The sequence below is a fragment of the Capra hircus genome, chromosome 11 (genome assembly GCF_001704415.2).
Source record: "Capra hircus breed San Clemente chromosome 11, ASM170441v1, whole genome shotgun sequence".
Lineage (NCBI taxonomy): Eukaryota > Metazoa > Chordata > Mammalia > Artiodactyla > Bovidae > Capra > Capra hircus.
This window is the reverse complement of record NC_030818.1, coordinates 29,479,779-29,551,443: the sequence shown is the minus strand read 5'-3', so window position 1 is coordinate 29,551,443 and position 71,665 is coordinate 29,479,779. Positions and strand designations below refer to the sequence as shown.

The following is a 71,665-nucleotide window of genomic DNA, read 5'->3' as shown; positions in this document are numbered from 1 at the left end:
AAGAGCCCTTATCCCATCTGTAACCTCAGTAACCTCCGCTCCTTGAGAGAGAGTAATCTGGGAGCTTCCTGGGTGAAACTGAAACTGGCCCTCATACACAGAAGGCAAGGAGAAATCCAAGAAAAAGGCAGACTACTTCAGACTGATGAGTGGCAGGCTAATAAGTAAGGGAACTTACACACGAGGCTTGTCTTGCAATAGACACAAACAGGTAGACCCCTGCACTTGACCGCCAGCATCTTTAGAGTTTATATAAAGGATTTAACTGGGTCCAGTTAGTCTCAATGACACATTACTCTCTCAAGGCTGCACTTTGGAAAAGTTCCCACTGTGGGGACAGTGGGCAGTACGTACATTCCAAGGACAGAGGAGGGAGTGAGGAGCCTCTGACCACCCGGGTCCAGCTAGCTGTTGTGTCCTATGACCTCCTCTGACACCCGGGTTCAGCTCTCCCCAAGGCAGCCAGGCCAGCATTCCCATCATGATGATGGGTGGGCAGCTGTTCCCTCACCCATCTCAGCCCCAAAGCCTGGGTCTATGGAGAGAAAGACCATCCTACAGCCTTGGCCCAACCTGAAAGTTGGCCCAAAGCAGCCTGGCTCCTCTCAGCACTGCAGCCAGGCAGAAAGCACGGACAGACAGACCAACAGACATTGCCCAGGTGTGTTTCTCCCAGCTGCAGAAATGGAGGCTGTTCTGAGACACGGTTCCTTAGGGGCCTTAGGAGGCAATAGGATGGGACTCATTACTCTTTGTGATCATTCCTGGGTGTTGGATCACACCATTGCAGTCACCAGCCCAGGAACTATTCCAAACCAGTGAGGATATCCTGCTGGAGGCACTGGAGATGGTCAAGGGCACAGCCTTGGCTCCTTGAGTCATAGTGAAGTCTCCTAGTCATGTCTAACTCTTTGTGACCCCATGGACTATAGCCTGCCAGGCTCTGCTGTCCATGGGATTTTCCAGGCCAGGATACTGGAGTGGGTTACCATTTTCTTTTCCAGGGGATCTTCCCAACCCAGGGATCAAATCCGGGTTTCCCACACTGCAGGCAGACTCTTTACCAACTGAGCCATCAGGAAATAACCTTGAGTCATACATGACAATAAAAAAAAGGAATTTGCATTCAGCTGTTATGGAGAAAGAGTCTGGCTGCTCCTCAAAAAGTTAGACATAGAATGCCATATGACCCAGCAATTCTACTCCTAGACATATACCCCAAAGAATTAAAAACAGGTGTCAAAAAAATACTTGCCTGTGAATATTTGTAGTAGTGGTGTTGTTCTTTACAATATCCAAAAGGTGGAAACAACCCAACTGTCCATCAACAGGTGAACAGACAGACAAAATGTGGTCTGCCCAACAATGGAACACTATTCAGTCTTACAAGGGAATGAAATGCTAAAATAGGCTATAATGTGGATGAACCTCAGACACACCACGCCGAATGAAAGAAGCCAGTTACAGAAGGCCACACATAGTATGATTGCCTTTGTGGAGGTCATGCTGCACAGCTTACGGGTTTCAGGATTTATTTCCCTGAACAGGGACTGAACCCAAGGCCTTGGCAGTGAAAGCTCTAAGTCCTAACCGCTGGACCGCCAGGGAATTCCCAGTATGATTCCATTTAGAGGAGATCTCCAGAACAGGTAAATCCACAGAAACAGAAAGTAGACTGGTGGTTGCTAGGGTTGTGGGGAGGAGACATGAGGAGTACAGGGTATGGGGTTTTATTTGGGGCTGCTGGAAGTGAAACTAGACCAAGGTGGCGGTTGCGCAACATTGTGAATGTCCACAGTGTCACTGATTTGTTCACTTTAAAGTGAAAGTGAAAGTGAAAGTGAAGTCGTGTCCGACTCTTTGCGACCCCATGGACTGTAGCCCACAAGGCTTCTCCATCCATGGGATTCTCCAGGCAAGAATACTGGAGTGGGTTGCCATTTCCTTCTCCAGGGGATCTTCCCAACCCAGAGATCGAACCCATGTCTCCCACATTGTAGGCAGACACTTTAACCTCTGAGCCACTGGGGAAGCAGTAGCTAAATTAAAACGTTTAAAAAAAACATTTTGTGGGCTTGAGTAACCAGAAAATCCAGGAAGGCACTCACAGGACCTCATCCTCTCTCTTTGTCTTCAAAGACAGGATGTCTTCTCTCTTGCTCTCCATCTCTCGCTCTGCTCCCCTTGGCAGGCTTGGCCTTCCGTTGGCCTCTGGTCCCTCCGCTCAGATGTGATCCACATAGCTAATGATGCCCACTGAATGAGAGCTTCACTCTCCTGATGGATCCACCAGATGTCCCAGGTCTGTCTTGTTTGCCTGAGTGGACACTGTAGCAGATGGATGGAGTGCACTGCTGGGCCTGTCTGGATCTCAGCCCAACTCTGTGTTTGGGGTGGCAGTGGGGGTGAGCTCCACAGGACCAGCCCTCCAACCCCAAGACCAGAGAACTGAGGAGGTGTTTCCCAAAGGGAATGGAGTCTGGGTGGACAGAAACCACCCATGTCTACTCCAGGACCATGAAGAGCATACTTTCTCCTGTCTCTTTCCTGATCCCTCTCTCCTCTTGCTGAGAACTTTTTGGAGGACACAGCACAAGAGGAATAAGTCCTGTGTAAGTGGACCTGACTATGGGTCACAGGTCCCCTGGCACAGCCCTGATTTTCAGTTATCTGTCCCTATGCCACATTTGGATCAGACCATGTGTCCTGGTTAGAAAACATGGCCAGTATCCCTCACAGCTCCACTGACACCTTAGACTCTCCCTTAATCATCTCTGCAACCACCTGACAGTCTTAGCCACACCGGAACAAGCTGACAGGAGTGTTCTTCTTCCTGCCCCTTCCCTCCCTGGCAGCTGCCATTTCTCTCACACCGGATCCTAGTCCTCCTTCCATGACCTTCTTCCACAACCGCTTCCCTGCTGGCTCAGCAGTAAAGAATCTGCCTGCCAATGCAGGAGCCAAGAGTTTGATCCCCTGGGTTGGGAAGATCCCCTGGAGGAGGAAATGGCAATCCACTCCAGTACTCTTGCCTGGGAAATCCCAAGGACAGAGGAGCACAGTGGGCTACAGCTCATGGGGTCGCAAAAGAGTCAGACGTGACTTAGCAACTAAACAACAAAGTAATGCCAAGTTTCTGTAGGGATCCCAGATATGTAGATAATTACAGAGAGTGAGAGAGGTCATACCGCCACTTCCACAACCACTGTGGCCCATGCCAGGCTCTTTCCTGCCAGAATTTGCTCAACACACACAGTTGGAACCAGCATGGCTCTCGTGATGATCAACCTGGTGATGATCGACCGAGGAATGGACCTCGGTCAAGAAACGCAGAAGGCATTCATTCCAGAACGCTTCTGTCCTCTGGAGCAGGGAACGATCCACCTCAGGGTCCTCACTTCCTGTCGGCCCTCAGGTCCTGAACTTGCATGAAGAACTAGTGTAGTTGCTGAGCTCTTCCGGAAGTAAGGAGGTGGGAGTAGGGTGGGGGCAGGGAGAAGGTGGGTACCAGGCCCTTTAGGCACAAGTCAGGCAAACATCCAACTTATATTCAGAATTTGCTGAGTCGCTACAGTTTTCTTTTTAAATAGCTAGTGCTGACCTGTCTACTTACTTGAAAATGTAATTCACCATCTCTGCCCAAGAAACAGGGCACTTCTCTCTAGAGGACAAGGGAGGTGGCTTTCGGTCTTTCTGAAACGGCGAGGGAATCCGGGGTCTTGGAGGCAAGGACAGGAGGCACATGAAGACTGTGGTCTGGAGAGCGCCACGGAGGATGGAGACTGGGAGCTGGGTAAGGAGGCTGACCTCACCTCCTTCACTGCCCAGAGCACTTAGCTTCGCTCTGTTCCCCAAGAGCAAAGCTCCTAGGTCTTTCACCTGGCTCACCTACCAGTTCACAAACATGAAAACAGGCCTGGCAGATTGTCCTCTCTCTGGGGAAAAAAGCAAACTGCACAACACAAAGCTTTTACAATCACAAATTAAACCTCCAGTGAGATCCTATTAAACGCAGATTTACTCCTGTGTATTGCGTCCTCCACTGCAAATGTTTCAGCCAAAATATTTGCCCTGATGGCCTGACCCACTAACCACACTACCCTGTGGACTCCACTTGTTGGGTAGACTTTGGAGCTAGGTTGCCTGGGTTCAAGTTCCAGCTCGGCCATCTGCTAGTTGTGTAACTTTGGGCAAATAACCACACTGCCCTATGCCTCAATTTTCTCATTTATAAAATGGGGACACCAGGAACATTCATCTTTTAGGTTAATTGTGAGGATTAAATGCATTAATCCATCTAAAGCATTTAGAATAGTGCATGGCATATAGTATGTGCCAAGGAAGTATCAGCTCATAACAAATCACTCACATAATTCGTCTGCAGTATGGTTAAATTCTCTTTTGTAATATGAATGAGAGTTTCCTTATTAATCTATGGGAAAATATTTACAAAGTTTTTCATAGATTAATTCAGTCCCTGATCCACTGCAGATGGTGATTGCAGCCATGAAATTAAAAGACGCTTACTCCTTGGAAGGAAAGTTATGACCAACCTAGACAGCATATTCAAAAGCAGAGACATTACTTTGTCAACAAAAGTCCATCTAATCAAGGCTATGGTTTTTCCAGTAGTCATGTATGGATGTGAGTTGGACTATAAAAAAAGCTGAGCACAGAAGAATTGAACTGAATTCAAAAGCTTGAACTGTGGTGTTGGAGAAGACTCTTGAGAGTCCCTTGGACTGCAAGGATATCCAACCAGTCCATCCTAAAGCAGATCAATCCTGGGTATTCATTTGAAGGACTGATGCTAAAGCTGAAGCTCCGGTACTTTGGCCACCTCATGCGAAGAGTTGGCTCATTGGAAAAGACCCTGATGCTGGGAAAGATTGAGGGCAGGAGGAGAAGGGGACGACAGAGGATGAGATGGCTGGATGGCATCACCATCTCAATGGACATGAGTTTGGGTAAACTCGGGGAGTTGGTGATGGACAGGGAAGCCTGGCGTGCTGCTGTTCATAGGGTCGCAAAGAGTCGGACACAACTGAGTGACTGAACTGAACTGAAACTGATCCATTATTGTAAATCAGGTCTTAAGAGTCTCTACTGAGAATTCTCTAATCACAGCAGTGTTTGGGATATCTTGGGGGGAAGCAGGTTTGATGTAATTTCCACTTAATGGTGTGTCTCATAGGTCTTTTGGAGCTGGAGACGGGGGTTTGAGTCAGTTGTTTGAAGTAGAGTCAACACAAGCATCTTCATTAACTGGGGGTTTTTGTTGTCTTTCTCTTCTGAAGTGACCACAGTGATGTCTTCAATCTTGTACCTTCTAGTGTTTTCTCATTTTCCTCAAAAGACTGCGTTACTCAGTACTAACAAGTTCAATTTAAATAACAAATACATGCGTAACAAGTAAAACCCACATGCAGAAAAATGTTCAGCTCATTCTCTCTCCCTCAGGAGCAGAAAGGACAGGTCAGAAGAGCTAAGCTCAGCCCCCATGGTCACTCTTGAGCTAAGAAGGACACATGGTTTCATTCTTCCTCAAAAGGACCCCCCCTCCTCAGAAGGTTTTCATGATAAACCAATGAGCTCATGGGCATGAAAGGCTTTGAAATTTATTTTGGTCACAGTCTAATGAACAATCCTAATGATAACGTGTTTCTCTGATACCAGTCCAAGTTTGGTCTTTAGCAAAGTGGGCAGGGTATATACTGAAGATGACACAGACCCGGCAGCTTCTCCCCTTCAAAGTTTCTACATGAGCAAGAAAAGGACACGTCACGAGAAAATCAAATCCCATCGATCCAACACGGCCAATTGGTATTTTATTATAAGTCAGACTTTATCTGGGATTGGATAAATTTTTCATTTCAAGTAAAATGTTGGGTAATGGGGGACTGAATAACCAATAGGAAAAAGATATGAGATAAAAGGAAATTAGAAAATCAGATAAAGTGATTCGTTACTCATTTATCTTTTTGTTTCTTTTCCAAAATTTTTTTTGTTGAGAGAAAATTTAGAGTACATAAAATTCACCATTTAAACTCTTTTAAACTGTACAATTCAGTGGGGTTTTTTTTAGTATATTCACAATATTGTGCAACCATTATCCAATTCTAGAACATTTCCATTACCCCAAAATAAACCTCATATCTCCCAATTCCCTCTTTCCCTCCATCCCCTGGCAACCAGTAATCTGTTCTCTGTTTCCTATGGTTGTCTGTTTTGGACACTTCATATAAGTGGAATCACTTAGTATATGGTCTTTCCTTTCACTATTTCTTGAGCATCCATTATGGGCCAGCACTGCACGAGCGTTTGCCCTCAAAAGAGGTTTGCCCTCCCTAGCCAGGGAGAAAGATCTATAGCAGCAGAATTTTCCTGCCTGGGGGTTAGGGACGGGGGTTGATGGTGTCCTGGCACAGGAGGTGATATGCCTGCTGCTATATTAACAAAGGAAATGGAGTTTCCAGTAAAGAAGAAGGAACGGCATTGCAGGAAGAGGGAGCAGTGTAGAGACGGTACGTGTGTGCTGAGGAAGGCTGAGAAGTCCTTCATCGGCAGTTCTTGCATCAGGTGTACAGGGAGGGCAGGCCACGCCAGGGAGGAAGGGGACAAGGTAGTGGGTAGGTTAGGTCAGAAAGGGCAGAGATGAGAGAGCTGCTCTGAAGAGACTGGGACTGCTCCTCCAGGCTCTGGGGACCACCAGAGCTGCGCAAGTCAGGGAGAGGCCGAGTCTATGTTTTAGGAGGGAAGCTGCTGTGGAGCCTGGATTGCAGAGGGAAGACTCTCCAGTGGAGAATGTGGAGGATGGCAACAGTCCAGGGGAAGGAAGGCTTGGCAGTGGCAGGAGACTCAGGAAGCAAGGTCCATTTGAGAGCAATTTCTAAAGTGGGATGGATAGGAGTTGGGTGTTTGCTTAGATGTGGCAGATGAGAGAGAGGAAGTCACAGCTCCAGACCAGCCTCCCCCTGACCCATAATGAGACCCTGGGAGAATTAGAGGCAACCTGAGAATCCAGCACCCCTGTGTGCAACGTGACAATGTCTTCCCTTTCTGGGAAGCATTCTCCTAGGGCTTCCAAAGCTTTGAAGGGGTGAGCCTCTGCTGGCCCTGCCCACCCCACAGCACCCTTCCTCAGTTCTCCAGCTGCCCAGAGGCCTTGGCACAGGCTGTTCCCTCTGTGTGGCCACTCTCTGGCACTCACACGCCCTCCTTTTGGTCAACGCCTATACATCCCCGCCCTGTTTGGTCAAAATCTCCCTGTATGCATTTTTTACAGAACCATGCCATTTCCCTCACAGTGTTGTTACATTGTTAATTTCTCATATACATGTTTGATTTGTGATTCCCCAGTGGCTTGAAGCTGCAGCGAAGGCCAGAAAACATCCATTTTGGCTCTTGTAGCTGGCACTTACTAGCACACCTGACATGTGGTTGATGCCCTATAATACTTGTTGCAAAATGAAAAAGAAATGAGCAAATGAGCCTGGGATCTTTTCCATGAATCTGAGACCTGTTGAGATGCAGTTCTCTTCAGGGAAGTGGGAAGAGAGGAGAGTCACTGAAATCTTAGCATTTCCATGAGGGCCCTCCTCATTGCCCCCAGCTTGGACTTTTCTCCTCATAATATCTGCTTTTGAGGAAGGTGGTGGGCATCCATACCTCTCAGAGTGAATCCAGCCACTGGCTTCTTACCTCAGGTTACAGTATCTTATGCTTTTGGGTGTAACATATTGAGGGCTCATGAGAACACCTCCCAGATTGTAATTAATCTCCAATGTGCTTTTACTCAGCACTTTGCTCCCAGCTCAGCAAAGCGGGCAGAGACTGGAACTTTTATGGCAAACTTTTCTAGAGCTGGTCCCACTTGTCTCCGTTTTCAATCTTCCTCACCTCTCTGCTTGACAGTTCTCAGCTGTTCTACAAAAGAATGTGAGTTATTGAAGCGGGCTTCAGGCTGACCTCCTCAAGGGCCCTGGAGATATCTCCTTGGGAGCCCTGGAGATGATACAGATACATTTCACGACGGCTCCTGGGAAAGATTGGGTTCCTAGGCTCCAGGGAACTTTCCTAACAACAAAGCAGGAGAATATAGGATAGAAACAGAATGTCCTCCAACTCTGAAGAGGTTTCTCTTAATAATCACTCAAAGGAAATGTTTTTAATGACATCACCTCTTTGTCTGCGGGCTGAGCATCCAGGATACCTGGACATAACCATGATTCTAGATCAAGGAAGGGTATGTTTGTTGGTGGGTTTGGCTCGAATAATTACTCATAGGCTGTGGTCAACTAGCTAAGGTCACCTAGCCAGTGAGTGGCAGAGCTGGACCTGGAGCAGGCTTTGTATTTCTTTTACCTTTCCTCATGACGCTGGAATTACAGCCAAATATATTTCCAGACAGGCTTCCCAGGTGGCACAAGTGGTAAAGAACCTGACTGTCAAGGCAGGAGACATAAGAGACACAGGTTCGATCCCTCGGTCAGAGAGATTTCCTGGAGGAGGACATGCCAACCTACTCCAGTATTCTTGCCTGGAGAATCCCAAGGACAGAGGAGCCTGGGGCAGGCTACAGTCCACAGGGTCGCACAGAGTAGGACAAGACTGAAGCAACTTAGTGCACATGCAGGCATATTTCCTGACTCTGACCCTCTAAGGCCCACTTCAGTTGATCCAATGGCCCAAGCCCAACTTCCACAAACTCGAGGGTCCAGGAAGCTCACCTAAGAAGTCTGTGGCCCATGCAAGCTCGCAGGCCCAATCCCTAGATATTGGGATTCTGCAGGTCTGGGCGGAGCCCTGTGAAGTGAAGTAAAAGTTGCTCAGTCCGGTCCAACTCTTTGCAACCCCATGGACATATAATCCATGGAATTCTCCAGGGCAGAATACTGGAGTGGGTAGTCTTTCCCTTCTCCAGGGGATCTTCCCAACCCAGGAATCGAACCCAGGTCTCCTGCATTGTAGGTGGATTCCTTACCAGCTGAGCCACCAGGGAAGCAAAGTCCTGAGTACTGCATATTCAGTAAGAGCTCCAGGGAATTTGGGTGCAAGAGGCTCCAGGACTAAATAGATGTAGAATACACTCTACTTCAAGCCCCGTCAGTCCAGTGGGCTTTTGGGTGGAGAGATTACAAACGCACCACAGGATATAAGTACCTCTGACTGTCTGTCTGGGCCTTAGCTTTCTCATCTATGATTCCAATTCCCCCAATGGAACTCTACCTTCCTTCCTACCCCATCCTAAAATCACCTGTCATGAGTCAGAATCCTTAATAGCACAGTGCCTGGCCCAGAGTAGAGGTTTGGAAATATTTACTGTTTAGGTGGATGGAAGGAAGGAAAGAGTGGAAGGAAAGGGGAGGGAAGGGAGGAATTAAGGCAGGCTGATCACACTTGCATATTCATCTATAGAGAAGAGCCTCTATCCACAAGGAATACTGTTGCGTCTAGAAGCCCTACTGACTTATGTAATACTGGAAAGGGTCCCCAGGATTCTTCCCATCCCATCTCTGTACCTACCTCCATCAGTCCTACCCCTCCAGATACCATTCCCATGTCCATGCCCTCCTCCAGCCTCTCTACCCACCAAGATTCATCGCTGGACTATTAGCAAGGGAAACAGCACACGTCCCTCTCAATTGTTTAAGGTGAGCATGATGCTCTGTGCTGTGATCCATCTTCAGCACAAGGGTTTTAACTGATGCCTAATGAACAGACCTCATCTTTGTACATGTTCCACAGCAATTCACAGTTAACAATCTGAAGAACGATTTGGCTATATGAACAACTTCTTCCCCCAAATGCCCTTTCTCCAATGCTGCCTTCCATTCCTCTCTCTTCTTGGGCTCAACCCTCTTTTATAAGTTTCCCAGTTAAAACAAATTATCTAATCTCTAAAGATCAGTTCAGTATTCTTAGACCTCTGACTCATTCAAACAATGAAATATTTGCTATGGTAACTCCAAAGCATCTTCATCCTTGTGCCCTCCTCTGCTTTGTTTTTGCTTTTGGGTCTGGTAAAGTAGCGTTTTTGAATTAGAAAAGTTGCTGATATTGCAGCTCCCCCAACTAAAAGAGTGTGTATAATAAGAATAAAGTGGAAATACACACACGTGTTTGGGCTTCCCTGGTGGCTCAGTTCTAAAGAACCCTTCTGCTAATGCAGGAGGTGTGGGTTTGATCCCTGGGTTGGGAAGATACCCTGGAGAAGAAAATTGCAACCCAGTCCAGTATTTTTGCCTGGAAAATCCCACGGGCAGAGCATCTGGCGGGGCTACAGTCCATGGGGTAACAAAAGAGTAGGACATAGCTTAGCGGCCAAACAACACACACACACACACACACATATCCTCAGAGGAAAGTCAACCACCATGCAACCACAGGAAGGTGCAAGACATCTGAAAGAAGGGAAGCTGGGGGATGCGAGGGAGAATTGGAAGCAGAAGAAGGAGTCAGGCCTGTTGATTGTCTCACAACATTTGAAGGTCTAAATTCTCATCTCAGACTGATTTCAGGCAGGCACTTTTGAATACTCAGAATATTTGATTAGTGAAGTGGGTCAAATACGTAAAGGTTAATTCTCTGCCGTATAAGAAGACTAGAGATGGGCATTTCTCTGTTATGCAAGCTCATTTCATCTTCCTCTTCAACAGTGAGGCTTCCTTCATTAAGTTCATCTCATGATTCAAGACGGTAGCTGGAGTCCCAGCCATCACATCCACACTCTAGGATGCATGACTGGGGAAGGAGGAATAGTTAAAGGATAAAAGGGCATTCACTCCATGGAATTATCTCCCTTTACTCAGCCTTCCTGCAAGTGCCATATAATATTTTTCTAGCACTTAAAAGCACAGTCTCACCTAACTACAAAGGAGGCTTGAAAATGTAGTCTCTTAATTGGGCACATTGACACCACAAATAAAATGGATGTTCTGTTGTTGAAAAAGAGGTAGAGAATGGATTTGAGTGGGAACTAGCAGTCTCACCGAGAAGTCAAACCCAAACATCTATTGAAATTTTGCGTGCGTGCTAAGCCACCTCAGTTGTGACCAACTCTTTGCAACCCTATGGACTGTAGCCTGCCAGGTTCCTCTGTCCATGGGAATTCTCCAGGCAAGAATACTGCAGTGAGTTACCATGCCCTCTTCCAGGGGATATTCCCAACCCAGGGATGAAATTCATGTCTCTTACATCTCTTGCATTTGGCAAGCACGTTCTTTACCATTAGCACCACCTGGGAAGCCCATTTTAATAGGGGACTAAAGGAGCCTGGTAGGCCATGGTCCATAGGGGTCACAGAGAGTCGGACACAACTGAAGCAACTAAGCATGCACGCAAAGGACGATACAAAACGATAGAGGACAGCAATGAGAGGGAAACCTTAAAAATCCAGGAATACTTGCCAATGTGAAACTTAGTTAAATTTTCATTTGGAAGGACAGTATGCCAACAAATGACACACTCTCTCTCTTTCTCTAGCAAGTGCCCCACAGATATGTTTGAATTGAAATACTTGAAATATTTCTTGAATGACCTATAGTGTTAAAGAGTAAATTTAAAGTGGTATGCAACATATCCCATAATTTTAATAAAATTAAGTATGTATGTGCAGATAGATAGATAGACTAATAGAGCCAGCCAACCAGGCAGGAGAGTTATTAAAACAACTGATAATAGTAATTCTCTCTGGATAATGGAATGGAATTTGGAGTAATTTTTGTTTTTTCCTTTATTGAATCTTCCAAGTCTTCCAATCATTCTATTTATATATTACTTTTATAGCCTTTTAAAAGCTTTATCAAAATCTATTTGGGACAAAAATCAGTACATGTATGGCCTTAGCCACAGAACAAAAAAAAAATCAGATTTTAAAATAAGAAAGGATTAAGATAGACATTTAAAAATCACTTCTTAATAAAAAGTGATTTGGCATTTCAAGAGTGGGCTCATGGAGACATTTAGACAAGAAACCCACAGTTTTCTGGACAAGAAAATTAGGCAAGGAGTGGTCTCCAGTGGCCTCATGGCAGCTCCTCACTCTAGCATGCTAGGCTTCGTTTCTAAGCTCCTTGTAAACAGACAGGCATCAGTGACTTCATTTATCCTCAAGCATCATGTTGATATAAAGATGACACAGTGCATTCTTTGCAAAGACATTTGCGGAGCCCAGGGAGATTTTAACACTAGAGCCCTTGACTGTGTGCCCAATAGGTTCCACTTGTCCCTCTTTTCCTCTGTAGGCACGGCTAACCCCGTGTGGTCGTGTATATGGGGAAACTAAAAATTTGCTATTAAATTGGCTTCATTGAGCCTGCATCGATTTATATTAGATATCTGATTCCCACTCTGGAAGGAGAGCATAGATCTTTGAGTTTCACAGGGTCAGTTATTGCATACAATAGTCATATTGAGAGGCTGAGAGGCCAGCGAATGAGGTCATGGAATATAAGACAGAGGCTATTTCCTCTCTTCTCACCCACATCTACTCTCTGCTCACCACAGTTCCTTGAACAAAATATGCTCTTTCCTGCTTGCACACTTGTACCCAGGTCAATTTTCCTGGCTGGAATGTGCCCTTTATTTCCATACATCTGAACCCTATCCATCCTCAGGACTAGCCCACATAGAGCCTGCTACCCAAAACTGATTAAAGAAAAATGAGAGGAGAGGGCTTCTGCATTTGTACAAATGAGAAGGCTGCTCAAGTGGCCCTTCACAGGAGATAGAGATGACCAGCTTCTCCAGATTTTATGCTATATTTTCATATTATATAGAATATTATATATATCCTGTAACACAGCTAACTACCAAATGAGTAATATAGACAAATACTAGAGGAGTTCTGAGATCAGGAAGATCAAAGAGGTTTGGAGGTACCCAGAACACTTTTAATTTGCTATTTGGAATGCTGAACTTTTCATCAAAATATTACCAATACAGATTAATTTTTAAGATAAAGTATTTTGTGACAAAAACTCCTTTATTCAAGTTCAACTTCGTAATACAATTTCCCTTTAGCACAGCCATATTGCTTCCAAATTTTCCCATTTTTATTTTATTTTCCCCCCATTTTTAATTTTAAAGAAATTATCTTTCTTGGGATAAGTTCTTTTCTATTTCCATTTTTTTTCAGTAAAGATTTCCTTGATTAGTTGCATTTCTATTTGTTTTTAAACAGCTTTATTGAGATATAATTCACATTACATACAATTCATACATTTAAAATGTACAATTGGAAGATTTTTACTATGTTCACAGATCTGTGGAATCATCACCACAATCAATTTTAGAAGGTTTTTTTTATCATTCTCAAAGGAAATCTCACACACATTAGCAGTCATTCTCATTCCTCTTCAATTCCCCAGACCTAAGCAACCACTAAGTAATCATGTCTTTATGGATTTTCCTATTCTGGACATCTCATACAAATAAATCATACACTATGTCATCTTTTGTGACTGGCCTCTTTCACTTAGAATAATGCTTTTAAGATTCATTCATGTTGTAGCATGAATCAGTACTTTATTCCTTTTTATTACTGAATATTTCTTTGTATAAATATACAACATTGTACAGCTTCCCTCATGGCTCAGATGGTAAAGAATCCACTGCAATGTGGGAGACCTAGGTTCGATCCCTGGGTTGGGAAGATCCCCTAGACAAGCAAATGGATACCCACTCCATTATTCTGGCCTGGAGAATCCTATGGACAGAGGAGCCTGGAGGACTACAGTCCAGGGGGTCACAAAGAGTTGGATACAACTGAGCCACAAGCACACACACACCACATTGTACTGATCAGTCTGTCAGCTGATGGACATACGGGTTGTTTCCACTTCTGTGAATAATGCTACTATGAATATCCACACTCAAGTTTTCACATGAATGTATGTTTTCATTTATTTCGATATATACCTAGGAGTAGAATCATCATTTGATTGCACGTGACCTGACCTGATTTTCTTGACTAACACTGCTTCCATTGTGTTTTCTTTTACAAAGTACAGAAAGACACAGAGAGAGACAGGGAGAGAAAGTGTGTATCTGCTCAAGTGTCTTGTCTAAAGTTCATGAGGACATTCAGAATCAAATGATCTACAGCAATCAATGTGATTGGGTCAAAATATCCTATAAAGAAAAAGTTTTCTGGGAGCACTCTAACCTGAGTTGAGCTATATACACAAACAGCTGGAGAAGAAGAGAAAGAAGATGGCACTCCAGCAGGGGCCACAGCATAAGCAAAGCACTGGTGATTGGGCTGAGTATAAAGTATTTGAGGGATAAGTAGCAAGTACTAGAAGGTGAGGTTGGAATGATTCGATGGGAATCACATCATCAAGGTCTTTGAAGAGCAGCCACCAAGGGTTTAAAGACTAAATTTTTATAGTTTTGAAGGAACCTTTGGAGACTGTAGTCTAGGGACATGATCAGATCAAATGGACATGATCAGGGTAATGACAGGCAGGTACAGGCAGGATAGACAGAAGCATGGACATATTTATGATAGCAAGCCCCTATTTTGGAGGCTGCTGCAGCAATTCAAGGTTGAGGTTAAAGCTTTGTGGATAGCCAGCTGGAAGCTGGTGACTTACATTGATTCAGTGGGCAAAGGCATCATTCATCATGGTGCTGGTTCCCCAAAGGACCCAAGTCTATGTTCAGGGAAGTGATCATTTCCCTATTATATAAATCGATTAGGTCATTCAGAGCTGAGATTGATGCCAGGGGTTTGCTACTAATCAAGCTAGAATAACAAGCTGGAGGACAAGGCAGGCCCTCTGCCAAATGGGTAAGGAGAAAGTCCAGAGGCACAGAACACTGCAGCAAAGCACTCTGTTCCTGCCCTGGGAGTCTGGGCAGAGAAAACCACCGAGAGATCTGGCAATGCCCTTCAGCTTCATCTGGAGACTCTAGGGCCAACTCCTGGAATGACACTTCTAGGCCTTCTGTCAGAGCTAACCAGTCAAGTGGAATCCAGCCCTGGAGGCCCGTGGCTAGGCTGTCCTCCCTACCTGCAGGAGCTTGTGGAGACAGGGTTATTATAGGGATGGAGGAACAGGCTAGGGTGATGACACCAGTAGTGAGCCCAGGGGAGGCAAAGGCTTGGAGAGAATAATTGAAGGAGTATTTTGTCAATAATAACAATAGTCTGCAATGGCAATGACTTGTGTTTACATAAGGCTCCCACTGTGCTTCAGAAAAAGAGAGGGCTCTGTATTCTCAGTGGATGAGATGCTTTCCCCTCACTCAAAGGTTCCCCTGACCCTTTCTGAGAAGACCTCTGTAAAACTAACCACATGCAATACAGGACCAGTAAGGCTGCTTCTGACTCTGTTAGTGGTAGAGCCTCTCCCATTTGTCCCTTCCCTAACACAAAGGAGAGTACAGTTGGCTCCATCTATAAACTGGAGTAGAATTTCTAAGAAGAGCCAAGTCTCTGATGTGTCCTGGTTTGGGAAAAGCAGTATCTCAAGTCCAATGCCTTTCAGCTTCTGGACAGCTCTCTTGTACCCCCGGCCTCCACTCTTTCTGTCAGGGCATGGGTTAGAAGCGTTTCCAGGCTTTGAAATGCTCAGTGAATGGTGGAGGCTTGCTCAAGAACCACTTTGAGTTCCTTGACACTTAGGGGACTGACGATGCCACTACTTTGGGTGGAACTTAGCTTGAATATTTTCTATTGTAGAGGTCAGACAGCCTGAGATTTGGGGTGAGGGGCTGGTTTTGGATTTCCTCACAGTTCCCCCATCTAGGGTATCTAAGCACAGTCCCCATCATTATCTTCATTTTCTGTCGTTTGCATCATCTCATCATTATTCAGGGTCCCCCTCTCCTGTGGAAGGGGGACGGACAGCGAAAGGGCTGGCTGCCAGAAGAGGACAGTTTTCTGTCTGTTCCAAGGGCATTCCTCGACACAGAACTTAAGAGATCCAGGCAAAGCCGGCCTGCTTCTGGGCGAAGAAGCTCCAGCGGTAGGGCTGAGCCCCGCACAGTGTTCCCCTGTTGCGGCGGGGCGGAGAGGGGCGAAGAAATCCGGCCCCGACACACACCCTCCCCCTCAGGGCTCAAGAACACAGCCTTCCCACTGCTGGCCTGGGGGAGCTGGTAAGTGAGCTCTCCCTACATCTCCTCTACCCACCCTGCCGCCTCCAGGATCTTAAACAGGGTCCCCCACCACCCTGGGTCGAAGGACCAGAGGGTAGAGGTGACGAACGGAGATCCTGCAGCCGGGTGGGCCTGAACGCTCCCTCCTCCCGAGGCACCTCGGTCCCCTACTCGCGCTTGACTCCTCCCCCGTCTCTATTCTGCAGCGTCCCCGCCCTGTCAGCACTCTGCTTCAGCGACCGCACCTGCCTTAGGGGTCGAGGGGACACACGGGAGGCAGAAAGGGGAAGAGAGGGTTTGGGGAGCGTAGCGCATCAGGGTGACCGGCTGGGCCGGTGCCGCGGGTCCCCGCAGCCCGAGCGCCGCCCGCCCCGCGGCTGCGGCACCGATGCGCTGTCCGCGGTGCTGACGCCGGCCGCCCGCTCGGTCGGCAGGGGGAGGAGACGCCCTCGTTCTCCCGCCGCCCGGAGCCCAGTGACCCCACCCCCGCTCCTAAGGAGGATCCTTTCCCCCGAAGGAACTCGCCGAGGCCGGGCGCTGTGGATGGATCCAGGAAGAAGAGAGCGAAAGGGAACTTAAACTTCGGACCGGAGCCCGAGAACCCGGTGTTGGGGAACTAGCGTTTTTCGGCCTCCAGCACCTGAGACAGCAGGGCAACGTCAAGTTGAGCAAAGTTTGGCTGCCGCTTGGACCTAGGGAGGGATTTCGGGGCCAAAGCGCAGGGAAGGACTGGACGGTGTTCTCCGGCGGGGTGGTAGCTGCACCACAGCCCGGACACCTGCTTCGGTGCCCCGCATTGGTGTCACCAGAACGACCGGGAAGGCGTCGCAGGAGCCCGGCTCCCCACCCCTTCTCTCCCGTCCTTACTCCCCACCCCCCCCCCAACACCCCGCCCCGGGCGCCGGTGACTCCGCCTCTCGGTGGCGGGCGGCTCTCCGGCTGGAGCTGGAAAGGGAGCGCTTCCCCGGACTCTGCTCGGTTCCAAGGCTCCGAAGCCGACGCCGCCAGCTCAAGCCCGGGGGCGGGAGCTGGACTGCCCACGGAGCCTGCGTCTGGGAGCCGCTCGGCCGGGAACGCCTCATGGGACGCCCCCGGGGTCTCTCTCCGCGCCCTGCTGCCCTGTCCCAGTCCTAGGCGCCCGGGCTCGAGAGCCCGCCCCGCCCGCAGCCTGCGGCCTGTCTGGAGAGGAGTATGAGGCCCGGGGCCCCGCGGACTCCGGCCACAAGGCGGCAGGGGCCTACCTTGAGACCCCCGCGCCCGAGGGCGGTGGGTGAGGAGCCGCGGGAGCCGGCCAGGCGTCGGGGCGCGGAGAGGAGCGCCCCAGCTCTGGGGCCCGAAGGGCCGCGGGACCCGTGTGCGGCCTGAGCGCCGAGGAGGAGGCGAAGGTGCCCTGCCGTCCGGGCTGCTCCGCGGCGGCCCCAGTCCCCTGGTCACCATCCTCACGTTTCTGCTCCCGCGGGGGGGATGTCGCGGCCCGGGCCCCGAGCGCCGCCCCAGCCCCGGGGCTGAGCTCCGGACCATGTCCTCCCGCAGCCCCCGGCCCCCGCCTCGCCGCTGCCGCCGCCGCCTGCCGCGCCCCTCCTGCTGTTGCTGCTGCTGCCGCCGCTCACACCTCAACGAGGACACGGGCCGCTTCGTGCTGCTGGCGGCGCTCATCGGCCTCTACCTGGTGGCGGGCGCCACCGTCTTCTCGGCACTCGAGAGTCCGGGCGAGGCGGAGGCACGGGCGCGCTGGGGCGCCACGCTGCGCAACTTCAGCGCGGCGCACGGCGTGGCCGAGCCGGAGCTGCGCGCCTTCCTCCGGCACTACGAGGCCGCGCTGGCAGCCGGCGTCCGAGCCGATGCGCTGCGCCCGCGCTGGGACTTCCCCGGCGCCTTCTACTTCGTGGGCACAGTGGTGTCGACCATAGGTGAGCTACGCGCCCGGCGCGCGACTTTCCTTTCCGCGTCTTTCACCTGCCGCCCTTTCCACTGCTCCGGGGCTCGAGCCGCGTTCCTCGGCTCCGTCTTCCCATCTAACGCCCGAGTGCCTACTTTCATCGCGCCCTCTCCTCCCCGCCAGTCCCTCTCTTCCTGCCTCGTCTTCTTTACTGGCTTTCGGCGCGGGAGGTGGCCTGAAAGTCCCATCACTGGCGCTTACCCAGCGGTGACTGACTGCCTGGCAGAGAGGCCAAACGGGGAGAACACTCACCTGGGCAGAGGGCAGACTGGGGGCCGCCTGCACTCCAGCACTTGCCAACTCCGTGACCTAACCTCCTGTGCCTCAGTGTTCGCTTCTGAAAAGGACAGGGGAGAGTATGTATGAGGGGCCTGGGGCTTCCTTCTTATTTCTCGCGGCTCCCGGTCCTCGGTTTCCTCGTCCAGGTAATCTGGAAAGCCCTTTCTCTCTCCACTCAGCGTTTTTCTCTCTTTTCCCTCTCTTCTTCTTTCTTTTGCCACGCGTTTTCCCTGAGTCCTCTAGACCCCTTACCTTGGAAAAGGTGACCATTTTCCAGACTAATCCCCAAGGTCTCCTTCAACCTTTTTCCTACAGTCTGTACCATCCCTTCCCAGAGCAAAAAGCCCATTAGACTTGGAGAACAGGACTTCAGCTGCTCTGATTCTGGTTTTCTGCCCTTACTACCCACCCGGCAATTTCCCTCCAATTTCTTGACCTCTTTTCTTTGTAACCTTGTTATCTTTCCCAATAAATATTGGCACCAAGGGGTAGCTTGTATGCAGGGGTTAGTTTCTCTATACTTTCCATCATTCCTTCCCCTTATTTTCGGTAAAAACAGCTCATGGTTCTGTAACTGTGCAAGAAACGCTGTGTAAATGTTCCTTGAAGCCCCTCCCCCCACTTCTTTGCCCCTTCTCTGAGCTTCTTCTGTAGAGATTCAGGAGCCACCACTGCTCCCCACTCCACCCTGTCTCTGTCTCTCTTCTCTTACCCACTTTCTCCATCCCCCCATTTCCCTGAGTGTCATGTGAAACAGACCTCCTCCCATTACTGTATAGAGTGCAGAATAAATACAAGATTGTCACTTTGGCATGACTCTGTCTCATCCACTCCTCCTTCGAGGCCCAGGGTGAAAAAAACATTTGGCTGCTCTTGCTTCCAGTCACCCCAGAGCACTATCTGCTGGTGGTAGGTCTGGCAGAGGGGACTGGACTCCCAGGAATGAAAGGTGAAGGATTTCGTAGGCAGCCTTCTCTGGGTGAATTCTGGCCTGGAAAGTGGTACACCAGCTTAGAGATGGGGTATGGACTAACTGCCCAATGTAAGCCATTGCAGATGGCTGCTGGAAGGCAGAAAGACTGCATCCATGTGCAGAACATGAGCAGCTAGAGATGGCTCTCTGAGCGTATATGTATAGTCTACGAAAGGACTTCTTTTCAATGAATTTTCATGTGTCATGTTTGATCTGATGACTTAAAATAGAAAAGGCAAATATGGCCGAAGTCCAAAGCACAAACAAACTGGATTAAAATACCCTGTAAAAGCTATATCATGTTGTTATGGTGATTGAAGATATAAAATGACCCCCTTAAAAAAATCCCCTTTTAAGAACTGCATCAAGTTGCTATAGCAACTAGTTTTTTTTAAGTGCTTTAAAAGTGCTAAAGATGCTTAGTCCTGATGACATCATGTGTTCATAGCTCATTATTGATTTATGCTCTTCCTCTTTTAAACACACCCATTTGCTTTCACCTAGAGGCACACCTGTGCACATATTGGACAGTCACAGCATTTCTGTCCCGGCGGTGTGCTCTGACTTTGGCTTCCTAATGGGACCCACTGGTTAAGGGAAAAGGTGACAGCAGTGTCCCCTTCCCCTACAGGCCTCAAGTCCGTCTTGATGGGGCCTCATTCCAGGGACCTGTGGTCTCTGTGCCTTTCTGATGAGCTCCCTTCTTTATTCTTCATTCACTGGCTTAATTCACTGCCCAGCCATGGCTTCTACAGCTTCTCTTCAGCCCTATGCATGAAATTAAGTCAACATGTTGGCAAATTGTTCCAAGCGGAGCCTTTAATCTACTGGCAGGATTGGCTGTTTTTTAGTCAAGCAGAAAGAAACTATGTTTCTTTCTTGATTTGTGTTTGGGAATGTAGGCAAGCCTTGTAGGAGGACTATGCTGAAGCTTGTGGCTATGTTACAAATGACCCAGCACATTGTTTCCAAATTCTGCTGCAGAGAGACATTCATCTCCGATAAGAGCTGCACTTAGGGACCAGAATCAGCTGGTGAACAGCTCAGCATTCAACTAGCCCCCTTTGCAGAGGTGCCAAGAGGGCCACGTAGGTAGCTGGGTCTCTGCCAGTGATCCACCTGCTGTTGTGGTCTCAGGCAGTTAGATAAGTTCTGCTGAATCCTGAAGTAGCATGATTTTTATTTCAGTCTTCTTTTGCAAAAATGTACTTGGATGAAATTTAAGTAAAGACCTACATACGTCAGTTTCACTTCTGTTTATATAGTTCCTTTCCCTTAAATACCCTGAGTCTTCAGAGAGAATGATTATCACTACTGATGCTTTTATGGATTCAGCAGCTCAGGGAGTCAAAGCTGAGTCCAAAATGGGCTGTCAGGATTTGATATCTACCATCTCACCCAGTGAAGAGGAAGATTAGCATGCACTAAGTTTTATTTGAATCTCACAATGTGTACGGTCCATGCAGCAATATGGACGTTTTCTTGTATTGTGTAGACCAGCTAACAGATTTGTCTAGACCTTAGTGTAGAAAACTGTGCCATCATTTATCCCATAAATATGATATATTATGATATAATGTGTACATCAGGCCCTGAGTGCTATATTTTGAAAGGTTAAAGCTTATTCTACCAGGCAAGGGTTGAAGCACATTCCAACCAGGGCAGCTGAATTGCAGTGTTCGTGGGCGCCACATCTTGGCTAGCCTCACTGATGATGATTGGAACAAGGAGGAGGCGTTTGGTCCAGTCCCATGTGGCTCAGAGTGTTAAGGGATCTGTCTCAGGTCACAGTTAATTATGTGTTCAGCTGGGTCCAGAATCCAAGTTATGCTGTGTTTATTCCACCAGTTTCGTTCATATAATTGGTGGGCACATTCTTGTTTGAGGCTGAAGTATTTGATAATGTGTGTGTGTGTCTGACACCACAGCAGGGCTGACCATACGGACTGGTCTGTTGGTCAGGCCAACAATTAAGTCCAGAGAGAGCTTGAAGGATCAGACACATCTTAGAGGTCAGACAGGCTAGAAAGAAGCATCTGGCAAGTCTTAGACAGCTGGGAAGACAAGAGCCAGCACCAAGAAGGTCAGAGGCAGAAACGCTAGCGAGTAGGAGACACTTGGGTGAATTCTGTTCCAAGAACAGTAGCCACTTGCTCTCTGCCTTCTTTTGCACCAGTGTGTGTGTGTGTGTGTGTGTGTGTGTGTGTGTGTGTGTGTGAAAACTCAGGCGTGACTGTGTATACTCAGGTTAGATGAAACGTGCTGATGAGGGGCAATATTTGCCCTGACAGTTGGCTTGAACAAGGCCCATATCTGGAGCTAGGTAATTTGCAATTGTGAAACACATGTGTGTCCACGCAACATAGACCCAGTGGGAAGATTTGCCAGTGATTGTTCAGTAGTAGTTGAGGCTGAATAGAAATTCAGTCTGAATAGCTCAAGTAAAATGAAAATCCACTTTGTGGTCTAAATTATTCATATTGATTGCTTACACTGAACTGAAATCCTGGGCAATTATTTCTCCCGTTTATGCTCTATGACATATTCCCAAGGAGATGAAATCAAGTTTGCTTTAATGTAAATGCATCCAGTTATTCATTCCTCCATTTAACAAAATCCTAAGCAAGCAGAACTCACAACCATGCCTGTCTTGCCTTTGGCATGTTGTTATCTGCATCTCCCATGATAACTTGAAGTCCTGAAGATAAAGACAGTAACTGGTGTTCTTTAATACTACACCGTATTCTTGGAGGCAGCCCCTAGGTGAATGATACTCAAATATAGAAAGAGTATTAATCCGTCATTTCACATCCTAAAGGATGTTTTATTGGTTTACTTTGAAAAGATTAAAAGGAAACTCTCCGCTGGGGTTTTAATTATGCAACTGCAGTCAGATTTACACATAGGGAAGAACATATTTAAAAGTCTCTCTCAAATGGCAGCTTGATATAAAGAGAAATATTTTTGCTTCCTTTTATTAGGTTTTCTGGCAGCGTATTTGAGCTGTAAAGCTAAAACCACGGTGCTGTAGCCGGGATGGTGTAGGTATTAGAGATGGCACTTTTGGCACTGCATAATTCAGCTTGCTACTTTCAGAATTAGGCATACTTAATTATTCAACTGCAAGATTAGTAACAAGTTCTAACTTTTTTCTTCCTTTTTAACATGGAGTTTTTAAAATGTTTTTGTTTCAAAGGAAACTAAGACATTATAAGACCGAAATGCCACTACCCCCATTTACATTTGGTTTTCTTCTGACATGTATGTAATCCAGCTGGAGCTGGCTCTGATGCCAGGAGTGAAATACATTACTCAGAAGGAGAGGAGCACCTTTCTTTGCTTATTTCTCTCATCAGTTTTTTTTTTTTTTTTGGAAGATGACGCTGTGACAACTTTGAAGGACATCTTGGGGGAGGAATCCATCATTAGATTTGAAACTCTAGATGGACAGCGAGGAAAATGCATTCTAATTCGTTGCTCCTTCCTCAGCAACCAGCACTGGACCCAGCACATCGTAAATAGTCAATAATTATGATAACTCATAATACTCTGCCCTCATATAACTGTTTTCATTTTTGCAAGGTCCCTTGCAGTTCTTTCTTTTGTAGGAGAATGAAAGGAAACGAATTGACAAGTGCTGAGCTGCTTTTGGTCTAACACTTCATAATATCATCAGTGTTGTTTCCATCTTTCCACGTGTCCTTCACACACTAATTTTATTTATGTATTTTTTAGCCATGGTGTGTCTTCGTTGCCGCACGTGGACTTTCTCTAGTTGCAGCGAGCAGGGCTACTCTTCACTGTGGTTTGCTGGTTTCTCCTTGGGGTGGCTTCTCTCTTAGTGTGGAGCACAGGCTCTGGTGCATGGGCTTCAGGAGTTGCAGTGCATGGGCTCAGTGGTTGCGGTTTGTGGGCTCTAGGGCACAGGCTCAGTAGCTGTGGCGCAGGGGCGTAGTTGCTCTGGTCTGGGTTCCCAGACCAGAGATTGAACCAGTATCCCCTGCCTTGTAAGATGGATTCTTAACCATTGGACCACCAGGGAAGCACCGCGTGCTAACTTTAATGAGTGCCTAATATTCTATCTAAACGGTGTGCTATAATTTATTACCTCTGTTGTTGGGTATCTGGCTGTGGTTCTGTTTGGGGGGCTATTTTGAGTAATACCACAGTGATTGTCTTTATGTAGATGGCCTTTCCTTCATGCAATATCTCCTTGGGTTGAATTCCAGCAGTGAAATTGATAGTTAGGAGACACTGCCCTCTTCATCCCTGGCTCTTGGGGTCAGTCCCTTTGGAGTGAAGGACTGTCTGATCTCTCCTGAGCTGAGCCTACAACCTCTACAGAGGCTAGAAGAGACAGTTACCCAGCAAATTGCTCCATGGAAACAGCCACAGGTCCACTTGGTTTTCTCCAGGATTGCTCTCAGTCCCTGGGACTGAGCTGACCCCTGAACAAGGCAGTGGCTTCAGCATCTTCAGCCTCCCATGCTTTACTGAGGGCCACGTTCTTTGGGAAATTTGGGTGAGTGGAGAAGGGCAGGAAGGAAAACAGGAGCAGCTTCCCAGCCATCAAAGACAGAGAGGGAATACCTGGGGCCTCTTCCTTCCCGTCCCCTGTGTTCCCAGGGATGTCTGCCACCACTTCTGGGCCAAGCCAGCTGATGGAGGGGGTGCGTCCCTTTGGTCCTGACTGTGCCCAAGGACCCCAGCCTGGACTGACCCAGAATTGTGCCACATGGAGCAAATACCTATCTCTAGAATATTCCAGCTGCATAACACTGTAAAAATCCTCTAGAACTTTCCCCAAGCATTTATACCTTTTTGTCAACAAAAAGCAGCAAGCCACCTATTACAGAAAACAGACAGTAGCTGAAGTCTTACAGTGTCTGGACACAACGGCATTATTTTCCCAGTAACAGATACTGCCGACCAAGAAGGTGGGCCACACAGAGCAGTGCTTCTCAATCAAGACAGTATCCAAATTACTAGCTCTGATCATAGTACGAGTGTCGGTTTCAGGAGGTCTGGGTGGACCCTGAGACTCTGCATTCCTCACTAGCTCCCAGAGATGCCCATATTCTCGGTTCCCAGACTGCACTGGACGCAGCATGGGTGTAAAGAAGCAGCAGTGAGTCAGGGACTGCAGCCTAGACCCGCTCTGCCCCTCGCTGGCTGCACAGCTGTGAGCAGGACCGGTCACCAGGTGGGGCCACAGTGTCTTCATTCCTAAAAGTAGGGAGTACTGGGGTCACCCGGGTGCCTTCCAGCTCTGATGTTCTCATATCTGGGAGGGCTGCTCGCTCACATCCTCTGGTGCACTCAGTGCAGGCTAAGCACACCAACTCTGCAGACTGGGTCCCGGTCCCAATTCTGCCACTTCCGGGCCATCCGCTCTTAGTGAGAGGGCAAGCCTCTTCTCACCCCAGTTTCCTCCTCTGAAAAGTGAGGATAGCAATGCTCCCTGCCCATGGGCGCCCACAGGGAAGAAGGAGCTAATCTGTGTGTGCAGTGCCTGGCAAGCCCTCAGAAAGCATCAGCCCCTCAGAACAGAGTGAGCTTCATGGGCGAGCCCTGCACTGCCCCCTTGCGCAAAGGGAAGCTGCGTCCAGCCCTGACCCACCGTTCTGCGTCCAGCCCTCTGGGTCTCGCTGCCCCTGCCCTGTGGCAGCTACCACCCTCTCATGGGCCACTATCTCTGGGGCGCATTGCTGTCTGATGCTGTTACATAACTGACCTGGGAGGGTGCTCTTTAAAATGCATTTTCTTTGGGTCTTCAACTGGCATTTTTAATGCCTCGTGTGTGTGCTGTTTGATCTTTTAAAAGAAGATTGGTGAATAACTGAACGAGGGGCCGAATGGTGATTTAGATGGGGTCCCTGCTGTGTCTCTGGTCCTCACCCCTCAAGCAGAGCCCTGGGAAGCCACCCTCTATCCCCCGCTGCCCACCCTCTGGGTTTGGTGGGCTGGGGCCTCTTGGCAGAGCCTGGGCTTAGGCGGAGGTAGTGGAGCTGAGACCAGCAGAGAGACCAAACATGGCTCAGGCCAGGCCTCACCATGCTTCTCTGAGGCGGGTCTGGTGTTGGGACCGTGCGGAGAGGCAGTTGTAGGATGGCATTATGGTGTCACCCCATTGTGGGGGGAGCCAGGGTGCTGCTACTCCCTTCACCCTGGGGCTCCTCAGCTCCCTCGAAGGGTGGAGACAGCCTCCCCAGGTCTAGGGCAGGAGAGGCGAGGCTGCAGAGCCTGCCAGCACGTTCCCTCTCCAGACAGCACCCTGCCAGGAGGGAGCAGAGGGTAACTGAAGCATCTCTGATCTCTTTGATTATCACCCACCCCCCAAGCACATGTGTTATGTTTGTGCGTTTACAGTGTTTTTACCTATGTTTACTCAGGAATCTTTCCCCAAATCCCAGAACAGCAAAGAGAATGCTGTATTCCCATTTCACAGATGATGAGACAGCTCAGAGAGGTTAAGCAAGTTGCCTAGGATTACACAGCAAAGAAATCAGTGGCAGGATAGAGGATTCAGGAGCCCTGACTGCGCAACAACCTCTCTGTTGCCCCGAGCCATGCACAGCCACAGAGGGAGGCAAGTCCCAGCCCAGTCTAGGGTCTGCTGGGTAGTGGGGGCAAAGGAAGTGAATGTGAGGCTGTGTCAGCAAGGGCTCAGGCACAGTTTAGGGATTTGGATTTGGTTCTGCTGTGCTCCTTGTAGCCCCAGTGGCTACGCTGAGCTGAGGGCTGCCTGCTTTCCACCCCACACCCCCGCGCATCCTTTCTGAGGGAGGCTGCAGGCAGGCAAGAGTGTGGATGAACATGGTACTCTGTGCAGAGCTCACTACAACTCTAGAAGCTGTGTTGATGGGAACGTTCAGGGCCCATTGCACCAAGCTCCTGCCCAGAGAAAGGACCTCATGACCTGAGGGCCCTCAGCCTTGTACTTGGGATAGCAGCGGTGGCCAAGGAGAGGTGGGAACAGAAAAGCAAATAACCCGAAGGTCCGCACTTGAGGACACCAGCCAGGAAAGTCTGGGGACATGGCCAGCTCAGGACTATCCAAGGTCATGTCTTAGAGGCAGACCTGCTTAGACATTGAGGGAATGCATGAAACCAAGGATCCACCGGTGCACCCCCGACTCTAGCCACTCTCAACTTCCGGCCACCCCACACAGCCCCACCCCTGAACTCCAGGCGCGTTCAGGCTCCAGGCCATTGCTCATGCTGTTTTCTCCACCTGGATGGTCTTCCCTTTCTTTCCGTTTTCCACCAAATGAACTTGGTTTTCAAGCTGCAGCTCAGATGAGACCATGAGAGCAAGACCTTCTAGGAGCCCCTCTTACTGCCCCAAGACACGTGGTCATTATCTGTTTCTATGCCAGTTTCCCTGGCAATAATGCCAGCCTCTGTGCAGTGGGATAAGGTATAGCAAAGTCTGGCACAGGACCCAGAACCCAGTAGGTGTCCTTTCTCCTTCCTCCAGGTCAGGAGCCCTGTCTTAATCTTGCCTGTCACCGCTAGTTAATGACAGTGATAGCCATATGGCAGCAGCCATGCATTGAATGACTACTATGAAGTGGGCACCGTGTTTGGAGATGGAGATAATTAAAAAGCAAAGAGGTAGTTTCTGCAAATCATGGAGCAGAATGCTTGGCACAAAGTCGGCGATTAATCAACGTATGTTGAATGGATGGAATGAATAAATGAGTGTGAGTAACTGAAAACCTTGGACTGCTGGAAATAATAAAAAGAGAGTGGAAAAAGCTGGGTGCAGGCTGGGCTCCAGGAACCTCCCAGTGCCTGCCTTTCCCTCCCTGCCCTGTGGAGCCAGAGGGGCTGGCTGTGCACTGGCCCTTCTGCCAGGCCACTGGTTTAACGATCTCTCAGTGGCTGGCAGGTGTGCAGCAGACAGCCAGCTCGCTCTGGCTGGGGCTCCCCTGGCGAACAGTGCTGTCTCCGTGGCTCTCTGAGTCAGCCGGGTCCTTGTCCTACCCTGCCTGGGGCCCGGCAGAATTACTGGAGTGAAACCAAACCAGCTGATTCTGAGCCTCAGCCCCAGTGCCCCAGGAGTGGTGGGAAAAGTTCAGTTCTGAACAATGAAGCCAGGCTTCTGGTCCCAGCTCTCCCACCAACCCAGATGGCCCATCTGGCCCTGGCTGTCGCTGCAGCTTCTGGCCACAAGGAAGCCGTGCTGAATTCTGCCTCTCAGTTCAACCTCTCTACCTTCTCCATCACTAGCCCGTGGCACACCCCTTAGAAACCAGATGTTGGCTCATAAATTGAACAGAAGTTTTATAAGTAACTAAATGCAGTTCCACAAATCCAGAAAACACCTCATCCACACAGCCGAGCACCATAACAATGCCTCTAAAAATACTTGGGAAAGCTTTTATTGGAATGGGGTGTCCCAGCTTTCTGGAAAGTTACAGTTGAAATAAACATAAGCCTCAAATCGCACTCCGCGTGACTTCTCCCTAATCCTTTCCAAATGGCCACGATCTCATCCCCTTGCTGCCAAGTGTTCTGAATTCTGAACACCTCGTGGTGAGCTGCTCACACCAGGACCTGCCAGAAAAGCTGCAGGGACAGCCCCGGCCAGGGAGGGAAAAGAAAACACAAAACTGCCCATGTTGAGTGGAACTGCAGGGCCTGACCTTCCCAATATCCAGAGCCTCTCTCTCCTGTTCTCTGCTCCACCTCCCCATGCCTGGCACCGGGCTTGGCACATGGGAGGGAGGGGCTCCATGAATACTTGTGGAATGAACATAAATTTGAATAATTGGTCATTTCCAAGATTTTCAACTCTACTTAGACACCAGTTTAACAAAAAAGTAAAATACGAAAATCTCCACTTAATCAGATTCACTTTGTAAAAGAAAGTTTCAGTTTGCAGAGGGATTCACTCTGGTGAGTCTGTAAGTAGCCAGGGACACCAGTGCATTTCAAGTGAGATGGAGCACGCAGCCGGTGTGTCAGGAAGCCAGCAACCACATCAAATCCCCTTACTGCCATTGCTACACAGACCCCAGATCTCTGAGCAGCCCAGTCCCTAAAGTCAAGGGGTTCTGGTCAAATTCGCAAACGTTACACTTGACCAGTGGGCAGTTCAGAGGCATGGATTTCAAGAGCTGATGTGAGAGGTGTGCCTTGTTCCGACTGGAGTTGCTCAGGTCCGCTGGAGTGGTCCAACCAACAGAGCATATGCCCAGCATGGGGAAAGTGCATTATAAAGCTCATTGCTGTGCATTATTCAGCCAGGCAGGCTGGTCCTGTAGGTGCCTCCATGTTAAGAATGAATAAATTTGTATCACCAAGACGCAGGTTTCAGGGTAGTGTAGTGATTACGGGCAAGTGCCGAGGACCCTGGCCTGCCTTAGGATTCCAGCTCTGTCATTCACTAGTGGGGTTGCCAGGGAACATCTCCTAACCACTCACTTAAGAAGTCCGGCTCACTGCCTTCATCTCCACCCCTGTCCAATCTCCCAGGCATGACCCATCCAAGACTCCAGCCTCACATTCTTTGACCATCTCATCTATAGCAGTGTTTTCCTCTATCCCCCTCCAGCAAGTCCTCTGTTCCATCCATGACCAGTGAACTGCACTGCCTTCAAAGCTATGACTAGTGAGCTGCGCTGCCTTCAAAGCCCACCTTCTGGTCACCACCTCCCACTTTTCTACTCACATCCTCTGTTGCCCCAATATAGGATTCCTCAGACCCCAAACCTGTAGTCTCCTACTCTGAGGTTTCCATCATTTCCTTTGGGCCCTCCTTTCTTTCCTAACCCCTAGATTCACTCTCTCTGCAAGGACCCCTAGCCTCCTTGCCCCTCTCTCCCTGCATTGGGTCCCTATACCTACCCTGGTACCATCAAAATACCAGCTTTCCACCCATTCCTTACCTGTGCCCAACCTGCTCCATGTGATGCTGACCAGTCCAACTTTAAATTAATGACCCTGGGGACCAGCCAGATACTCCATCCTGGCAGACCCTCCTCCTATCTTCCTACTGTGTCAGTTCACCGCTTATTCCTCTTCTTCCCAGGGAGGCTGACTTCCTAGCCTCCCACACCCCTCACTCTCTGCTCACACTTCATTGAGAAAATAAAAGTAATCACACAGAGACTCTTTCATCTTTACAATTCCAAATCCGTTCATCATGTGGAGCTGCCTCTCCCTTAAAACAGCAGATGGACTGCCCACTTTCAAATGCCTGCCTCACTGGGTCTCATCCTGTCCAGCTTTCTCAAAGACTTTGTTTTTGCCGTTACACACACCAGGCACTGTTGGTCTGTCCTCCAGTATGCAAACATGCTGTATTTTCTTCCTTCTTAATAGACCCCTCCCTTGACCCTTTGCATCATCCTCCAGCTACCTCCCCATTTCGCTGCTCCTTTTTACAGGCAAACATCTCAAAAGAGTAGTCAACATCTGTCTTCCTCCACCGGATCCACCTCAAACCAGAGTCCAGCCCGATATTTCCACTGAGTATGCTCTTGTAAGATCCCCCATGGCCTCCTTTCTATAATTCCAGTGATGACTTCCCCGTCTTCATCTTACTCAGCATCTCAGCAACATTTGACACCACTGGTCTTTCCTCCCTGAAATCCTCTTTTCTCTTTGCTTTTGAGGCACCATGCACTTCTTGACCCTCACTGGCTGCCATCCAGTCTCCTTTGCTGAAACCTCTCCTCTCTGCTGTCTTATTGTTAGAGGGTCCCTTTCTCCCTGGATTCTCTTTCCAGACCTTGTCACTCAACCTGTAGGAGAGGAAAACTTTTTTCTTCTGTCCCCTTAGGTTCTAAACCTGGAGTACTGCAAATTAAACTGATGAAAGAGACGAACATAAGAAAAGGCTTATTATGTATGCATATGGAGGCCTTTATAGAAAAGAATTGAAGACCCAAAGAAGGAGCAATTAAGCCTGGGGCTTATATGCCATTTTAACAAAGCTGTAAATTGTGGAGAAATAATAAGGAACAGAGAAGCGTTTGGGCTTCTAGGAGCAATAGGCTGTGAGAAGGTAAATATATGGGGAAAATTTATGGACAGAGGAGCCTGGCAGGCTACAGTTCATGGGGTCATAAAGAATAGGACATGACTGAGTGACTAACACTTTCAAAAAAACCTTTTTCAATGGAAGGTAAGGGTTATTTTACTAAGCTTTGTTGTGCAGACTCCATCTCTTGCAGTCTTGGGGTGAGAAGTGTCTCTGGTGATTAAGAGTTGTTCTTCTTTCCTGCTATAGTTGAGAGGAGGGGGGACACCTTCACAAAGGAAAATTTATACCTTACCTTTGGGCTTATAGGGAAGGGTGGAGAGCTTTTCCTGTGTGTGTTGTTTCTCTATTGCCTCTAGCTCAGAATAATCCTTATGCCAATGCTGAATATTTTGGGGTAACATTCTTTGAGCCCCTTCAACACTGTTGACTTTAAACCCCATCTATCTTCTGATGACTTCTAGATGAAAACCCCAATCTTCCACACTATATTTCAAGACTGGAGGTCCAACAACCTAACTGGCATCTCTGCGTGGAGGTCTAGTATGTATCAAAGTTTAAGAAGACCAAAGTAGAACTCTTGGTTTCTGCTCTATTCCAGTCTTCTACGTCTCAACCATTGGCGCCCTCATAAGGAGCTGTCCTGATTTCTTTCTCTCTAATCTTCCGTATTCGTCATCAAATTGGGTCAGCTCAGTCTGCAGAATATGCTCCAGTTTTGTTGCAGGAGGGGGGACCCTTCCAGAGCCCAAGAGTGGACTCTTATCTAACACTTGGAAATGAACTGTCCAAGGAGATACATGTGCTGATGAAGAAAGAGACTTTATTGGACAGGGGCACCTAGTTAGAGAGCAGCAGGGTAAGGAGCCCAGGAGAACTGCTCTGCCATGTGGCTCAGAGCCTCAGGTTTTATGGTGATGGGTTAGCTTCCGGGTTGTCTCAGGCCACTCATCTTGCCTGTGCCCATATTTGGTCTGACTCAGGGTCCTCCCTGGTGGCACATGCATCCCTCAGCCAGGATGGATTCCAGTGCGAAGGAATCTGGGAAGTTGGCTATCTCCTCCTTCTTTTGGTCCCTCCCAAATTCTGGTTAGTCTTTGACAGCAGCACCATGTTCCTTATTGGGACCTCCTGTTGTGAGACTACTCAGCAAGTGGTTGTCACTGTGCCTGGTTGATGATTTTGGTCAACGTTTCCCCACCTCCATCTCCTGTCTCCGTGCCTGTCACCACTGGGCTACTTTGATCACAATCATCATATCATATGTTGCTGGGACAACCAAATCAGTCTCCCAACGAATCCTCCAGCTTCCTCTCTGCTTTTTGACCTCTTTTCCACACAGCAGCCAAAAAGATCTTTTTTTCTTTTTTGGCTTCATTGCAGTGTGCAGGCTTCTCCAGTTGTGGTGTGCTAAAGATCCTCAGTGTGTGGAGGATCTTGGTTCCCCGATCAGGGACTGAACCCATGACCCTTGTGTTGGAAAGTGGATTCTTCACCCCTGGACCACCAGGGAAGTCCACAAAGAGATCTTTAAAAGTATGAATCAGTCAAGTCCTTCCCTTATTTGAAACCTGCCAATGACTTCCTGTGTCAGGAAATCTGTCTCTTCATCGTGACCCACAAGGCCCTGAGTGACCTGGCACTGCCTCCTCTGGGCCTCACTGGTACTGCTCTCCCCTTTGCTCAGCTCACTGTGGCCAAATTAGACTTGTTAGACTTCATTGCATTTGCTGTTTCTGCTGCTTGGAGCCCTGTTCCCTAGATGTCCCCTCGACATAGCTGACTTCTCAACAACATTCATGCTTCGACATCTAAAATGAAAATGTCACCCCTGAGGAGCCTTCTCTAACCACCTGACTACAATAGTGCCGCCCACTCACCTCCAGCTGCTGTTCATCCCACTGCTGTCTTATTAGAGTATATACCACTTTCCTAAATCATCCACTTCCTGTATTTACTTGTTTATTGCATGGCCTCTGGCCACTCCCTGCTCTATGAGAACAGAGGTCTTGTCTCATCTACTGTTATATTCTCAGTGCACAGCACAGCACCTGGTGTTTGTTAAACAAACGAACAAACTTTTAAAGCTTCTGTTTTAGCATCTACAAAAGGGGAATAAAACAGTGTCTATCTCACATGGTTGTTGGGAGAATTATATGAGACCATGAATATAGGTGCTTTATCTGGTCCCGGCATTTATGAGTTAGTGTTTTTATTAATAATTTGGCTGGTATCACACAGCGAGTGGCAAAGCTGAACCCCAGATCCTTTGCTCATTCCAGTGCGTCTGATCCCACCTCTCTTGGTAGGCCTGGGGGAGCAGTGTGCTGGCAAGATCAGGACCGGGCTGCCTTAGGCATGTTGAGGATGAGCAACTGGTAAAACTGTTTAGTAGGTTTAGGTCTTAACAGAGGTCATATTGAAAGCTGGGCAGAAATGCCTTAGATTTGGCATGAGGAGCATTAAGGGGCCAATACACGTTCTTGAGCAGGAATATAATGTGATGATGAGTGTTTGAGAAGAACATTCTGGCTGATTAGTCACTATATAGTTATGCTATTAAATCAGGCAATCTAGTTAGTCTAAATTGTTGGTCTGTAAACGGCCTGGAAACAACCAGATAATTGTGAAGTCCCTTATTTTGGCTGTTCACTTTGAACATTTAAATCAGCCCACTACCAGCTGTCCCATTCAGTTTATGGGGAGCTTATGTGTCTCTAAGGTGGCAAATCCTTGCGTTTGTAATATTCATCTCTGAACTGCTATGTGATTCCAAACTCAATCAAAGGGATTGCCAATGTGTATTATTTCTTCATTAGCTCTAAGTGGCTCATGATATATGATAGCTCTTGTTTTACAGCCACTGGTGTGTGCACTGTGGACAAAGAGCAGAATTTGGCACATCTAACTTAGCAGCTGTGTACAAATCTTTCTCACAATGACATCTCTCTTATGCAGTCGTGGGAAGGACCCACATAATTGGGCACATAATAGGTCAGTAAGTGGTGTTCATTTGTTACTGTGGCAGCCCCAGATGCTAAATACTTGTGAGCAGAGTGATTTGAGTGGAGGGGGATAGCGATAAGGGCCAGGGATCCTGTGGCCTTTGGAAAGAAGAGGAAGCGTGAGAGATGTCAGAGCCAAATGGCAGGGTCTAGTGACTGGCATTCAACTTGACTCAGTGTGGACCCCTACCAACCTTGGTTCTCATCCTCTGTTCCTCCTCAGTTTCTTAACATCAAAGTCACATGTGAAGATCTAAGGAAAGGGGCTAGCTGTGGGCCTGGGGATCTCTGTGATGCATCTGGAGATTTGTGTGCACGTCTAATAATAGGGGGAAGGGAGTTGAGGATGCTGCAGCTGTCCAGGAGGTAGAGAGTGAAGTCAGGCTGAGTCTGGATGAGAAAGCCCCTCCTCCAAAGCAGAATTCAACAGGGCAGACCTCCCCAACCCCAACCACTGCTCAGAGATGGCTGGGGGCAGCTTCTGCGCCCAGCAGGTAAGAAAGGCACTGAGGGAGGCTGGCCTGAACACAAAGGACATTGATGTGTAGCAGTGACCTTAATTCATGACATCTTTGTCAGCATCACCTTCACCTTCTTCTAAATCCCTGGTTTATATCTTTTTAAATGTTTTTCCAATGAACTGTGGAAAATTCTGAAAGAGATGGGAATACCAGGCCACCTGACCTGCCTCTTGAGAAACCTATATGCAGGTCAGGAAGCAACAGTTAGAACTGGACATGGAACAGCAGACTGGTTCCAAATAGGAAAAGGAGTACGTCAAGGCTGTATATTGTCACCCTGCTTATTTAACTTCTATGCAGAGTACATCATGAGAAATGCTGGGCTGGATGAAGCACAAGCTGGAATCAAGATTGCTGGGAGAAATATCAATAACCTCAGATATGCAGATGACACCACCCTTATGGCAGAAAGTGAAAAGGAACTAAAAAGCCTCTTGATGAAAGTGAAAGAGGAGTGAAAAAGTTGTCTTAAAGCTCAACATTCAGAAAACGAAGATCATGGCATCTGGTCCCATCACTTCATGGGAAATAGATGGGGAAACAGTGGAAATGGCGGCTGACTTTATTTTTCTGGGCTCCAAAATCACTGCAGATGGTGACTGCAGCCATGAAATTAAAAGCCACTTACTCCTTGGAAGAAAAGTTATGACCAATCTAGATAGCATATTCAAAAGCAGAGACATTACTTTGCCAACAAAGGTCTGTCTAGTCAAGGCTATGGTTTTTCCAGTAGTCATGTATGGATGTGAAAGTTGGACTGTGAAGAAAGCTGAGTGCCGAAGAATTGATGCTTTTGAACTGTGGTGTTAAAGAAGACTCTTGAGAATCCCTTGGACTGCAAGGAGATCCAACCAGTCCATTCTAAAGGAGATCAGCCCTGGGTGTTCTTTGGAAGGACTGATGCTAAAGCTGAAACTCCAATACTTTGGCCACCTCATGTGAAGAGTTGACTCATTGGAAAAGACTCTGATGCTGGGAGGGATTGAGGGCAGGAGGAGGAGGGGATGACAGAGGATGAGATGGCTGGATGGCATCACTGACTCGATGGATAAGAGTTTGAGTGAACTCCAGGAGTTGGTGATGGACAGGGAGGCCTGGCGTGCTGCAATTCATGGGGTCGCAGGGAGTCGGACACAACTGAGCGACTGAAGTGAACTGAAATGTTTTTCCATAAAATTTCTTCTTTTATAGCTGTTTATGGCTGAAGGGCACTCTAACTTCAACTCGGAGCTGAGTACTCTGATCAATTCTGCCCTAGCTCCTGACCTCTCCTCTCCCCAGGGCTGAGGAAGAGAAAAGAGCTGATGCAGACCCTGCAGAGAGAGGCCCAGTTCTCAGTATAATGTGATTGAATGAGCCAGCATCTGCAAGGGCCTGGCTGTTCTCCCTTGTAATTTTCCCAGGGTTTCCAACCCCCAAGTGGTGCCACTGAAGTGACACTCCTCCCAGCCCCTCTGAGCTATGCACAGGGAAGCCTGTGGTTAGAGTTGAACTTTCAACCAATGACCTGTCTTACCCAGAACTGGCACCAAAATGTTTTTATATATCAAGAATCCAGAACAAACTTGAGGTAGAGATGTATGCATGTGTATTACTGATTTCACATTCTGTGTACATCAGTGAGTAAGCAGACAAAGTCCCTGCTGTATGGAGCTAACATTCTAGTTGGAGGAGGCAGTCAGTCAACAAATAAGTAAAAGGCAGACAGTGATAAACGCTATTAAAAGAATAAGGTAACAGAATGAAGAGTGATGGAAGTCGGGGTGCTTTTTTGGATAGGGTAATCTAAAAGGGTCTCTGATGACATGACCCTTGAGGAAAGACATGGAGTGAAGCAAGGGAGCAAGCCATGTGGCTGCTTGGAGGAAGATTATTCCAGCAAGTGTCAAGGTCCTTAAGCAGGAGTTCACATGGTTTGTTGGAGAAGCAGCAAGGAGGCCAGTGTGCCTGGAGGAATGTTTGAAGAAGGGTCAGGTGGGAGAATGTTAGAATGTGAACTCAGAGCAACATGTATGTGTGTTAGTCGCTCAGTTGTATCCATCTCTTTGCTACCCCATGGACTATAGTCCATGAGGCTCCTCTGTCCGTGGAATTCTCTAGCCAAGAATACTGAAGTAGGTTGCCATGCCTTTCTCCAGGGGAACTTCCCGACCCAGGGATTGAACCTGGGTCTCCTGCACTGCAGGCAGACTCTTTACCATCTGAGCCAATAGCCAAGGACTAAATCATGCAGGGTCTATGGTCCATAGCAAGGCCTTGAGATTTTACTCTAAGTAAAATGAGAGCCTTTGGAGGGTTGTGAGAAGAGGAGTGCAGTGAGTTTATAGGCATAAGGGACCGGATGTAGAAGCATGGAAACTAGTTAGGAGGCTTTTGAAATATTCCAGGTGAGAGATGATGGTGACTTGGACAGGAGTGTGATGGGCAGTGTCAGAGAAAAGTGATTAGATCTTTCAGAAAAGATATATTCACCAAGTATAGAAATCTATACTTATTTTCTTGGTTCCAAAAGCACTGTGGACAGTAACTGTAGGCGTGAAATTATAAGATGGTTGCTCCTTGGAGGAAAAGCTATGACAAACCTAGAGAGAGTATTAAAAAGCAGAGACGTTACTTTGCTGACAAAGGTCCATATAGCCAAAGCTGTGGTTTTTTCAGTAGTCATGTATGGATGTGAGAGTTGGACTATAAAGAAAGCTGAGCACTGAAGAATTGATGCTTTTGAACTGTGGTGTTGGAGAAAACTCTTGAGAGTCCCTTGGACTGCAAGGAGATCCAACAAGTCCATCCTAATGGAAATCAGTCCTGATTATTCATTGGAAGGACTGATGCTGAAGCTGAAACTCCAATACTTTGGCCACCTAATGTGAAGAACTAACTCATTGGAAAAGACCCTGATGCTGGGAAAGATTGAAGGCGGGAGGAGAAGGGGACAACAGAGGATGAGATAGTTGGATGGCATCACTGACTCTATGGACATGAGTTTGAGCAAACTCCAAGAGATGATGAAGAACAGGGAAGCCTGGTGTGCTGCAGTCCATGGGGTTGCAAAGAGTCAGACACGACTGAGCGACTGAACAACAGCAACAACATAGAAATCTAGGTTAAAGGGCTGTTTTGTTTTTTGCTTTTTTAATTTCAGCATTTAGAATGTTGTTTCTTCACTTGCATAGTTTCTGACAAGAAGTCTGTAATTTTGATATTTGTTTATGTTTAACTAATGTGCCCTTTTCCCCTCTGGCTGTTTTTAAGATTTTCTCTTCATTCTTGATTTTCAGCAACTTGACTTTTAAAAATTGTTCTCTTATTTATTTGGCCACACAGCTTGTGTGATGTTAATTCCCCGGCCAGAGATTCCCCAAACCCATGGCCCCTGCAGTGAAAGTATGGAGTCCTAACCACTGGACTACCAGAAAATGCCCTTGGCAATTTGATTTTGGTGTGCCCCAGCATAGTTGTCTGTATGTGTTTATCCTACTGTGGGCCTATTAAACTTCTTGGATCTGTGTGTTTATAAGTTTTACTAACTTTGAAAATTTTTTGACCAAAATTTGTCAAATAGACTTTTTTTTTTACTCCCATTATCTTTTTTTTGGACTCCAATTACACATATATTAGGACTACCTGATACGGTTTCACAGATAACTGAGACTCTTGCTTTCTTGTTTGTTTTTTTCAGTCTCTTTTTTCCCCCTCGCTGCTTCATTTTGGATAGTTTTTATTGCTATGTCCAAGTTAAGTCCTTTTTTTCTGCAGTGTCTAACCTAGTATTAATCCTATCCAATGGAAATTTTCTTTCAAATATTATATTCTTTATCTCTAGAAGTTCCACTTAGTTCTTGTCAATTTTTTTTCCCATTTCTCTCCTCATTAAGCTCATCTTTTCCTTCAAATCCTTGAGTATATTCAATATATTAATAATAGCTGTTTAAAAGTCTTTGCTCATTCCCTAATCTCTGCCATTCTTGGGTCTGTTTATGTTGACAGATTTTTCTCTTTGTGGATTACATGTTCCTTCTTCTTTGTATGTCTGATCCTTTTTTATTAGAGACTAGAATATTGTGAGCTTTACGTTTTTGATGGTTGATTATACTGTCCTCCTTTAAAAAGGGGTAGACTCTGTTATGGCAGACAGTTAAGCTGCTTATGGGTAAGTTTGATCTTTTCTAGGCTTGTTTTTAAGTTTTTTAAAGTAAGGTCTAAAAGAGCCTTTTCTCTGGGACTAATTTAGCCACAGTGTTAGGGCATACCCTTGCTAGGGCTCAGTGGAATTCCTCATGTGTTTAGTGAAGCCTCTTCACCCTAACTGATGGGCACGCAGGTGATTCCTGGCTCTATGAGAGCTCTGGGAATTATTTGGCTTACAGCTCTCTGGCAACTGTTCTTTCCTGGAAGTTGTTCACCGCCACACCATCTTGGTCTTGAGGAGCTTCACCCTATACCTGCACTGACTGTTACTCAGCCGAAGACTCAAAGGAAACCCTGCAGAGATTTCTGGAGCTCCTTCTCTTGGTAGTTCCTTCCTCTCTGGTCTGCTACCCTGTAAGTCTGCCTTTTTTTTTGAAGCTACTTTGTCCTTCAGTGAGACCGCTAGGTTCCGGATCCCTTCCCTTTATTGCTATCTGCAAACTGCATCCAAGCTGAATACCAGGGCAATCAAAGGTTTCACCCTGTTTGTTTCCCTCTCTCAGGGACCATAATCTTGTACTACCTGTCTTCCAGGGCCTGAAAATAATTACTTCATAAAATTTGTCCAGTTTCCTAGTGATTTATGTTGGGAAAGAAATCTGGATCCAGTTATTCCCTCATGGCCTGAAGAAAAAGCCAGTGGTTAGATTCTGGATCTATTTTGAAGGTATATTTGCTCATGGATCAGATACAGAGTATGAGATAACGGAAAGAATCAAAAAGGACTCTAAGATTTTTGAACTGAACAACTGGAAGGATGGACTTGTCATTTACTGAGATAAGGAAAGATTTAATAGAACGAAGGAGAGGGTGGTTGGGAGAGGAAATAATGAGCTCAGTTTTCAAAATATTTATTTTGAGATGTCTCTTGACTTCAAATTGGATGTCAGTCAGGCAGTTGGAACCGCTGCAGATTTAGAATTTGTGAGTCTCTGGACCACTGGTTCTTAACCCTGTCTGCAGCAATATTAACATCACTTAAGGGGCTTCCTTGGTGGTCAGTGGCTAAGACTCCAGGCTCCCAATTATAGGGGGCCTTGGGTTCCATCCCTAGTCAGGGAACTAGATCCTACATGCTGCAACAAAGAGTTTGAATTTTGCAACTAAAGATCCTGCACGCCACAAAGTGAAAGTGAAGTTGCTCAGTTGTGTCCAACTCTTTGCGACTCCATGGACACCAGGCTCCTCCGTCCGTGGGATTTTCTAGGCAAGAGTACTGGAGTGGGTTGCCATTTCTTTCTCCAGGGATTCTTCCCAACCCAGGGATCGAACCCAGGTCTCCCGCACTGTAGACAGACGCTTTGCTGTCTGAGCCAGCAGGGAAGTCCCAAAGAAAGATTGAAGATCCCACATGCCGCAATTAAGACCTCGCATGGCCAAATAAATAAATATTTTTTTTAATCACTTAAGAAACTTCAAAAAAAGAAATCACTATTCCGACCTGACCTTAGGCCAATTCAATCAGAATCACTGAGGATCAGGCCTGGGAATTGATACTTCTACAAGTTCACCAGATGATTCCAACGTACAGGCAAGGATGAGAACCACTCTTCTAAAGTATTATTTAGAGCCCTACCAAATATCAACAAGGACGGTGTTCTCAACCCTGGCTGCATATTAGAATTATCTGGGGAGGACCTCCCTGGTGGTACGATGGATAAGAATCCATCTGGGACATGGGTTCAGTCCCTGGTCTGAGAAGATCCCACACGCCATGTAACAACTAAGCCCACGGGCTTCTAGAGCCCATACTCTGCAACAAGGGAAGCCACCAAATGAGAAGCCTGCGCACCGCAACAAAGGGGAACCCCTACTCGCAGGGGGTCTCAACCCCTACCCCTAACAACTAGAGAAGGTCCGAGTGCAGCAACAAAGACCCGGTGCAGACAAAAATAAACACATTGTTTAAAAATTACCTGGGGAATTTTTGAAAGTCTTGATATCCCTCCCCCCACCCCACCCTCCACTGCCAACCCAACTGCATCATGCTCTCCAGGGGTGGGACTTAGAAATTCACATTTTGTTAAATTCCTCAGGCAATTTCAATATATAGCCAAGGTCCTACGGTGTGCTCACTGATACCCAGAAGAGAAGTGATCTGAAGACAAAGCCTTAGTGGTCTAGAAGATAAAGGTGGGACTGAGCTAGAGAGGTCCCAGGCTCATCTCAGATGTCTGAACTGTGGCTGCCCACTCACATTTAGGAGTTCGAATCAACTCTGACTGGTAGCTCAGTCAGTGGGCACAGGTGGACTCAGGCTTCTCTTTAGGTGAGCAGGCAAGCGGCCAGTGTTATCTGTGCGGTGTTGCCCAGACCCACATCTCCCCAGGGCTCTATGGGACGGTTCACCTTCCTCCCCTCCTTGGCTGTCATCCTCTCTGAGCAGCACCCACCTTTGCCAGTCACCCCTTGCTCCTGCTGGCCACCTTCCCAAAGTCTGCTGAAATTCCTCATCCACAGGAAATCTCTCTGCCTCTTCTCAGTGTTTGAGCCTTTATATCCCTTTACCATCGTTTTAAGAGATTCTTAGGAGGGAAAGTAGATAAGATCAGGTGATGAGATGATCATTTAAAATCAGAAGTCTGCCATGTTTTTTTTAAGTGTGAGGACCACTTTAAGCTAGAGATATTTTTACAGAACCCGTCTGACAGAAGTCATATATACTTCCAATATCTATTCATTAATAGGGAAAGTGGGCTTCCCTGGTGGTTCAGATGGTAAAGAATCTGCCTGCAAGGTGGGAGACCCAGGTTTGATCCCTGGGTTGGGAAGATCCCCTGGAGAAGGAAATGGCAACCCACTGCAGTGTTCTTGCCTGCAAGATTCCATGGACAGAGGAACCTGGTGGGCTACCACTCTTTGTGGTAGCAAAGAGTCGGACATGATTGAGTGACTACACTTTCAATATGGAAAATACATACCGACACACAAAGGCCTCTGAACTAATTCAATACCACTTGTAAATGCATCTTTTCACCATCATAAAATCATTTGATATGTTTGGAAACCAATAGCACAAATGTAGGAGAAACTCATGACAGCTGAACTGCCTTTGCAGTAACTGCAGTCATAGGCGTCCAAGCCAGGTGACTGGGCCCCGTGGCTCTAGGCCCTGGAAAGGCGTTGGAGGTTTTTGAATGAGGGGAGGGGCTGTTCCTGGAACCCTCAAGTGCTGCTAGCTTTACAGCTTTTTCCTGTCTGGTCTGGTCCAGAGTTATCTCTTTCTCTGTCAGGTGGATTCCTTCCCCAAAAAGAGCACACAGAAAATGTGGGCTGGCCTCCTGAGCAAATTATTTCCCCAAAGAAAACAAAACGAGCTTAGAGAAATGGAAATTTCTGGGTTTTTTTTTTACTCATTCTCCCACCTTTCTCTTCTCCATCCTTCCTTATACCCTATCTTTAGAGACTCTGTTCCTTGTTCTCTAATAGTACAACTGGTCAACATTTCAAAGCCCCATGCTAAATGCTTTTCACACTTTATCTTACACAATCCACATCACCTGCTGTGCAAGTGGGTACCATTCATACCCTCATTTTTCAGATGAGGAAACGGAGGCAAAGAGAAGTTCAGTGGCTTTCTCAGATCAAAGAGCCAGTGAGTGACAGAACTGAGATTCTAAGCCAGGTGGCCCTGTGGCTTCTGCCATTTCACCCACCTCCCACCCTACCCCCCAGGACGGCAAAGTTGGTGCTCCTTGAATGATGAGGAATTTAGAGATATCAGTCAGTTCAGTTCAGTTCGGTTGCTCAGTCACGTCTGACTCTTTGCAACCCCATGAATCGCAGCACGCCAGGCCTCCCTATCCATCACCAACTCCCGGAGTTTACCCAAACTCATGTCCATCGAGTTGGTGATGCCATCCAGCCATCTCATCCTCTGTCGTCCCCTTCTCCTCCTGCCCCCAATCCCTCCCAGCATCAAGGTCTTTTCCAATGAGTCAACTCTTCACATGAAGTGGCCAAAATATTGGAGTTTCAGCTTCAGCATCAGTCTTCCAGTGAACACCCAGGACTGATCTCCTTTAGGATGGACTGGTTGGATCTCCTTGCAGTCCAAGGGACTCTCGAGTCTTCTCCAACACCACAGTTCAAAAGCATCAATTCTTCAGTGCTCAGCTTTCGTCACCGGAGAAGGCAATGGCACTCCACTCCAGTACTCTTGCCTGGAAAATCCCATGGATGGAGGAGCCTGGTAGGCTGCAGTCGATGGGGTTGCTAAGAGTTGGACATGACTGAGCGACTTCACTTTCACTTTTCACTTTCATGCATTGGAGAAGGAAATGGCAACCCACTCCAGTGTTCTTGCCTGGAGAATCCCAGGGACAGGGGAGCCTGGTGGGCTGCCGTCTATGGGGTCGCACAGAGTTGAACACAACTGAAGCGACTTAGCAGCAGCTTTCTTCACAGTCCAACTCTCACATCCATACATGACCACTGGAAAAACCATAGCCTTGACTAGATGGACCTTTGTTGGCAAAGTAATGTCTCTGCTCTTCAATATGCTATCTAGGTTGGTCATAACTTTCCTTCCAAGGAGTAAGCGGCTTTTAATTTCATGGCTGTAATCACCATCTGCAGTGATTTTGGAGCCCCCCAAAATAAAGTCTGACACTGTTTCCCCATCTATTTCCAATGAAGTGATGGGACCAGATGCCATGATCTTCATTTTCTGAATGTTGAGCTTTAGGCCAACTTTTTCACTCTCCACTTTCACTTTCATCAAGAGGCTTTTTAGTTCCTTTTCACTTTTTGCCATAAGGGTGGTGTCATCTGCATATCTGAGGTTATTGATATTTCTACTGGCAATCTTGATTCCAGCTTGTGCTTCATCCAGCCCAGCATTGGGTGACAATATACAGCCTTGATGTATTCCTTTTCCTATTTGGAACCAGTCTGTTGTTGTTCCATGTCCAGTTCTAACTGTTGCTTCCTGACCTGCATATAGATTTCCCAAGAGGTAGGTCAGGTGGTCTGGTATTCCCATCTCTCTCAGAATTTTCCAGTTTAGTCAAAGGCTTTGGCATAGTCAATAAAGCAGAAATAGATGTTTTTCTGGAACTCTCTTGCTTTTTCGATGATCCAGCGGATGCTGGCAATTTGATCTCTGGTTCCTCTGCCTTTTCTAAAACCAGCTTGAACATCTGGAAGTTCACGGTTCACGTATTGCTGAAGCCTGGCTTGGAGAATTTTAAGCATTACTTTACTAGCGTGTAAGATGAGTGCAATTGTGCAGTAGTTTGAGCATTCTTTGGCACTGCCTTTCTTTAGGATTGGAATGAATACTGACCTTTTCCAGTCCTGTGGCCACTGCTGAGTTTTCCAAATTTGCTGGCATATTGAGTGTAGCACTTTCACAGCATCATCTTCCAGGATTTGAAACAGCTCAACTGGAATTCCATCACCTCCACTAGCTTTGTTCATAGTGATGTTTTCTAAGGCCCACTTGACTTCACATTCCAGGATGTCTGGCTCTAGATTAGTGATCACACCATCATGATTATCCCGGTCATGAAGATCTTTTTTGTACAGTTAAGGATACTTAATAAATGACTGAATTGGGAAAAGACGTCAACATGTATCCAAGCCTCCCAAAGGGCCCATCCTCTGGTGGCAGGCTCCCTGGTTTCCTCCAGGGAACCTCCTTTAGTTTCAGGGTTCTATAAACTGGGCCCAGTCCCTCCAACCCCGAGAGGGGCTAAGGTTCTCCTTGATGCACCCTCAGCTCTAGCCAAACTAGACCAGATACTATGTACCTCCAGGTCCTCGTTACGTTACCTCTGCCCAGAATACCTTCCCCTGTCCATCCCCCTGTACTTCTTCCTAATCCATGCCATGCAACAGCCAGTTCCTCTGCAGAGCCCACCCTGATAATGCAGGCTTCATGACCCTCTTTCTTAGCTTCTGCCTATGGTCATCTGACCACCCACCCCTGACCCCTCATGGCCTTATCTGCTCACAGATGTGTGACTTCCTACCCCACCATGCTGTCAGACCCTGACTTTAAAAAATAATGAAAAAATGAGTTGTCTATAATTCATTAAAATAATATATGCCAATTAGGACTCCTGAAAAAATCCCCACATTTTCACCATAAAATAGAACCACTACAAGTCTTTTTTTTTTCTGGACAAAGATTTGGGATCCTAAAAAAAATTGGGAGTCCTGCTTTTTATATACTTATATATAAAATGACTTCCCCCTTGGCTCAGCTGGTAAAGAACCAGCCTGCAAATTCAGGAGAGGTGGGTTTGATCCCTGGGTCAGGAAGATCCCCTGAAGAAGGAAATGGCAACCCACTCCAGTATTCTTGGCTGGGAAATCCCATGGACAGAGGAGCCTGGCAGGCTACAGTCCACGGGGTCGTTAAAAGTCTGACACAACTGAGTGCAGGCGCGCATATAATGTAGGAATAAACTTTTCAAGCATTCCTGTTGTTGGACACATAGTATTCCCTGGAGAGGATGTGCTATAGTTTGTCAGAAGCACAATTACATCCCCTCCTCCACAGCCTAGCTAGGGACCCTCAGGATGGCACTGCTGAAGACTCTGTGAGTGAGTAATTGGGTTGTCTGGTGGGTGGAAAGAAGGTGGGTTATGTTTGGTGCGTGGTACATGTTAGCTACAGGGGGGGCATTAGGAGGCTGGAAAATTACAGAGAACTCATGCTGAGCCCACGTCTGCCAGCAAAGGGCATTTAAAACAGATCCCAGGAAATTATAGTTTTTGCAATCTATGAGTTACTCAGACAGGAAAGTACACGGGAGTGAAGTGTTTTAGTAAGAGCACAGAGAACAATGGGGCTAGCCATCTCTAGGGCCTGGGGAGGGAGGGTGTGAAAAAGAAAGGCTTTCCTAGGTGCTGCTGTCAGTAAGCAAGCCCTGCCTTTGAGAGCTGATATAGAGCTTCGGGGCTTCCCTGAGCTATGTGCCTTGAGGGACAGGCTGAGACCAGCTGAGAACTGATATGATGAGAATTCCTTTAGCCTATCTTATCCCCAAGATGCCATGTATATGTCGAAGGAGAGGTGGGGGGCTGAGGCAGCAAAGATGGGGTTCAGGCATATCTGCGGAGTCAGTCTGAAAAAAAGAGGTAAAATTGGTGGTGTCACGAATGTTTCTTGGCCTTTTGCTGCCACCAAGAGCAGGCCCTGGGGACTCCACACCACATCTGGGGGAGCCTGCTCCCAGGAGACTGCTTTATGAAAAGGATCTGTGCCCTGCTCCCATCAGTGGCACAAGAGCTATGAGAACTGAAGCTGGTGGATGGTGCTGCACTCCTTGGCAGAGGGATGGGAAATAGACTTTGAAAGAGGAAAACAAATATCATATATTAAGGCATATATATGGAATCTAGAAAAATAGTACTGATGAACTTATTCGCAGGATAAGAATAGAGACACAGACGTAGAATGTGGATTTGTGGACACATCAAGGGGAAAGCGGAGAAGGCAATGGCACCCCGCTCCAGTACTCTTGCCTGGAAAATCCCATGGACGGAGGAGCCTGGAAGGCTGCAGTCCATGGGGTCGCTGAGGGTTGGACACTACTGAGCGATTTCACTTTTACTTTTCACTTTCATGCACTGGAGAAGAAAATGGCAACCCACTCCACTGTTCTTGACCGGAGAGTCCCAGGGACAGGGGCGCCTGGTGGGCTGCCGTCTATGGGGTCGCACAGAGTTGAACACGACTGAAGTGACTTAGCAGCAGCAGCATCAAGGGGAAAGAGAGGGAGGGACAAATTGAGAGGTTAGCATTGACAAATATACATTACCATGTATAAAATAGATACCTAGCAGGAAGTTGCTACACAACACAGGGAACCCGGCCTGCTGCTCTGTGACAACCTAGGGAGGTAGGGTGGGGGGTGGCTGAGAGAGAGGCTCAAGAGGGGGGGGCTATATATGTACTTATGGCGATTTGTGTTGTGGTACAGCAGGAATCAACACAACACTGTAAAGCAGTTATCCTTCAGTTAGGAAAAGAAGTGTTGAGCATTCTCCTCCAGATCCCCAGAGCCTCAGCAGCAGAGGAAGAGGAAAGATGAGCCATTCCGCACCTGAGCCCAGCTTCCAGAAGACCAGTCCAGGGGCAGGGTCCAGAATCTCCTGACCATCCTTTCTCCCAAAGAGCCAACAGGGCACACACCTGGGGGAATACACCCCATTGCCTTGTGGGCTATCTGTCCAGCCAGGGGGCAGCTATACCCAGTGGGCCAGCTGAGCTTTCCACAGGTTTCTGCTCTGAAAGCCCCAGATGGTCACAAACCTGCAAGGGGAGCCACCCACCATGGGGTCCCTGAGCCGAATTCTGACACCACCTCCACCACTTACTTGCCTCAGGCCATGCCTTTCTGAGTCTCAGATTGTGCATCTAAAAACTGGATAGTAGTCCCCCAGTCATGGATGCTTGGGAAAAAGTTACATAAATTCTGTGAAAATAACCTCTAAAACCATAAACCCCACAGAAGCCTCAGAAGGGAAATGACACAGTGTAATGATAGGAGCTTAAAAAAAAAGAGAGGTTGTCATCTGTGCTCTTATGGAGGGGTTGTGACTATTTGTGGTGGTGATGAGGCCCTGGCAGATCTTCTTTTCATAATTCCAGGGACACCCCTGCTCAAGTAAAGTTCCCATCTCAAATAATTCCTTTAAAGAGCAAACATTCACATGTCATGTAGACTTATCCACCAGAAAAAGTGTTTCCATAGCCAGCACTGAAAACCCATCAGCTCCTCCCTGTCTTTTCTTACGTGTCCCTGTGGTGCCCTGGTTTCCTGTCAGCTCGGATTTTCTGCAGCAGCAGCAGCGTCCCTCTGACTTTGGTGCTCTCACCTTATACTCTCCCTGAGGATCTCAAGGGTCCCAGTGCAGCAGCGGGTCTCAGTGGTCCCAGTTCTTGCACATAAAACAGGAACCTGTGCAGTATGGCCAGGGGTCCAGCTGAAACCTCCTGTAGGCTCCTGGCTGGCTGCAGGACCCCAGAAGAGCCCAGGGTTGCTGAGACCCTCTCCCAAGAGACCATCCCCTCAGGGCTCTCAGGAGAACGGGTGGCAAAGGCAGAGCAGTTGATGAAGAGAAAAAAATAAACGAACCCTTCTTATTCTGTTCATTGAGTACCTACTAAGTACCTGGTACTGTGTTGAATCTAAGTGAGGCTGGTGCAATGGATAACCCACCTGACTGCAGATCAGAAGATTCTAAGTGAGATTAGCATCGTGACTTGCTTGCAAAGGCACCAGTCTTTGGTCTGGGCACGTTCTGGAGAGGTTGGGAGAAGCAGTCTGCATCCTCACAACTCACACGGGTGCCAGGTAGACTAGCTCTGGCCCGGGAGCCCAAGCCTGGTGTGGGGGTTAGGAGAGCCAGGCAGCAGAGAGAGCCTGAAAGGGAGAGGCAGCTCAGAAGCGTGGGGCCTGAGTGTGTGGGCCCTGCTGGAGGCACCCAGTGGGCCTGACAGAGGCAGCTGTTTCCTTGGCTGCCCTCAGCTCTCCCAGGAGGTTATTGCTGTGGGTAGAAACAGTCCCCTGCCGTTAGCAGGATAAATATAAACACAGCCTCCCGATCAGGGCTCAGAAACTAAGCTTTGCATCTGAGCTCTCTGCAGCCTTGGCTACTGCAGAAAACAGAACAAGCTAGGGTGCAGCAATGCAGGGCTTCTGCAGCCCAGCAAATGGGCTGTTAGCTGGCTCAGCTGCCCAAACAAAGTGTCACAGGCTGGGTGGCTTAAACAGCAAAAACTACAATTCTTAGGCCAGGGCACTAAGATCAAGGTCATCGGCAGAATTGGTTTCTTTTGAGACCTCTCTACGCAGCCTTTCCCCCGTGTCCTCACATGGGCTTCCTTTGGTGCGGGTCTGTGTCCTAATCTCGTGTAAGGACACCAGTCACACTGGATTGTTGTTGTTGTTCAGTCCCTAAGTCGTGTCAGACTCTTTGTGACCCCTTGGACTGCAGCGTGCCTGGCTTCTCTGTCCTCCATTCTCTCCCGGTGTTTGCTCAAGTTCATGTCCATTGAGTCAGTGATGCTATCTAACCATCTCATCCTCCGTATATTGGATTAGGGTCTATTTATATGACCTCATTTTACCTTATTTACCTCTCTAAAGGCCCTATCAACAAATACAGTCACATTCTGAGATACTGGAGCCTTCAACATATGAAATCTCGGGAAGACAAGAGGTCCTTGTGGCCATCACCCTGCCTTTAGACTGAAACATCTTAGGACCCTCCTGTGTGACAGACAGTCAGTCTGTATTTTAAAGACCACCTTAGAGAAAGAGATCCCATGTATTTGGTGGGGTTACCCTAGTGATTCAGCTGGTAAAGAATCCACCTGCAATGCGGGAGACCTGAGTTCAATCCCTGGGTTGGGAAGATCCCCTGGAGAAGGGAAAGGCTACACACTCCAGTATTCTGGCCTAGAGAATTCCACAGACTATTTAGTTTATGAGATCGCAAATAGTCCGACACGACTGAGCGACTTTCACTTTCACTTTTCACTGTGACTCAGACACTTCTGGAAATTGCTGTTGCTTATTATATATGACTAAAAGCCAGCTTAAAATTCCACAAAGGACTTGAACAAATTTGAGTGAAAAACTAGAATAAGCTGAACTGTACTCTCTAAGAGGGCAGCACTGTGTCCTAGCATGGTGCTTGCTCACAGGTGCTCAGCAGATCTTGTGGACAGGAAGAAGGGGACAGGTGGGTGGGCAGGAAGGGAACTAAAAATAATTAAGAACTGATGAGAGATGTACCACATGCTAGACACCTACAGCAACTGAACACTGCGCTGGCTCTATCAAGAGGCAAATGGTGCTCAGGTTTCACTAAAAGGGAGCAAGTGGACGACTGCCCCTAGGAAGCCAACACTTTAGATCCTGAATTCAAGGAGAAATGAATCTCACAAGTCTTTAAATAAGGGACATGGGCAATGATATTTTTTTCTGTGGTTTTGCAAAAGATACAGACATGGCCTTCAAAAGGATATTTCCACCATCCCTTCCTAAAGGCATGAGGCAAAACATTAAATAACAGTGAATGCATTTCTGTGGGGGTTGGGATACTGTGGTCCATGGTGGCTATTTTCTGATGACCTGACTTAATATAGAAATGGCATTTGGAGTTCCCACAAGAGGGGACTTACTGTGTTAGGTCTCTGGACTATCATTCAAGCCCCTAATGGGGTAATTGTACCCTCCCACATCCCAGGCCAGACACTGAGCCCTTTGGCACAGCAAGCACCTCATGGCTGGCGCAGGGTACGCACTTCATGATGTTATAAAAGTGAGTGACCAGGTGAGTACACGTGTGAGGCGCTGCTGTGGTCTGAGTGTTTGTGCCCCCCCATTTGTGTGTTAAAACCTAACCCCCAAGGTGTTGTTATTAGGAGGTGGGGACCTTGGGAACTGATCAGCTCATGAGGGCAGGGCCCTTATGACCGGGATTAGTACCCTTATAAAAGAAGCCCAAGAGAGCTCCCTGGCCCCTTCTACCATGCAAGGACCCTGCAAAACTCTGCTCTCAGTGAACTAGGAAGAGGGCTCTCAGCAGACCTGAACCTGCCAGTGACTTGATCTTGGACTTCCAGCCTCCAGAACCGTCAGATATCAGTATCTGTGCTTATAAGCCGTCTGCTCTGTGGAGTTGTGTTATAGACACCCAAGTGGACCAAGATAGGGAGTAGATGCCTTAGAAGCAAAACCCAACAACTGACATGCAGTTGTGCAAATTTAGGTCCATCATTCGTGCTTTCCCCCAGACAGAGGCCTGCCCAGCTCAGCCTTCTCCCTTCTTGGCCCTCTGCAGGGTGTGTAACCTTAATAATGAGCATATTTACTGAGGGTTCACTCTTTGCCAAGCACTCTGCTGCCCGTGGGAGCCACCATGCAATCCCTGTGGCTGTCCTGTGAGGTAATACTGTCTCCATTCCATAGAGGAGGACATGGACACACGGCCAGGAGCTCTGAGTGGGCCCTGGGCACTAAGTACAGCCCAGATCTCTGACTCCAAGGCCAGGGATTTTAACCACTGTGCTTGGATACCCTGGCAATTGACTCAGCCTCCCTGTCTTAGTCCGTTCAGGCTGCTAGAACAAATATGCCACCAACTAAGCAGTTTAAACAGTATTTCTTTCTCACAGTTCTGGAGGCTGGCAAATCTAAAGTCAAGGTGCTGGCAGATTCGGTGTCTGGTGAGGGGCCAATTCCTAGCTTGCAGATGGCCGCCTTCTCTCTGTGTCCTCACATGGCAGAAAGAGAGATAAAGAGAGATCTCAGGGCCCCTCTTATGAGGGCACTTATTCCATGCATGAGGGCTCCACCCTCATCTGATCACCTTTCAAAGGCCCCACCTCCTAGTACCGTCACATTAGAGGTTAGGCTTTCAATCTATGAAATTTGATGGATGGAAACAAACATTCAGTCCACAGCACTCCCTGAGGTAAGCAACTGAAGTGCCTGTCTTGGCCTTCCCAGGTGTGGGTGTCCCAGCTTTCCTCATACGCTGCTTCAAAGGCCTGCATTCGTTTCTTCCCTCTTCAGCACCTCGGCAGCCCCTTGCAGCTTGGCATTCATGAGGTTGTCTCCCTCCCCTCACACCTACAGCCAGCTTCCTCCTAGTTGCCAAAGCCCAGGGGAGCTGTTGGGAAGTGTCTGAGCACCCCCTCACTCCTGCTTCCTCCTCTAGTTTCCATGCCTTCTGCCAAATCTGTGGCCTCTCTTTGGCCTCTGTTCCTTTGCTCCCTTTGGGCTACTGTCGTGCTCTGGGCAACCCCACCTCTTTGATACCTCTGAACTGGACTCTGACCTGCTGCCTCAGACATCCCCATCATAGCAACCAGAGAGACTGGCCTTTTCTTTTATAACTGTCATGTAAAATTTTTAGTAGGTAAACATTGATTGAGCATATATTAACACTGTACTCAAAATATAAACTGATATGCCCTCAAACATTTCCCTTGTTATAACTGAAAGATTATAGGCTTGAGAGATGCGGCTGAGAGACAGGAGCCAGGCTCAGACTCGAGGGGGTCACATGCCATTTATGTCACATTCTCTCTCATGGATTCAATTTCCTCATCTATAAAATGAGACAATGATGACATTCTTTCCTGGGTTATCATGATGACCATGAGATAAGACATAAAAACTTGCTCTATACACTGTCCAGAGATATTAAAAAATGTTGATGGTTATTCTTATCATCTTAATACCTTCTAAAATGGCAGGAGGTTCTGCTCATAGGAAAAAAAAATTATATTCAGCATCTCAGATGTCTCTTGGAATCTAGTTGAATATTTATTGCATTTCTTCCTCTTTTATAAAACCACTTGTTTACCTCTTTGTCCCTCATGGTAAAGTCAGATGAGAGACTTCCCTGGTGGTCCAGTGGCTAAGACTCCAAGCTCCCCACGCAGGGGGCCCAGATTTGATCCCTGGTCAGGGAACTAGCAGAGAACGCAATGGCACCCCACTCCAGTACTCTTGCCTAGAAAATCCCATGGACGGAGGAGCCTGGAAGGCTGCAGTCCATGGGGTCGCTGAGAGTCGGACACGACTGAGCGACTTCACTTTCACGTTTCACTTTCATGCATTGGAGAAGGCAGTGGCAACCCACTCCAGTGTTCTTTCCTGGAGAATCCCAGGGACGGGGGAGCCTGGTGGGCTGCTATCTATGGGGTCGCACAGAGTCGGACACAACTGAAGCGACTTAGCAGCAGCTTAGCAGCAGCAGCAGGGAACTAGATCCCACATGCCACAACTAAACATCTTGCATGCTGCAATTAAGACCCAGTATAGCCAACTAAATGAATATTAAAAAAATAATAATAAAAATAAAATGAGAGTGATAGGGTTTTTTTTTTTTTTCATATTCTGGGGCATTTATGTAACTGAAACTTTGTCCTGAGAGTGTCCATAAGAGATTTGATGACCAGTCTCTCTGTCCTGTGTTTCCTTTATTTTTCCCTCTTCCTTTCTCCCCTACCCCCATCTCCTTGCCTCTGGCTGTTGGTTGGCCTGGAACACCCTTACTGTAGATGTCACGTCCTTCCGGTTCTTCATTAGATGTTACTTCCTCAATGAGGCCTGTGCTGACCTACCCCACTTAGTACCACAAACCGTCTCCTCCCTCCTCCAGGCTCTCTCCACCCACTCAGCCGACTCTTTTCTTCTTCTTCTTTCCATAACACTGCCACTTTCTAGTATACCATGCAGTTTACTTGCACAGTACGCTCACAGTTTATTATCCATATTCCATGCTGAAATGTAAGCCTTGTGAGGACAGGGTGCTTTGTCTGTCTGGATCACTTATAAAGCCCAAGGGCCTGATAGATAGTGGGCCCTCAGTCACTATTTGTTGACTGAATGAAAGCCTCCTTCTCCAGCCCCTTCTCCAGGGGCCCCATTCTCATACTGTACATGCTTCCTGGGAAGTCTTACCCACATGACCCTTGAACAGATGTTTCAACCCAGACCTCCAAGACTGTCTCGCATTGCCTCTACCTGCTTGGCTAACTCATCTTTATTGCTTCTCTAGGAAGCCCACTCAGATCTTTTCCTTGGTTCTTGGCATCCCATGATGTCTCCCATGTTGTTATTTTTGTAAGGTATCATGATTATTCTCTTGAAAACGTGGGTCTTCTTCATTTTTATTTGTCATTTTTAAAAAAACAGTGCTTGTTGGGAAAAAAGTTATGGTTTCGAAAGTAGCCATACGTTTGAACCACATTTGTACCACAAGGAAATGTGAAATATTTATAAAAGCAATGCAGGAGACTCGGGTTTGAGACCTGGGTCAAGGAGATTCCCTGGAGAAGGAAATGGCAACCCATTCCAGTATGCTTGCCTGGGACAACCCATGGACAGAGGAGCCTGGTGGGCTATAGTCCACCGGGTCACAAGAGTCAGACACGACTTAGTGACTAAACCACTGTTACAGAAGAAGACGGAAGTAAAAATCGCCCGTATTTTCACAATCCAGATGTATGTTTCACCTGTGGAATTAAATACATGTGTGGGCACACATGCGTACACACATACAGCCAATATACTGGGAAACTTGGAAGGAATTAATTAAAGAAAGAGCATCCATGGAACACTTAGAGAAGAACTGGTTTGAGAAAGACAAAGGCAGCCTCTGAGAGTCAGGAGCTAAACTGGAACTCACAGTTCAGCAACGTGGTGTGGGGATGGGATTTGGACCTTGACCATAAGCACTTTCCCAGGACATCTACAGCAGCCAAGGCCACCTTGTGGCCAGCGTGGAGTGAGATTAAAAATCAAACCACTCACCAATATCATGTCTGAACACAGACCAAGTAACAACGTCATCCAAACCACAGAAATGACCAAACACCCCCATCAGGTTAACATGAGCAACTGCTATTTATCAATCACAGCTTTGGCTTTCCTCCGTTATTCCCCCTTTCTAGGTAACAATTATCAAGATACTCAAGGCTAGACTTATCCTGTTTCCTGCTTTGATGGCATCTAGTTCAGAGCAAAGCCCTGCTTTCTTGAGTCCTCCCTTAGTCACCTGACTCAAGGCCAAATCCTAAATGAGTACCCCAGAACCCCATGATAGATAGTCTCTTCTGTTACTATGAGTCAATAGATTCCATTTTCTTGAGCTGCAGGTGTGTTCCTGGTGACCTTTGGCAGCAGGGTATGGGCAATATTGTACATCTGAGTATTCTTCCCCACCCCCATGCCTGGCACATGGCAGGTCTCAAAAACATGTTAGGTAGATTAACTAAAATGAAGACTGAAATCACATTTCTGGTACAGAACCTACTGGTGGTCACCAGAAAAACTGCCATTTCTGCCCTTGCATTATGAAGGATGAGAAGAAACCTAAGACATGGGCCACATCCTCATTGGCAAGGCAACACAGAAACACACAAGATGAAATGATATTCCAGGACCATAGTCAATAGTACAGAGGCCATCAAGAGTAGCACATAATTAAATGCCCGATGAGTGCTAAGTGCTGCCAGGTGATGAATGGGATTCAGGCAGGTGAACAGAAAAGGAGAGAAGTCATCGCAGGCTTTCAGAGATGGGAAACAGGGGGCGCAAAGGCACGAAGGAGGGAGTGTTCACGGTATGCTTGCTAGGCGCCAGCTTCTTTCAAGCTGGGATTCTGCCCTCCTTGCTCACCTCACATCCCCATGGTGTGGTGTCCGTTATGAAGCAGGATTTTAGTAATTACCTGGTAAATGAAAATGTGTGTGTATGGATCAGTGAGGGAACCTATGCCCCTGAAGAAGAAGGTTCAAAGAGAGATGATGCTAGAAAAGTTAATCGGGGCCTTGAATCTAAGTCTAAGAAATTCTGGATCTTCCTATCACTTGGGAGTTCATTGCAATGTAAGCAGGAGAGAGATCTGAGCAGAGGTGTGCTTCAGTGCATTGGGTCTGGGACAAAGTTCAGAATGGACAGGGACAGAATATTTCCAGAAAACCGGGAATCTGGTCCCAAGTTATCAGGCCCTCTCTGTGCAAATGGGGCGAGGGTTAAAACAAGGTGACAAGGAAGGAAAGTGGGATTTGGAGTCGGCGGGCCTGAGTTGGAATTTCTGTGACCTTCAGCAAGGTCCTCAGCACCTCTGTGCCCTGGCGCCTGTCCCTCGTTGCTTGGGATCTGGTACGGATTCATGCCATAGGCCCAGGGCAGGCATTCTGGCCACAGCCAGTCCTGCTGCATGGTATGTATGATTGCACGTTTCAAAGCAAACTCACAGCCGCAGTCTCCAGACCAAAGGCCGAGACAGGCCTTTAAGAGGCGGAATGGAAAGAGTTGTAAACGTGGGGCTTGAGGCCTGAGTGCTGGGGGTGTTCTTTCAGGTACTATTTTACTTCTCTGAGCCCTGGTTTCCACACTTGAATAACGACCAGAAGTCACACACTCCCCCGCCACACCCAGGAGCTGCTCTGGGGACCTATCTGTGATAGCACCAGCAGAGCGCGGGGCATAGAATAGGCTCCAGACATCCACCGCTCCACCCTGCCTTCCTGTGAGTCAGGGATCAACCTCCCTTCCCTGCAGGGCGGCTGAGAGCTGAATGTGCAGCTGGGACGGCCCCTACGCCATCTGGAGAAGGATGCACCCCTCCCTACTTAGCCTCAGTGCAGGGGCCACAGGTTTGGGCCCTCCTGACCCAGCCAGGCCCTAACAGACATTCACGGTGGTTTACCAGCCTGAGGCAAGGGGCCATGTCAGCGGGCCAGCGCGGCATACCTACGGTTCCCCGGGGACCCGCTCCACTGTACACAGCAGCTGGACCTGGCTGCAGCTTCAGGTGCAGTTTGCTTTTCTCGTGGTTTCTTGGCTTGTTTCCTCCTCTGGGGCAGCCAGGCAGGCCGCCTTCTGTGAGGAGAGGTGTGGGGAGATGGCCAGGTTTGGGAACCAGAGTCAGCGAGATGGACTCAGAGCCCCAGGAAGCAGCCCCTTCCTCGTGTCTCCCCTCAGCCTGGGTGCAGAGGCCCCCCTCAAATGTGGCTCGGGGCTGCATGGGCGGGGAGGAGGATATGCTTCTCCAGGTGAATAAAAACTGAATTAACTAGGAGGAACTGGAACTGTGCGCGTGAGAGGACAGTTTAACAGGATCTACCACAGGTTCCCTTTAAAAGAATCTGCACCTCTCTCATCTAGGATTGGCAGTGAAGTGTGATTCAGTTGACGGTGTATGGACACTTCTGGGTGGAGGGACCTGCCTTCTCCCTGCAGCGGGTCTACCTGCCCTTCTGGGGGGTGGCCTGTGCCTCACCACAGCCCTGCGTGGGGACCCTGAGGTTCAGGGGAGTAAGGCCGGGGCTGCGTGGGCATCAGGGCTTTCCTCACCTCACTGCCCCACCTCCGGCTGTTGTTAGCCAGACTTCTGTTCCTGAATTCCCTGGCCTCGGAGTCAGTCTTATCCTGCAGTTCTGGGCTGAGGCTAAATTCTGGGCTCTGCTCTTTTTGTGGTGGGCAGGAGGGGTGGTGAGCTCATCCCTGGAAAGGATTAGTCATCAGAGAGACAGGGACAGATCTAGGGGGGCAGGACAGAGGATGGGCTCTATGTAAATGAGTCATCTTCCCTCCAGCTCCGCGGCCCCAGCTTGACAGCTGCTCCCCAGGAGAGGTTGTTAAGCGGGAGCGTCCCGGAGGCAGGCGTAGTTAACCGGCTTTTAATAACTCATTTTGCTGAATGATTTTTGGTGAGGAGAGAAAAACCTTAATCCCACAGATGAAGCGCATGGTGGGGACAGGTTCAATTAGCCCCACGGGCAAGAGAAACAGCACTGAGTTTCAAAGCCGACTCTTGGGGTCACGGTGTCCATCACTCCCAGATTACCGAAACTTTTCTAATGTTAAAAATCCATGGCCTGCAGCCTGTGGGGTTCAGCCTATTTTTGTAAGCCCCAGACCCTCTCAGCCATCCCCACACACCCCCTGCTTTCAGCAAAGATCATCCCAAAGGCCCGCAAAGAACAAGCAAAAATGAACCGGAGTGTAAGAGGACCCAGTTTCTCCTCGGGATTTGTGTTCTTCTGTGTTGCCTCTTTGTCCTGAGTCAGGGAGCTTCTTAGGTGGTGCTAGTGGTAAAGAACCTGCCTGCCAATGCAGGAGACATAAGAGATGGGGCTTCGATCCCTTGGTCAGGAAGATCCTCTGGAGGAGGGCATGGCAACCCACTCCAGTATTCTTGCCTGGAGAAAGCCGAGGGACAGAGGAGTCTGGCGTGGTCCATGGGGTCGCAAAGAGTCAGATACAAGTGAGCATCTCAGCACATGCACACAGGGAGCTTCCAGCATGAGGCCAGCCCCACGCCCCGCTGTGGCGCCAAGCCCTCACCAGCACTGAGCCCGCAGGGAGCCTTCCATCTGGTTTACAATTTAGACACATCCTGAAGTACTAGTGGGCTTCCCTGGTGGCTCAGCTGGTGAAGAACCCGTCTGCCAGTACAGAAGACACAAGAGGCACAGGGTCAGTCCCTGGGTTGGGAAGATCCCCTGGAGGATGAAATGGTAACCCACTTCAGTATTCTTGCCTGGGAAATACCACGGACAGAGGAGCCTGGCAGGTTGCAAAGAGTCACACACGACTGAGCACACACGCACGCACGCACATGCACACAAGTGCCAGCAAATGTCACACCCAGAGTGTCAGCTTTTCCACCACAGGCCCACTTTCCAGGATCAACCCCTTCCCTCCACTAACACACTTGATTTCAGGATTGGAAAAGGTGGTGCCTCCCCCCCAGCATGGGGATCAGAGCCTGAAGCCAGCCCAGAGGGGATGTTGCCACTCACCCGGGATGGCTGAGGACACGGAGGCCCGGTGACGTGAAAGGACAGTAAGTTAGTGGTGGAGTCGTCTTGGGTGTGTGTACGGGGGCTTTTCCCTGCCGCTGAAATGCCTAGTCGTACTTCACCTGGGCCTTGCTCCACCTGCAGCTCTTCAGCTGCGATGTGAGGGCCAGCCTCGCCCGTGTGCTTCCCAGTTAAGCTTGCAGCTTCTGGAGTGCCTGCCACATTCTAGGCACCGTGGGAGGCACGAGGGAACCACCTCCTCATCCAGTCTTCACAGCAACCTCACGAGGTAGGCGGTCTCAGGCGATTTTTAGAGGGAGAATAACGTGTCCCCGTCGGCCCATTAGCAAGTGGAGGCGCCCGAGCTTGACACCACAGCCCCTGCCCTCAGCTCTCCAAGAAAGCCAATGTTGGCAGGCTTAGGAAGGGAGGCTCACTGAGCTTGATGTTTCCAGAGTTTGTGGGTTTCTACTGTACATACACCCAAGACAACTCCACCACTAACTTGCTGTCCCTTCACCTCACGGGGCCACCGTGTCCTCAGCTGTCCCAAGCGAGTGTCAACATCCCCTCTGGCTTCAGGCTCTGGTCCCTGCGCTGGGGGGAGGTACCACCTTCTCCAAAGCCGAAATCGAGTGTGTCAGAGTTTGTGAGTTTCTGTTGTACAAGGCCAGACATGTTGCTGGATGCCACGCCCAGATGATGGAGAAGCTTCTAGAGGTGTCAGGTGACACTCTCACTGCCACAGAGCTCCTGCAAGTTCAGCCTGAGTACAAGGTGGACAGGAGGGTCCCCAGCCTTGCCCTCCTCCTTCTGCCTCAGGTCCACTCACTCCATCAGCAAGAGTTCCTGAACGCTGTCTGTGGGCCGGACGCCAAGCTGCACATGGGAGCCAGCCAGGCTGGACCCAGCCGCTTACCCCAGCCCCGTGCACACCGCTCTCCCAGCAGGGCACACCAGGTCTCTAACTTCCTCTTTCTCGAAGTCCCATCCATGCTTCAAGACTAAACATGAATACCTTTTCCTCCATAAGACTCTCAGTCACTGCAGGAGAACACCTGCTTCTGCTTCTGACCTGCTTCTGACCTGCGCTGCTCTGGGGACTAATTCAAATTTCCCAGGCGATTCCACTTTGAAGCCAGAGTTAAGAACTACTGCTCTAACCAAAAGCAGCCTGTCTCTCTTGTCTGAACTCTCGTGTGTTTGACTCTCTCTTAGCGCATCACAAACTCCTTCCTCTGGTTTCACACTGGGCTCTGCCACTTGCTTGCTCTGTGATCTGTGCAAGTTACATAACCTAAGTGCCTTTATTAAGTGTGACTCAGTTTACTAATCTCACAAATGGGAATGATAATTCCCACTGTAGTTCATCAAATCTAAGACACCATCAATTATAGATGCACCAATAATGTATACTATTAAGAATTTTGAATGCTGCCAAATAAAGTCATCGATTGTAAGGTGTATCCTGATTTCAGGGGTGTTAAAACTTGAGGGAAAAAGCTATGACTTAGGATGAATGACACCCAGTGCCTCACTGAATTGTGAGAATGGATGCATTGATTTCCATGAAGCTTTGGCACAGTGCTTAGAAAGAGTGAGAGCTCAATACATATCAGCTATTATATGATAATGTAATTATCACATATCCCATGTTTCCACTCCCCACTAAATGCTTTAATAACTTATTCCAGCCTTCCTTTCATTCTCAACCCTCCCAGAAGGTTTGGGCAGGCTGCTTGGCTGTCCTCCTCAGGAGAGGGACTTGGAGAGGATGACATGGGCAGCCTCAAGGTTCCAGACCCGGGGCTTATGTGAGTCTTAAGTTTCACCTCTCAAGTGTCCAGCCCACCTCCACGGAGCGTGGCCATGTGCTTCCTGCCCTCTCCCCAAGTCAGTGTCAGCTCCAACCACAGAGCAGCCTGAAGGCTGCTCCAGCCTCTGCCCCACAGCCCACCCCACATCTCCCACTATATCCTGTTTGGAGAGAGAGAGATGCTGGAAGAGGCTGCTGGCCTGGCCTTGGGCAAGGCCCAGCTCTGTGTGAGCTTTAGGCCCCTTGAGGGTTAAAGTGAGCCTGTTACCCCTCCTCCAGCAGTCAGGAAGGATCCCAGGAGAGGGGGGTGTTGGGAGATGCTTCCCAGAGGAGTGTGCCCAGCAGACAAGTAGGCCATGGGTAGGGCTGCCAGATTTAGCAGATAAAAATACAGAACTCCCAGTTAAATATGAATTTCAGAAACACAATGAATCTTTTTTTTTTAAAGTGTAAATATGGCCCATGCAATGTTTGGGATGTTCTTACACTAAAAAGTTCATTTGTTTATCTGAAATTCATGTTTATCTGGGAGTCCTATATTTTATCTGACGAGTCCTAATGGATTTTTTCCCCTCCTCTGCCCACTGATCCCCTGACCTCAGCTTTCTTATTCTCCCTGATATTTAACTCTCATCCTTGAGAGGTTCTTGAAATTTTTATTTTCAGTTATTCAATCAACAAATAACTATCAGTGCCTAATTTATACATGATTCCCTTGTCCACTGTGGAGAATAGAAAGAAGACTTTATTAAGCACTTATTAATGTGCTAGGCAAGGGCTTCCGCAGTGGCTCAGCAGTAAAGAATCTGCCAACAATGCAGGAGACGCAGGAAACACTGGTTCTATCTCTGGGTTGGGAGGATCCCTTGGAAGAGGCCGTGGCAACTGGCTCTGGTATTCTTGCCTGGAGAATCCCATGGACAGAGGACCCTGGTGGGTTTCAGTCCACAGGGTCGCAAAGAGTCAGACACAACTGAAACGGCTGAGTACAGCATAGCACAATATGCTAGGTAGGCACTATCCTAAGTGTTTTAGATGTATTGGCTCAGTTTAATACAAAAATGCAAATATTATAATCTCCACTTCACAGATGAGAAAATGGAGGCACAGAAACATTAATTAATTTTCTCAAAGACAAATCCTAGTGGAGCTAGGATTCAAACCTGAGCAGCCTATATAATCTATATTTCCAAATTGCTGATATAATGGTCCCTGCTCCCAAGGGGTTCCCAAACTCATTGTGGAGACAGCCCCACAAAGTTAATTCTAAGTCATCTGTGCTTGGTGCTCAAAATAAGGTTCACTGACCAGTTGCGGTGGCCTCACCTGGAGCCAAGTTAGAAATTTGGAATAATGAACGCCACCTCAGAATCTGGTAAGACAGGTTAGAAATTTGGAATAATGAACGCCACCTCAGAATCTGGTAAGATTCCAGGTTGGTCCTAGATAACTGACTCTGAGAATCACTACTCCAAACAAGCAGAGTGACAGGCAGTGCATTCACTCAACAAACTTGGCCCAGCGCGTTCTACATGCCAGGCACTGCAAAGGCACTGCAGTGTTGCAGTGACTTTTTTAAAACGTGGGAAATCCTCACAAATGTTTTAAAATGTCTCCTCCTTAGTTTTTCATGAGCATAAAGTATGGCATTTCCTGAGGATTACTTTTTGAAATACTCAGGTCACTCGAGGTGACTAAATACATTCTACAGTCAATGGCTTATGTTTGAGGCACACTGGACTGTATTAGCATAGACCTCATGGTTTCATATTAACACAGTGAGCACTCTGAAAAGTCCCACAGTAAATAAACTTGTTTCATTTTAAGTTGTTTTTTAAATCATGGGAATTCTCTCCACCTTCCATTAAGTCTACTGTCTCATCTTGAGCAACACCCATTGGCAGGCTATATTACAGTTCAGAGAGGGTTCGTATCAAGAGCTCAACATTTTACAGATGAAGAGACAGTTCAGAGGAGTAGTGACAGTGACTTGCTTCAGTCACTTGGCTGATAGGGGCTACAACAGAAGTCAAAGCTTTGAGTTCAAGTCTGGTACTATTTCCTTGACCCTGGATGTTTAACCAGGCCCTTAACCATTGGAAATAGATGGGGAAACAGTGTCAGACTTTATTTTGGGGGGCTCCAAAATCACTGCAGATGGTGATTGCAGCCATGAAATTAAAAGACGCTTACTCCTTGGAAGAAAAGTTATGACCAACCTAGAGAGCATATTCAAAAGCAGAGACATTACTTTGCCAACAAAGTTCCATCTAGTCAAGGCTATGGTTTTTCCAGTGGTCATGTATGGATGTGAAAGTTGGACTTTGAAGAAAGCTGAGTGCCAAAGAATTGATGCTTTTGAACTGTGGTGTTGGAGAAGACTCTTGAGGGTCCCTGGACTGCAAGGAGATCCAACCAGTCCATTCTGAAGGAGATTAGCCCTGGGATTTCTTTGGAAGGAATGATGCTAAAGCTGAAACTCCAGTACTTTGGCCACCTCATGCAAAGAGTTGACTCATTGGAAAAGACCCTGATGCTGGGAGGGATTGAGGGCAGGAGGAAAAGAGGACGACAGAGGATGAGATAGCTGGATGGCATTACTGACTTGATGGACGTGAGTTTGAGTGAACTCCAGGAGTTGGTGATGGACAGAGTGGCCTGGCATGCTGCAATTCATGGGGTTGCAAAGAGACAGACATGACCGAGCAACTGAACTGAACTGAACTAACCACTGGCACTAGCTGGAGTGTGTTTGGTTGCACGTGATAGAAGGCTTTGGCAGGAAAAGGGATTTATGGGTTCACGTAACTGGAAGCCCAAAGGTAGGCTAGACAGCCTGGCCCGCTTGACTGGACAGTTCATTAGGGCTTTCAGGATGCCATGACTGAGCCCTCTGCAGTGTCCGCTTCATCTATGCTGGCTCCTCATGGAGCCACCAACCACTCCTGGGGCCACCTCCTCCTCCCTCCATACCCAGGGCAGCACTCTTAAAAGTGAGAAACATTTTTCCCAGAAACTATCAGAGAAACTCTCCTCTCATCTGATTGGTCTGAATGGGGTCACATCCCTGAGCCAAACCCTGTAGCCATGAAAATGCCCCACACTGATTGGCTTAGGCCCATCCATCTCCAACCAGTTATAGCAAGGGACTGGATTTTCCAGATTGGACTAGACTAATGGAGCCCACCCCTGGCTGTTGGGTCAGTTCTTCAAGGGGCCTGGCTGCTGTATTTCAGGAGTGGGAGGTGGGGTGATGGTTAAAGGAGATAGCTGCAATGTCCACAACAAGGGTTTTATGTTACTTGAAATTTAAACCAACAAATCATTATGATGTATATATTAAATATCTTACAGGTTTATATGTCAACTACAACTCAATAAAGCTGAAAAAAAAGTTTTAGGGAATTTAAATCAAAATATTTGAAATTGGGCAAATTTCAACCAGTAGGATCGTGGATAGAGTATTGTATTGTTTCTTAAAGGAAGCGCTTTAGCCCATTCACATCAGAATCATCAGGGGACATTTGTTAAAATGCAGAGTTCTGGGCCATTCTAAATAAGTCTCTGGAATGGGACCCGCCTTGGAATCTGCATTTTAATCATGCATTCTAGTTGCTTGGATTCGCTGTGGCTTACAGCTATTGTCCTGGGGTAATTATTTGCTGTCAAGTATCTCAGATTAGACTATAAATTGTATTTCCCTTCCACCAAGATGACACTGCCGAACTAGTGGGGAAAGTTGCCCCAGATGATGGACCCAAATGTCCCATTTGGTGCGGTGAAAAAGGTCACCATAGGCAGTTCAGCCACTTACAAACAGTAACTTGCTGAGTATATCACTCAGCCCATGCCCTTGCCTGCACTGTTGCGGTTGATGATGGGTCCCTCTCAGGATGGTTGAGGGGACCGGATAGAGGACATGTCCAGTGCCCAGCACAGAGGCTGCCACCCAGGGCCTGAGACAGATCAGTGCTGGCCTCCCCATCTCACTTCCAGGTTCTCAGAGCTGAACTCCAGAGGCCCTGTCACTGGGGCCCCATTTGCGAAGGCGGCACCAGACAGACTGTGGGAATGAGCTTCACAGCTTTTGTCAAAGTGGCATAATAAAGCCCCCAAGTGTCTGCTCTCTGCAAACTGGGATGGCAGATCAATTGTGGCATAAACAAAACAGCAGGCTTGGTGCGAACCCGGGGACAGATTCCGCCTCTGCAGAGTGTGAGTGGGGGAAGGGGGAATTCTCTGGGTGGTTGGGTTTGCCTTTTCTCTGGCTGAAGCTTCAAGGCCCTTCTGCAGAGCCAGCTTAGCTCCCCACAGATTGCCAGAGTTTGGGCGGACTGTTCTTCCATTGTGGGAACATCTGTCTAGGCAGCAGCACCAGGCACTGACCCTACCGCCCTCAGCGCCCCCAGAGCTCTGAGCCTCTCGGTGTTGATGGGGAAGGAGGGTGGACCGTGCCCCCTCCACCCTGTCTCTGGAGCTGAGCTGACGGTGGGTCTGCAGGAAAGCAAAGGGAGGTGAAGTGGGCATGCAGGCCAGACCTCAGGAAAAGGCCAGTGAGAGGGACCCTGGTGCTGGGTGTCCTCTGATGTCAGGGAACCTCCTACCTGCCTGTCCTCTTCATTTTCAGCAGAAAGTGCCATAGCCAGTCATGCATTTGGCGTCATTTGGGGCCTAGAGTCATAGCCACGAGGAGACCTCAGGCCCAGGTCTGGCCCAGCCCCTGGGTGAAGGCAGCAGGGAAAAGCTCTGCCCTTGTCCAGGGGTGAGCCGCTGACAGCAGAGGGTCAAGTGGGGAGCTGTGTAAAATCTCTAAGAAGGCAGCCTAGGTCATCCGTGAGGGCGTCTGTCTGGTTTTCCACCAAAGCCCTGAGCCTAGCACAAGGCCTGCCAACCAGGTCCTCAGTGTTTGCTGGAAAAGGAATGAGCCAGTAGGGGTTGGCCTTATGGCTGCATCGCAACGCCCACTGTTAAGACAGGCATACCTTTTCATGGAGCCCAGATGGGTCTTTGGTGATCCCCCCAAACACAGGCACCACTGCCCCGCGCCTTCCCTTGAGTGGGTGATGCTTCCTATGACTGCACTGCATGCTCACCTGTCCTCTGCCCCTCAGGCCCCCATGATCCAGCAGGCAGCCCTCCTGGGCAGTCTCTTCAGATTTGGCTGCAGGGTTCACTTGACCCCTGTCACTCTCCCCCGTCCCTGGCGCAGGATGCCCTAGGAGACTGCCAGGGCAGCAGACTGCTCCCACTAGTGCCTTCTTCCTGCCCCTGCCTGTGTGAGCTGCACCAGTCAGCCTTTGGCCCAGGGAACTGTCCGGCACAGGGTCAGATTCCAGGAGACACCTCTGACTCTCCCAGAACGCTCACCATGCTCTGCTCCAGTGCTCCAGGGTGAGTGTACAAGTGTCTGCAGTTCAGCCAGCATCCACTAACGAGCTGCCAGGCTGCCCCTGCTGCAGCCTGATGTTCTCTTGACCAATCCCACCCCCACCATGTCTTGACTTGGGGATGCCACAGCACCCTCCTATTTCAAGGCCATCTCCCATTATCCCTGGGTACTTTCTAGTCTTTCTGTATAGCCTAGAAGTGGGTGGTGCGGGTTACTGGTCACCCTATTTTGTTGACTTACTAGATGCAACGTAGACGTATTTAAAACTTCTCTTTATGGGCTTCCCTGGTGGTTCAGTGGCTAAGACTCCAAGCTCCCAATGCAGGGGGCCCGGGTTTGATCCCTGGTCTGGGAACTAGATCCTGCATGTCACAACTCGGACTCAGCACAGCCAAATAAATAAATATTTAAAACTTCTCTTTATAATGAGGGCTAATGTATTACATGCCACGCTAAACTTTTAGCTGAAAATTCTAAACAACAGGAAAATCACATTCAATATTCTCTTAGGCATAGTATTAATATTCCAGGTTAATTATTACTCCAGGTTAATTAAATACTCAGCATTTTTCATTTCTTTAGGAACTCAGCCAAGTGATCCCCCAACCAGAGGCGTTGTTTTCCCTTCCTGAGTAGCAGCAGTGTTGTGTATGATGGTCTAAGCACCAGGCGAGAAGCCAGGACACAAGTATGGCACCTGTCCCCAATGAGCCATAGGTCATGTGCCCTCAACCCCTGCTCCCTCCTCTATACAGTGACAGGTAGACCAGAATTAAGGTCTCTCATAGTTCCTAAGTGTCTCGGCATTTTGAGGTTTTTCTTATTGTGAGAGTAAAAAAGCTCCTAAAACACATAGCTTGAAAAGTTATTATACAACGAACACTCATGCAACCACCACTTAGATCAATAGATCATTTCCAATACTCCAGAGTCTCCCTGGGTCCCCTTCCATTCACCCTGCCCTGCCACCCCCAGAGCAAACTCCAATTCTGACTTTTATCTCAATTTCCCTTGTAATTTTACCAATCGAATATGCATCCCTAGAAAGGTACTGTAGTTTGGCTTTGCCTGGCTTTGAATGTTGTGCCAATGGAATACTTCTTTTGTGTCCAGTTTCTTCTAACATTCTTCTTGTGAGGTTCATTCATGTTGCAGGTAGCAGTGGCCTTTGCTTTTTCTTTGCTGTATAGTGTTTTCTTGTATGAATTGACCATGAATTAGCTAGGCTGGTGGACACTTGGGTTATCAATCTATTAATAGGATATTTTTATAAATTCACATAGAGACAAATACAAACACTCCCACTCCACATATAGTCATACTGATTCAGAGTTGAGTTCTTTATGAATTCAGAAACTTGAGTTTCACTTTAAAGTGTAGTAAAATTCTTCATTTTGAACTCCTGGTTACACTTCTAGTTTGTTTTTTTTTTCACACTTTTATAGCCAAATTCTGACCCTAGGGACATAATCCATCTTCAACAGAGGTATCACTATAAGATTTTCTCCCAAGTTGAGTCATTAAGCATAAGATGAAGACAATGTCAGGCAATGGGGCATTTCCTCCAAGGATTCTAGAAAATGATTAGCATACACATTTAAGGGATCATTCTAAAAAAAAAAAAGAAAAAACTAACTTCAAGGTTTTTCAGGGAAATAGTTAAGCCACCCCTTTCCCAGAGCTGGCCTTACCCCACTAACAAGGCAGAGGGAGACCTCTTGACCTTGGGCATGCATTAAACAGGGATGCCCCTGAACTTCAGCTGCAGAGGTCTTGATAGGTGCGACCGTGCTGCTCTGATGACGTGTTTTCAGCTCAGACTCCAAGCAGCAGTGGATCTTCATGCTAAGGGATAACATCCCCTCTCATAACCAGAGTCAGGTAGCCATGGGTCCCACAAAGACATCACAGCTGGCAGCTGGCTGAGAGCTCACGGTGGAGGAGCAGAGCTCCCGCTCTGTAGGACCCTGGCCAGCATGGGCTAAGCAACCTGGCGGGAAGCCAAGCCTTCTGCAGCAATCAGTCGATAAACTCCCTTCAAGACTGTGCTTTGAACAAGTGGGTAAATTAAGACTTAAATATAAGAGTTCAAAGCACTAAGCCACTGCCCAGGCGTAGAGCAGACCTCTCAGGATAAAAGCCACTCCAGATACACAGCAGCACAGGACCCAGCTGGGCAGAAACCTTTCCCTTAGCTACAAGTGGAGCAAGGGTGATTGATGGTGGTCCTTGGGTGAGAAAGAGTTGATGTCCAATGGCAGAGACACACTCACTCTCTGAAGGTTGGGGACTCATTCTTAAACAATCCTTTGTCAGTTTCATAAACCCCTTCTCAGAGACCATCAAATATAGCTACCTGGACTAAATACAATATACCTGGTTCCCAGCAATTCTATCAAATGAAGCCTTTATGGAATTCTGTCCTAACAAGGCCCAAGCGTGCCACTGGTACATTTAAAAAAAAACAGTTTGCGTTGTGAGAGAACAGGTGACGTGTGATTTGTGGGTATCTCAGTATCCTCCCCTGTGCAGCTGTTTTGTGTGTTGTGATGGGTCTTTCCTAGTGACTCTCTCACCCCACTGGCATTGATTTATAGATCCCCCAGAAGAGGAGTCACGTATCCTCCATCAGTTTAGGGGTTGTCCAGACTTAGGAACCATATCTGGTGCCACCAAGGGAGAGAAACGTCTTGGCACTGTTTCCCCTCCCGTTGAGTGATCCCACTCAGGTAAGAGCCATGTCAACACCTGAATACAACTGCACCGTGCCGGGTGGGGACCACCTGTCCAGCCAGGATCGCGCTGACCCCTGCTCTGTCCCCACAGGTTTCGGCATGACCACCCCCGCCACGGTGGGCGGGAAGGCCTTCCTCATCGCCTACGGGCTGTTCGGCTGCGCCGGGACCATCCTGTTCTTCAACCTCTTCCTGGAGCGCATCATCTCCCTGCTGGCCTTCATCATGCGCGCCTGCCGGGAGCGCCAGCTGCGCCGAAGCGGCTTGCTGCCCGCCACCTTCCGCCGCGGCTCCGCGCTCTCGGAGGCCGACTGCCTGGCAGGCTGGAAGCCCTCGGTGTACCACGTGCTGCTGATCCTGGGCCTGTTCGCCGTGCTGCTGTCCTGCTGCGCCTCGGCCATGTACACCAGCGTGGAGGGCTGGGACTACGTGGACTCGCTCTACTTCTGCTTCGTCACCTTCAGCACTATCGGCTTCGGGGACCTGGTGAGCAGCCAGCACGCCGCCTACCGGAACCAGGGGCTCTACCGCCTGGGCAACTTCCTCTTCATCCTGCTCGGCGTGTGCTGCATCTACTCGCTCTTCAACGTCATCTCCATCCTCATCAAGCAGGTGCTCAACTGGATGCTGCGCAAGCTGAGCTGCCGCTGCTGCGCGCGCTGCTGCCCCGCGCCCGGCGCGCCCCTGGCCCGGCGCAACGCCATCACGCCGGGCTCCCGGCTGCGCCGCCGCCTGGCTGCACTCGGCGCCGACCCCGCGGCCCGCGACAGCGACGCCGAGGGCCGCCGCCTGTCGGGAGAGCTCATCTCCATGCGCGACCTCACGGCCTCCAACAAGGTGTCGCTGGCGCTGCTGCAGAAGCAGCTGTCGGAGACGGCCAACGGCTACCCGCGCAGCGTGTGCGTCAACACGCGCCAGAACGGCTTCTCAGGCGGCGTGGGCGCGCTGGGCATCATGAACAACCGCCTGGCCGAGACCAGCGCCTCCAGGTAGACGCGCAACCTGTCGCGCCACGGACCCCCAAGCAGGCTGGCGTGCAGCCGGGCGGCGTTTGCTCTCCTCTCAGACGCTGGCGCTTTCTTAACCTTTATCCAATAAAATGAAACCAAAAAAAAAAATTTTTTTTTTTTAAAGAAATACTATTTGGCCAGGCCTGATGTTATCAAGGGCAGGTTTTGGGGGAGCCTGTTATTCTTGTGGGTCCCCTTCTTGGAGAACCGTGGTCCCCAGCAGATTCTCCTCCAGGGAGAGAAAAAGTGGCACCCCAGACCCTCGCCTGGTGTACACGGCAGCCAGGGGAGTGCCGCCCCTGAGTTTTGCAGACTGGCACTAAACCCCGCCTCAATGCACATAAGCAGCTGGCAACCCCAAAGCATATGGTGCAACTTTCCATGGCTCTGAATTACCTCCGCAGCATTTAGAATCCTGGCCCAGCCTAGCAGCTTCCTTCTGGTCGTCAGAAATGATATAGTCACAGTTATGACAGGTGGGGGTGGGGAGAGCCATATGTTGCCTCCTGATGTATATATATAGAACAGCCGCTACACACAGAGAATGGTGTAGTATTATGCAATGAGATGAAACATAGCAGCAACTTGGGAACTGTGGCATTTCCCAGAGATCTGGGAATTGCCATGGTAAGGGGCTTAGGAGGCCTTTCTCAGCCTGGAGTTAGTCCACTTAGAACATGGAGCTGGGCAACTCTTTTTAAGGAGGGAAACCTGGAGTGGTCTGCAGGGTTCATTCAGGCTACAGGAGCCCAGCTCTGCCTCAGCTGGCTGATCTCTGTGGCTCAGGGCGCATCTCTGAATCCCCTCAACTCTCCTTCCTTTCACCAGCATCATCCACGGGAATGCTTTTCGTTGTTAGCCAGGAACATCTGAGTCTTCTCAAACAAGATTTTTCTTTGTTGGTGGGGATTTTTTTTCTCAATCTTTTTTCCCCTTGTAGAGAGCCTGAGGGGTGCAGAGCACCCCGTCCAGCTGCCCCTCCCCTGCAGCAAGGCTCTGCTAGCTGCACTGGTGGGCACCAGGGCCTGCAGCCCTGGGAACCAAAGCAGCCATCCTGCAAGTGACAGAGAACATGACTCCAGAGTCCGTCATGTGTTTGGGATACATCCCATTCTGAGCCCTGTTGGTCTCTCTGATACTCAGGTGAATGTTTTTTTTCCACACACACAGTCTGTATTGGAAGTAGAGGCAAGCCAGAGGGAGAGAGCTGGTGGATGGAAGAAGCAGTTTTGGGATTCAAGTTTTGGTCTGGATAATCCTCAAGCTGAAGGACAGTATCTCCTAGACTCACCCTCTGCCTCACAGGGAGTCATCCTCCTGGAGGAAGGCCCAATGCCCAGTCTTCACTGAAGAGATGAAGGTCTCGGACTATGAAGGAACAATCCTCTATCCTCTATGGGCCCATTTTCCCATCTAAAAAGATGATGATCCAAGGATAAATACCAGAGTCTAGTCAGACACAGTGTGACCCACCAATATATATACAGCTTCTGACAGGAAGTCTTAGAAAAGCACCAGGACACCTCACACCCTCTGCCTGAGAGGCATCAAAAGCCGTGAAATCTCCCTTCTTGGAAATGAAGGAAGCATATGTGCCTGGAGCTCTCAAAACAACACACACAGCATTAAGAGTCCTGCTTGAATGTCAGCCTCCCCTCGCCCCTTCCAGTTCATGGCAGGAAGGAAAAGACAAATTCAGATCTGAGCAACTCTCTAGCTACTTTGGGATGATTTCTTTTTTGGGTGGTGAGGGGTCATTTCTAATTTGGATCTGAATTGACTTTTACACACAGACCCTAATCTGAGGGTGAAGCCAGTGAGGAGCGGGCCTGGACAGAAGTCAATCTTGCCAATTCCTGAAGGGTAGGCTTCCAGAGAGCCAACACTTCCAGAATGCACTGTGACATCAGTTAGGCTGGCTCCATGAGCCACCCTTCCCAACCCCACCACCCTTCCTCCATCTGAGCGACAGCTGCAGTCACACTGAAGGGACCACATGTTCAGAAAGGCACACATGTTTTCAGGGCAGAGTCCTCTAACGGGACCTAGAAATAAAGTTTCAGGTCTGTCCCTTTAAAAGAAGGAAAGATTAAAAGGCATCCAATTAGAGATGTCACCTAGGCAACGGGAAATAACTTGGGGATCTGAGCCATCCAGAGGGAAAGCAGACATCCCCATGACAGAGATACCTAGACCACGAGGACTTAACAACAGGCCAAACAGCAGCCTACCCAGAAAGGTGAGCCCCAGGAACAGCACAGAAGAGTTAAGACACAGTCATCAAGGCTGCTTGAGCTAGGCAGGCTAGAAGAAGTGTCCAGCAATCCTCTGACCACAAACAGGACCGCACAGAATCCCATCCCCACAAGAGGGAACAGGATCTGCCTCCAGAGAAGAAAAGCTCGCCACCTTCCTTGGCAGTCTTCTCTGTCACCGCTGCTCCCTAACATCTCTTCTGGGTTGCTCATGCTGCAGCCTTAGCTGTTTTCACTTCTTTTTCTGTGCTTTGGCTTTGAAAGGAGGCAGTTGCAGACAGCTTGAGCATGCTTCTGAGGGAATTGAAAGCATCATTCAAGGGAGCCAGGAAAGGGACCTTTCCTCCTCAGCAACCTCCCAGGGAAACACCGGTCCTCTAGTGCACAGTGGCAGATCAGGGCTTAGTGCTTTGCATGTACTTTTGCTCATGTTCCCTTAGGCTACTCCCCACTTCTCACTAAACATTGTCTTTCACCTCAGGCCAAAGGGCTCAGTGCCCCAGAGGTCAGGGGCTGCTTCCCTTGGAAAAGCCAAACTCGCAAGGTCAGTGGGATTGTCAGAGCCTAGACCCAGAGCTAAAGGACTTGTTTGACATCCTGCTTGAGGGCGAGCATCGAGAACTAGACCTGCCTGACAAATTGGGATGGGGTTCTCCTGTCATTTCAGGGTTATAGACATTATTAGGGACCCCTTATTTGGTGCAGGTTTCTGAACCCCCGGCTAAGAAAGTGCTCCCCTCTCTTAGATGCTGTGGCCGCTCCCACCACCGGGAGGTCTGCGGTCTGACCCACAGCTGGTAGCTCGCAGTGCCCTCAGGCTCCAAGAGTTGCTTCCTAACCTGAGGCCCACACTCACTCCTCTGGTGCTGGGGCTGCGAGCCTCTGGTAAAGACAGCATGGGCTCTGAGAAGCCCTTGTCACCCAGCTGTGGCCAGGCAGAGGCCAGAATACTAGACAGGAGCCCGGCCTTCCCAGAGCCGAGCACGCAAGGGCACGCCTTGGTGCCGTGTTCACTGAGAAGACCAAGTAGTCTGGCCGGCCCTTGTGTTCTCTGTCTGAAGCTAGTGCTTCTGTCTGGGTCTGGCGGAGGAGGCAGAAGGCTCAGGCAGCCTCAGGCCCTCAGCTTGTGGAAAATGCCAGGCAATCCTGGGCTTTTGCCAG

The 71,665-nt window shown here is 48.4% G+C and overlaps 1 protein-coding gene across 1 annotated transcript; it reads left to right on the top strand.

The window, feature by feature from the left end:
- KCNK12 (potassium two pore domain channel subfamily K member 12) lies at positions 17,601-68,376 on the top strand. The gene is made up of 2 exons (XM_018055202.1): positions 17,601-18,017; positions 67,331-68,376. The coding sequence occupies exons 1-2, from the start codon at positions 17,627-17,629 to the stop codon at positions 68,230-68,232; spliced, it is 1,293 nt and encodes a 430-aa protein (XP_017910691.1). The 5' UTR covers positions 17,601-17,626; the 3' UTR covers positions 68,233-68,376.

Bases quoted from the DNA above. Each gene is read 5' to 3' on its own strand.
- KCNK12 (XM_018055202.1), top strand. From the start codon at position 17,627: ATGTCCTCCCGCAGCCCCCGGCCCCCGCCTCGCCGCTGCCGCCGCCGC. The intron at 18,018-67,330 runs GTGAGCTACGCG...CTGTCCCCACAG, and splicing joins CACAGTGGTGTCGACCATAG to GTTTCGGCATGACCACCCCC.